The sequence below is a fragment of the Cebidichthys violaceus genome, unplaced genomic scaffold (genome assembly GCF_023349555.1).
Source record: "Cebidichthys violaceus isolate CVI_PGR_0920_01 unplaced genomic scaffold, fCebVio1.0.p SCAF_7, whole genome shotgun sequence".
NCBI classification, from domain to species: domain Eukaryota; kingdom Metazoa; phylum Chordata; class Actinopteri; order Perciformes; family Stichaeidae; genus Cebidichthys; species Cebidichthys violaceus.
The window spans coordinates 14,580,417-14,652,505 of NW_027176927.1; the positions used below are offsets into that span (position 1 = coordinate 14,580,417).

The window sequence follows — 72,089 nt, forward strand, 5'->3', positions numbered from 1 at the left end:
ATTGTGCATCTACAGCATGTCTGTTTATGTATGTTTGTCCACAGATCACAAATAAGTGTTGATGTGCCAGGAAGTCATGCTTAACTGAAGGGCCCTGGATGCTTCTCTGCAAAAGGCAATTAGGGCAGAAAACTGCAACCACTTCCAGTCTGTCTGCCTGGCTAATTGCATGCACAGAGGCTTGTGTTGCATTGACTGATGGCTGAGGAGAGAGTGCGTGTGTGTGTGTGTGACTGTGTGTGTGTGTGTGTGTGTGTGTGTGGGGTGGGGGGGCGTACAGTAGCTGATGCAGGATGCATGTGCGTGCACCATACAGTGAACTCCTCATTAAGACTAATATCTCTGAACCAGACCCTCCATTGTCAAGCAGCTACCAACCATCTATAGACATGTATATATATATATATATATATATATATATATATATATATAGGCTTTGATTTATTACATCGTGATTGGGTGGCACTGTGTGACTGAGAGAGAGAGAGAGAGAGAGAGAGAGAGAGAGAGAGAGAGAGAGAGAGAGAGAGAAAGTAGGCAACATGAGGATGACTTTTTCATTCAAGCACCTCATGGTGATCATAAGACAAGAGCCTAACATGTTAGTCTAAACTTTTGGTATTGTGTAGAGTTTAACCCTTTGACAGCTTGAAAACAGATCGTCTCTAGACACCACCCATAATTTGATAGGCTCTACATAGGAATTGGTAATTAAAATTTGAGCGAGTCTTTTATGTTAATCCCTGAATGGGCTCCACCGATAAGGACTGAATAATGATATATGGAAATTCTCTTTCTTTTACAGTGCTTGCTTTGACAGAGTATTATGATGGAAATCAGTGGTGATTTATGTGGGAGTGGGAGAAAAAAACAGGGGAATCTCCTTGGTGATAACACACTCCCTCCCTCCCCCCGTCTCTCTCTGTCCAGCCCCAGAGTGACGAGGCAGTCCGCGTGTGTCTGAGGGAGAGGGGCCACGATGTGCTGGTTCTCCAGAGAATATCATCAGAGCAGCCAGCCCTCTCTGCAACAGCGAGGGGAGGAGGGAGAGTGGAGGCGAGGAACAGGAGGTAAGCCTCTCCAGTCCCCTCCTTCCTAGATTCCCTCCCTCTCTCTGTTTCTCTCCCTCAGCACTCTTCCTCTCATCATTCGCGCTCGCTGTCTCTCTGGATCACTCACTCGCACAGGCATGCTTACATCACAACTCCCAACACATAAATGACTACATTAAATACATATCAGTGAGCAGCATGGGACTGTGAGGCAGACCTCTGCTAGCTGCCTTCCCATTCAAGTAATTCAAGAGCTTCAGCCGTGAACATAAAGTACCGGGAGACCTCAGTGTGCTTGAGGGATAGACAGCAGTGAACTCCAGGCTGAAGCAGCTGCAGGTGGATGGATGGATGGGTAAAAGGGGCATGCAGAAGTAACCACGGCAACGTCGCCGGTGTGAGGGCACAGGGACTCTGCAAGGATGGGATCTCAGCCACAGCCCCCAAACCTGCTGCAGGAGGAGGGCAGGCTGCTGCATGCTGCCTTGGTAGAGCAGGAGGAGGACGAGGACGACGAGGAGGGCTCCGTGGAGAGCAGCAGTGACAGCACCAGCCGGGCAGAGCCGGTGACGATGCCCACCTTTGACGTCCCCTACTTTCGCTACATAGACGATGAGGGAACAGAAGGAGAGGAGGAATGGAGCAGCAGCCGCTCTCTGTCCTCTATTGAGGAGGACTCGTCCACTGACTCTGTTGTGTCTGACAGGTATATGGTGGTATCAGGGACGCCAGAGAAGATCCTGGAGCACTTGCTGAGTGACCTGACACTGGATGACGACCAGGGGACAACACCCAGCAAAGAGTCAGGTCAGCATGCATACTTTAAAGTCCTAAAACACCTTTCTCATCCATGTTGTCCTTACTGGGTTACATTTTTTCTTTTGTATTTTATAGAGCAACAATGAAAAATAGGAGACTATTTAGTTGGTGGATGGCACCTAGACAACTTTATGACTAAATTGTCAAGATGGTGTGCAGATGCAGGTCTACAGATATTTCTGTGTGTTTGTGAAAGATAGATAGAATGCAAAAGACAAAAATAACTCCCTGACTTTCCATTTCACTCTCTCCCCTCACCATCCTTCTCTCTCGCAGAGGAGCCGAGACAACAGCCTCCCTCTGGGCAATATTACAGGGCTAATCATACGCTATCATTCCCAGAATGGCTCTAAGTTTGAGCCATTCAAAAGCCTTTGACAAAGATAAATGTTGCTCATATCTTTTGAGTAATGCCGTATCGGACTGCGTGCTATGCAGTTCAGCCTCACAGCGACGACAAATGAGCACATTTCCTCTCGTCCCAGCAGGTACATGATAATGTGACACTGTTGCCAAGGCAGAGGAGACTCAGTTGATTGATCTGGAAAGAGGTTTTGAGCGGCGATGACGATTGAGAGCAGTAGCACAGTCAGACAAGCAGAGGAAGAATACAAGAGATAAAAGAAACACTGTGTTGCAGAGAAAAGGAGGAAACAAGGAGAGAAGAAAAAGGAGATTTTTGCCTTGGAGATGGTAACAGATGATCTCTCATCGGGATGGAGGCTGGCTAACCGAATACCAGAGATCATTACTCATTCTGATGAGAAAGTGAATGAAATGGATCTAAATGTCCTCTGGGGAGGTGTGCCTGCAGTTGGCCTGCAGAAGATGGTGCATTTAACATGCACAGGAGAGTTATGTTTTATGTTAAATCACATATTTCATTGCTATAATTTAATATTGATGTAAAGTGAAACCTGAAGCTAAGTTAGCGGACAAGTGGGTAAGACATCCCTATATAATCAGTTGGTGTATTCACAATAAACCCCAACCTTTTTAGCTAATGTTATTTGGGTTCAGTATGCAGTGTCTTTTTGATGAATCACTCACCATTAGCTCATCTTGCAATGAGTGCATTGAAGTGAAGCCTCCACAGGAAGCTGTGGACCAGAGCAGGATGCTGCAGAGCGATATCCCAGGGTCAAAGAGCCAGAGACCTGAGGAGGAGAAGGAATGAACTGAGACCTGAGCAGCAATTGATCTGCTCTCAGTGACGTTGAATAGTCTGACTTTTGCTGGCCTTAGCTCTCTCTGTGTGCATACTGAAGCTCCGTATGCACTATTGCTATACTGCTGAGTGTGCCCTTGGAGGCTCAGCGTACCAGAAGCACGATAGCACAACGTTCCTGATTTCATCAAAAATACATTTATTTGAACATCCACCAAGTGGCCGTGTTTGGTCTTCCTCTCAAGGATGGCTCAGAGAGACAACATGACTGATGGTTGCAGCAGGTTATTGATGTTGCGTTTATGACTTGCATGCTGTACAGCACATTAGAAAGCCAATTTCATCTCATCATGGTAGCACTTGCTTCCATCTATACTCTGAACACAACATTAAGAATGCAGAGGAGCTTTCTGCAGAAGATGGCACTTTTCTGGAAGCACTACAGGCATATTTAAAGAAAAAGCAAACGTGGACTACTGCAGTAGTCTATATACAGTGTAGAGCTCTTATACGCTAACGTTTCCTTCTGTGGGCTAGCATTCACAAGAGTTCAGTGTTGCCTTCTTCCTTGTGCCCAATCTCAGTGCAGCTATTGATTCTTGCTCTGTGCAAATTCTGCACCCTGCCAGCTCTGAAAAACATGTAATGCAACATTTGTTTATTTAATGAGAGGATGTTACAGCTCTTTTACTGATGCACCATGTGCGGAGATGTTGATGCTCATATGTAGTGAAGAAAACATCACATTAAGTGAGCGGATGTAAGATTAAAAACGTCTAAATACAGACTATCATAGTAATTTAAGGCTTTTACACAAAGAGGATGTCTTCTGGTGCTTACTGAGCTAATAATTGACACATTAACTTGCTTATTTCAAAGGCTGCAGAGATCAATTTTATGAGCACTTATTGAAATGCAAAAGTAATTGGCAGGTGGATTGACAGTTAGATTGATTTCACAGGAGATTGACGAGGTGAATCATTCTGCATTTCCTCTGAAAAGGAAATAAAATTATTTTTTTTGGCTTCAGTGCCAAAAAGCAGGATTCTGAGTACTAAACAGCAGCTTAGAATACTAGAAGGCTCAGATTTCTCCTACATTCACTTGTGTGTGATGTGTAGGAGTCACAAATCAGCCCAAAAGACTGTGAAACATTATTTATACAGCACAATTCATGCAGAACTGTTAGTGGGTCAACACATCTGCTGCAAAACTGTTTGGATTAAATCTACACTTCAGGACATTCCCTGCTTTTTTTGTGCTGTGTTACCAAAAAAAAAGACCTTGAGAATATGACTTTAGGTGGTAAAATTAAATATTTATTCTGTTTTTCAACTTCAAAAAACTTGCAGAGTGTACAGCCTGGGGAGTGGTATACAAGCTGTTACTCATGAAAAAGTGTTTCAGTTTAGATAGCTTGAAGAAAAAAAATACATAACAGAGTGAGTGAGTAGTGCTTTGTGAATGTGCGTGTGTATGTGGAGGTACAGTACAGTACATCTTTAGTGTGTTGTTTTTCTGGCTTTGTGTTAAGGTGCGTTACTGTATTCTTTATGGGAGCTACATATGTACGAGTGTGTAACGTCTCATAAACTTGTTTTATGATTTTTCTCGTTTTTGAAATATCGTGTTTATTTTATAAATAAATTAAACAAGTAGCAGTTGTACTATTTCAAATTTGATATTACTAGAAACTGTGCCGTCTTTTTTCCCCATTGTCAATATTGTGTTTGTCTTTACAGATACACTTCTGGATGATTTTCTGCTGACCTACCCAGTGTTCATGTCAACCAGTGATTTATGTCAAGCTCTGCTGGGGCAATATCCTTGAACACAGGGGTTTTCACAGGAACATTATTGCAAAGATTCACATATTACAACCTATTTTTTTTATTTTTTTGCTACAGGCAGATATAGATGTTTTATACAAAAAAAATGACTGCTTTATTGAGTCAAAGCTGCTCCACTTCACTCAACTGTGTTCATCCAACAGTCTCTCTAGCTGCCTGTTCTTAAATCAACATTACACACACGCTGGCTTTATTCATGCTTCATGCTGCCTGCATTTGATGTCAGCAAATAGATCTCGCTCTCCATCTGTACTGAAGCCTTAACCAAAACCCACCTATTGCACCAAGCGATACAGAGGGAAAGAGGACAGGAAAGAGGCTCTGGAGAGGAAACGAAAAGTCCTGCACCTGGTGTCACAGTGGATGACCCTCTGCAAAAACTTCCTGAGGGAGGTCGAGCATGTCAAACTGTTCATGAAGGTAGGGAATGTAATGCACCAGGAAAACGGTGGAAATTGGCGGTGAGGTGGACTTAATATGGGAGAAATGAAAATTGACATTTCCTTCCAGACTTTGTATCGTTACGTGTTGGATGATCTCTATGAGCACCCATTCCTGGAGAAGGATGTGAGGGAACTACAGAAACTGTACCAGCTGCATCGCAGACAGTGAGTGACCATATAACTTACTTTGTCATTATATGTCATTAGACAAGGGGTAATTCAATACTTACTTCTGTAAATGATCTATAAAACAGGAAGACTGATGTATTTATTGATATCAAGTCTGAGTGTGTTCAAGAGTGAGGATGACTGTTGGAGGCCTGAAAGGAAGCAGAGACACTAGCCTGTCACTGAGTGCAAAGAAAGAGCTGCTTCTCTGCTTGCCTTTATTTAGCCTCTCATCAATGAATGCATTCAGAGACTGAAGAGTAATTGCAGTGTTCTGGGTTGTTATGCACGGAAATGTGAAGGTCAAAGAGCTCTTTATCTTCAATCTCCATGATTGAGGAAATATAGGAATTTTGAGAATTAATGACAAACTGTCAGAAATGTACAGAAGACCTGACAGGCAAATGAGAGAAATAATTCTGATGATCCATTTTCAAAATGTGATATAAATTGTTTTAGCTCCTATGTTTATGATTTAAGAACAGGTGACAAAAGGTTTTGCCTTGATAATCTTGCTCAGCTCCTTAAATTTTTTTCATCTGTGAAACAGTTGGAAACTAATAATACATTTTTTTTTTTTTATCATTTTTGTGTTTGTTGTTGTAATACTAATTTCGCCCACAAAAAAAATCTTGACAAAAAAAATTGCAAAAAGTTTGGTTTTTCACCTTTTTTTTCACAAAACCTTTGTTCACCATTTCTTAAGTCATAAACACAGGAGAGAAAACTATTTAGATCAGACTTCCCCAGAATTTAGTTTTTCTCACTTTCCTCTCAGGGCTTCCGTAGAATTGTCACTTTCTATGAAGAGAAAGAATGCTACACTAATTGTTTATTGGACACAATCTCAAACTCATGAGTATAATCCCACATCCATACAGCATACAGATTATTTTGGCTTCTTAATTGTAATTATGTGAATTAATCCATAATCTAAATAGAAAATACACACAGTAGGAATATTAACATCCACATTTCTGCTATCAGTTCAATCCATTTAGTCATGACGGGCCACCAATTTAGTATTTTGTGCCAGAGCAATACTTGGTTTCTAGTTAAATTATGCAAAAAAGTTGGATTGATGCCTCACTAACAAGCATACAGTGTGACCACATGAGCATGTTAGTGAATACATGTTGACACAAATTCTGTCTTTACAAGATGCAAATTGTATCCAAGTGCTTACACAGCCACAAAATAATGAATCAATGTAAAAAAGAAATAATAGCAATCACCACAAAGTTGTAGGTTACAGTATCTTATTACATCCACCCTTCTCTCAGTACAAAAATTTGAAAATGAATTATATGGATTGACCATAACATTAGCCAAGGAGTCTTAGCTTTTTAAATAATTAATGTATAGACAAGTGCTTCTTGAACATTATGTGTGCATAATTGATGTACTGAACATTAAACATATAACTTTAAATCAAACAGATTTCTTAATCGACATCCAACTGAGTCTTGAATATTAGATCTGTTTTGTGGTTAATAAAGTGGAACTGTTACTAACCTACATTTTTTTGGTTTAATAAAAGTAGAAATCAGATTGCTCTCAGACATGACAGCGTAAACATCCCCCAGTCACCAGACACATTGCCACACTCATGTCCTCCTTCCCCTCCCTCAACCATAGCCTCCAAACAGATCTTCTCCCTTGGGACGCTCCAACCTGTCACCCATTAGAAACCATCGGGGATAATTCAAGCTGACTCTGCCGCCATTATCTGGGCCAGCTTTATTCATTCTTATATGCAGGGAGGGAGATCCACAACACCCACTCCTTTAAAGCAGTGGACTTTGTGAGGGTGTTACTAACTGACATACTCTACTATTTATGAGCTTTTCACAATCAGTCTCACCCAGAGGGGAGGACAAGGTTGACTGCTTTGTGACAATCTGCTACCGAGTGAGAAGCCTAAAAGTGTAATTTTTATAGAAGGAATACTGATTTTGTTCTTTGCTCCCATCAACTTCCATCTGGCCTTTGCACAAAGGAAAGCTCAAATCACTTGTTTCTGAAAGCTCAAGAATCAAATGCAACTTGTTCTCTTGCACTCTCTCATCCTGTGGCGTTATAATTCACAAAGTTCATTCACACGTTTTGGGGTTGTTGTTTTTTTTTATGAGCAAGAGATTGAATTAGATCACAGGCTCTGTTTTGACAATACAGTAGTAATCAGGTTTTTCATTAGTGCAGGACTTCTGCTAGCCAACGAGAAGGGATCCCTCAGGGCAGGCTTTGTGCCAACACGCCTATTGTGATGCAGAGCCCAGTAAAAGCTGAGGGATGATAATGGACACGGGGCTATCTATCATGCTAGCCGAGAGTAACTGATGTGAATAAGGTGATTAAATGAAGGGATCACATTGGAAGGTCTAAAATCTACAAAGCACTCCAATTTTGCCTTGACACTGACCTTAGATAATGGACTGAACACTGCAAAGTATGTACATTTACTTCACCTTGAGTATATAAACTGGTAAATTTGTTTTTTTTAATGACATAGCTGCAGCCTAAGGAAAATCCCCAGATCAGTTTCAAGTACAGTTACTGATTTATATCGTCTTTCTTTTCCAGTGCGGTGGATGAATATTCCCCTCAAAGAAAGGTGAGAGAGGAGTTATTGTGTTTGCTCTCTTTATGACACTAAAACAGAAAGAAACTTATTGAGCAAAGCTGGCTGCCCACTTTGACATACCAGATTGGGTGTTGCATCTAATGTCCTCATATTTCCAGCTAAAGACATTGTTCTGTTGTTCTAGAGAAATGCCCGTAGTGTTTCCAGGCAATGTGAATGTGTCAAAATCCACGCATTTCCTTTCTTTCAGGGCAAAGCCCCTTTCCACCAATTGAGTTTGAAAGAGAACGGGCTCCCGTCCAGAGGTACACAGAGGGAGACCAAAGAAGGTAAGTCGTAAAACGTGGTGTCCTTCACACATTCCTCCCATCATATGTTATTTCCAAAGCTGTTGAAGGGAGACCAGTAGAACAATGGGAATATTTCCAGGGAAGTATTGAGAAGGTTTGGAAATGCAAATATCTGAGTCATGACTTCATTTTGTCTTCTTCAGATCAGTTTTTGCTTATTTTAAAGGGCAGGTTCACCCAATTTAAAGCAAACAGTTACCTGTCATGCTATCTGGCCATACACATTGTCTTGACTTTAACTGCTGAGGTTTTGAGATATCCACCGTTCTAAAAATGAGTCCCCACTGACTCTTTATCTTAATCAAGACAAATCTATTGAGTATGCTTGTCCAACAGTAATACCACACTACACAGTCCGCTATAGTTGCTCACTGGACCAGTTTCGATTCAGTTACTTTGCCCAAGGTCACCTTATCAATAAGGCTTGCTATATCCTTTCACTCCTGCAGTTTGAGAAATGGCCGCAGGTGACCTAATTAATTGGTTTCTTTCTGGCTGAAGGTGGTTGCTAAATGGTTAAACGCCCTGTTTGAGTCTGTGTCTGGAACAAAAACCTGCATAAACGTTTTACATCAGCTATCACAGCAAAACGGCAATTCCCAAGACTCCCAGGGGCCTCAACATCCCAAGGGTCACTGATATATTTTATTATTGATTATTTGAAAATGTCCTAAGAAATTTTCACCAATAAAATACAATATCATTAAGGCGATTATGAGCTAGTATTGTGGCCTTGTGGCAAAATCTAGTTTCAATTTAGAAACCTGGTGCCATTTATAATTTATTACTTCAGCAACTGACAGCTGATTTGTCTCTTGTTATATAATGATGCTATCATGTTTAGTCTGCTGTGTGCACTGGAAGCTTTGAGCTGAAGGGGTACATACACTATGCACAGAGTGATTTGGGCAGAGATGTTTTTGCCCCAGGGCTCCCTAACTGATAAATACGGCCATGGGCAGTGCTGCACTTCATGTAAGTGCTGTGAATTCTACATTTTATCTTACTGAAACAATGTTTTCTGTCTGTAAAAGTGCTGTGTCACGTGTATATTACCATGGACTCGTTCCTAAGTATGAGGGCCAATGCCGGGATAGTGGCCCAGGAGCTGCTGCAGGCAGTGGCAGAAAGGATGGAAGTCCCACTGGGGAAACTGGTGCTAGTGGCTGTCACTTACAATGAAGGTAATTACCATTCTAACTAACCAGCCACAGTACATATCAACCACCACTACAGTCATTACAGCACCATACTACACTCACAATGGTGGCAATCTGAACAGAAAAGGAGAATTTGCACATTTGATTATGTAAAAGCATAAACAAGCGTGTATTTCTTTGTAGATCGTGGTGGACTGAGAGACATATGTTAAATGTGCCAACATTGATATTTATAGCCTATACAAATAACTTTCTGTTTAACACTAGAATTCAAAATATAGATCAGAATATGTGATTCTGATCTATATTTTGAAGTGGAAAGTAAATATGTTTCATGAAAAACTCAACATACTTTCATTTCTAACAGTATTTCATACTTACTTTCCTATATTGAGTTATATATTAAGAGCAGACATGAATGCAAGATTGTCATCAACAGAGCTGACCTAAATATCTCCGCAGTGACAACAGTTAAAAAGCAGAAGCATTTAGAGTCCAGTAATATAAAGTCAGTATCTGTTATCAGTGACTGAAGCATGTCTTATCTCTTGCTACTGATGGCTGCTTACACGCTGCCTGACAGATTTTTAATGGTATTCTGCTGTTTGTGATATGTCTTCTCCCCCTGCAGGTAGGCTCCTCCTGCAGCCTCAGGACAGAGTCTTCTCCGATTCTTTGCGACCGGTTGGGAGATTGCATGTGTGCAGGAAGGATCTGGGCGAAGTCTTGGTAAAAACATTACTGCAATATGTCACTTCCACTTAAACATAATGTACAAAAAGGTGTCCTCCGATAGATCATACGTATCAGCTCAGAAGCAATGAATAAGACAACATGCAGCATTGTGATGTTATGTCATATTACTTCAAAGCTCCACTGTCAGTATGAAAATAACTAAAAAGGTGGTATGATGTCTAAAGAAATACTGTTGTGTGTTTAATGTTGTTTTTCTTGTTTTCCCTATTCAGAACCCGTTCACAGACAACTCAGAGCTGCAACAGAGAACGGCTCGCATGCTCAGTTTAAACACATGGGATGTGGCCGTTGCTCTCACCAACTTCGACTGGACCATCTTTGACTCGATACACGAGGTTCTTACCCCAATACTTTATACTGCTAAAAAGGGTCAGGATCAGACATGACGTGTCTCTAAAATTGCGCGCCCTGCTCTGCTGAACTAGAATGTCTTTTCTTTTTTTTACAGCAAGAACTCGTCTATTTCACCTTCAGCCGCCACAGTAGCAGTAGCCACACTGTGGCGTTGGAGCTGCTGCTGCAACGCTGCAATGAAGTCCAGCTGTGGGTGATGACTGAGGTGCTGCTGTGCCCAACGCTCTGCAAAAGGGTCCAACTCATCAAGAAGTTCATCAAGATTGCTGCCCAGTTAGTAGCTTTACACACACCCTTCTTCATTTTGATTAGAGAGTTATTGATTGAAGTCAATCATATACACTGGCTTCTGACACTGTGGGCCTACACTACTACATTTCAGCTCCAAAATATTTAGGAGATGTTCAGACTTGCATAGGGATGCTGCCCCCTCCAGTGGCAGATCAATAAACTGCATCTGCTTTTGTGCTGCAAGAGACTGAACCGTGTGTTCCCTTGATCTGTTACAGCTGTAAAGCACAGAGGAATCTCAACTGCTTCTTTGCCATTATAATGGGCCTGAACACTGCAGCAGTTAGCCGCCTCGGTCAGACATGGGAGGTAAGGATGTGCTTTTATTATTCTTCTACTCCTTTCATCCGTGCTACCTTTTATGTAGAAGTGCATACTATCTGATAAAAAATAATAATAATACAATTCCTGTTTGTTGTGTTTCTGTAGAAAATTCCTGGGAAATTCAAAAAGCTGTTTTCAGAGCTGGAGACGATTACAGTAAGTAGTTATTCACAGGTACAGAGAGTGCATACTATATACTGTATATATCTGTTTTGAAATGGAAAAAAAAATGACAAGAATCCACTGCAACAGGGATAACAAACCTGTGCTTAAGCGTGTAACAAACATGTTTTTTTCATTTTGAAACTGGTTTTAGATGATCATTAGTCTCTTGATGCCTATAATTCCACAAACAAAACATGCATGCACAGGCACACACTTTCATCCCCATAGGATTGCACTCATTTGTTTTGAAAATGTCTTCACAGGATCCTTCGCTGAACCACAAGGCCTACAGGGACTCCTTCAAGAAGATGAAGGCGCCAAAGATCCCATTCCCTCCTCTGCTACTGAAAGGTGCGTTCATTATTCTGTCACTGCAATACACCACACCTAGTCTAACTATGCAGGAGAGCACTGTGAAATATTTCCATTAGGCAGATTTGACATGTAGATAGCAGACATTTTACCTCATACTTGTTGGTGAAAACTAACAAAATGTTAAATCTGTTTCAGATATTACGTTCATTCACGAAGGCAACAAGACGTTTCACGACAACCTGGTCAATTTCGAAAAGCTGGTGAGTCCATGAACCCTTTATGCTTCTTCACAGAAAACATACAGTAGTGCTGAATTTGTAATGTTTAGTGAAGCATGTGTCCATCTATATTTCCAGCACATGATTGCAGACACAGTGCGTCTCATCCGGCAGTGTCAGAAAGATCACATGGGTCAGTACTCACTCTTTTCTAATTTCATGGGAGATAAGCAATATGTTTGTTTACTTTGTAATTCTACTCATAATCGGTGCTGTGAAATCATTCTTTGCAAGACAAATAAACAAATCTGTGGACAAAATCGGGTAACTACACTGTCTTCATTTAGTTTAAATCAGGTTAAACTTCCTTACCATGATGTCCACAACCATTTCACTTTTTGTTATAAAAACAATTTTGGCTGGGTTTCCCCTCCACAAAATCCCTGCATGTCATATGTAGAAAGAAAAGTTGGTTGTAATGGCCACAGCATTCGATATGGCATTTTTTTAACCAGTCCATTAATAACATGATATGAGTAAGTTGAAAATCTACAGTGCACGTTCTTTAGTATGTGTCCCTTTATACAAAGTGCAGATACAGTAGTTGTCCTGGATGCTGCTGCCTTAGCGCAGAGGTAAACGATTTTCTTTCCCTCCAGGTAATGGCATCACCCAGAAGAGCAGCTCAGAAGTGCGAGCCTACATTGATTACCTGCATATCATCGACAATCAGCAGACTCTGTTTGAACTGTCACACAGGCTGGAGCCTCGTGCTTAGAGAGCATAGCTCTTACTGCACTTCCCACTGTGTCAGCCATGCCGTTGGATTGCCAAGAAACAATCTATCGCTGTCTCATCTATCTCTCAGGACTCACTCAGCAATCAGAGGACGGTGCATGATCCTGGCCGACCACAGGAGGGAGCCGCTCAATCAGGAAACTCTCACCAGGGATGGGAACAAGCAGACAAAGGTTAAATGCATAAATGTTTGCATAGATCCACAACAGTGTCACTGATCCAAAACACATGACAGCAGACCCGCCCATTCCACCAACTTGTGCTGACTGGTGGTAAGAAAAAAAGATGGATGTCTTGATCCGCAGGTCCAAATCTGCTGCTGCTGTTACTATACTGTCGCACAGATGGCAGCCGTTGGCAGGTGCAAAGCTGTTCTAATAATGACACGACAGCTCCCCCTTATGGAGAATAAGCAGCCTGCAATAAGAGTTTGTTTGAAGGTTAAGTGCTTCCCACCTAAAATAAAGATACAGAAAATGAATGTTCAAACAAACAAAGTGTTGGGCATGGAAGTTCATTCCGGACCTTGACAACAGTATGTTTGACAAGAAGGTCCACCGACTAGCCTTTCCAGAGATTTTAACCACATGAATCCCATCACACAAAGTGATGGAGATGCAGATTAACTCATGATACTGTACAACTTTTTATATTTGTGGTGTTGAAAGATCTGGCAGCTGGGGTTGTTTCATCAGAGTTAACCAAAGAGTACATTGGTCCTATATATTGTAAACACACTTCTATTTTTGTCAGAGTGCGACAAGATCCAGTCGAAGACATGCACACATTACTAAATCAGTACAGTGTATGCAAAACAGCTGAAGCACATGACAGATAAAGTGAAAATGATTGTTAAATATTTAAACATTGTCATATATTATTTTCATCTACTATTTTTACATTGCAGAACTCTCTTACCGTACAGTTTTCTATTGTTTAACCATAAAGTCTATCAGAAGAGGCAATTCTTTAGAGCGGGACATTAAGTAAGAATATAAGTATACTGAATGTCTGTGGTGTGTGGCAAAAGTTGTGTTATAATCACGTATGTTAGTGCCAAATACCATTAAAAAATAGAAACGCCCATTCAAAGTAATGCTAATTGCTCACCTTTTTAAAAGCATAAGGATCTTCATCTAGTTGAGCTGTGGACAATCAGTTAAAAAAAAGCAGAAGACACATACTGATACATCTGTATTGGTCTTTAAAGTTCAGGTTAAAATACAGTGCATTTTGCCACACAGATAGTGTTTGATTCGTTGAGGATTGGAGACGTTGGCTTTAGCTGTGTCGTACTCACCAGAAATTAGCATTTGAAAAACTCGGCCATGGTATGTCTTTCCAAAAAACAAAGATATGGTGACTCACAACAACCCACTATGCTACTGAGCTACAGCGTAACTCTTTTATCCTCAGTAAATGTATGGATAGATACTGAAGATGAAAATGAAGTTTAATTGTGTTTTTGGGCAAATTGTCCCAAAAAGTAAAGAGCAATAGCAAAAACAAGTATTACAGCACCTTCCAGACAAAAAAATTAGAGAAAGAAAAATAGAAGCCATTTGCTTATGTAAAGTGTGTATTAACAATCCTGTATACGACAGTATAGTTTGTAGTTATAGAAGATACCGTACAGTATTTATCCTCTAGAGTTGTCAACTGAAAACTCTCACCCTGAGGTTAGAAGTGTTGTTGATGGAATTTTGCATTACGTTCTTGAAATTGAATTTCTATATTTCAGATTTTAAAGCCCACAGTGAACATGGAGAGAGAAATGCTTTAGCAGTATGCATCTTTTCTTTGAATCAACAACAATGTACGGTTGATTCTATTTATACTGTGTATGTATACGTGTTGAAATTCAGGATAAGGATATTAATTTATTTCAGAATTATTTATTTGTTCTACAGATTTTACTTTTATTAGTTGAGTTTGATTTCGTGTTTTTTTTGTACGCACCGATTGGCTGGTCTGCATGATATGGCAAACCGTGGATTGACCAGCAGTGTCAACTGTGCATGCAATAAAATATTTTTCATCATCATAAGTTGGTTATTGTCAAAGATATATATTTACATGTATATGGTGGTGGTGACATCCAAAATTAATTTAAACAGGCAAATTCAATTCAAACTCTTACATCTGACATTATAGCAAAGATTAAAGTTATAGCACTGCTTATCGTAAATTCGACTGATTGTACCGTCCATGCTTGGGTTATGGTTTTTAACATAGTTAAAGGATCAAAGAGACATCACTTGTAGTAGGTCATGATAAAAAGTGCATCTAACCACAAACAACTGATTTAGTAATAATAACACAAATGAAAAAGAAGGACCATTGAATGCAGAAGAGTGAAAGTTTAATATGCTCAATATGTGCACAAATACAGGCAGAAAAAGTAATTAAAGACATAGAGCTAGTCTGCATTGCTTCATGTTTCAAGCTTGCCATCAAGCATAATTCATTTTCTCACTTTTTTTGCATCCAAGGGCTCTGATCTTTTCTTCTTTATCAGAAAAGTATATTCATAATCAGCTTTCAACATTAAATGGGTTCATCGGCCCTATAATTACATATCAGACCATCTCGGTCTCCACTTAAGCTTCACTGCCTCTCTGTGGCCGCATGAGTTTGATACAGTTTTTGTAAATGTATTTGTTAACCACTGAAATGCCTTCAATTATTTTGGTATATATTGTTTGACATGGCATATTCTGATATTCTACAAAACAACATTGTGCTTAATCAAGTTACCATGAACAACTAATACATTCACAAAGCATAACGAGTGGGGTGGTTGGTCTTCAGGGGCCCACGGCTCATTTTATTTGCCACGGGTCCCCCTAGTGGCTTAATCAGGCCCTGATGAAGCAAAAATTGTCTTTAAGTACTGTTCTAAAATTGCACACTGACTTTGGTTATATTTTTAATTTATTCATATTATTGTAGGCAACTAGGATAGCTCCAGACCTGTACTGTCACTGCACAGTATTTCACTTGATGAGAACCTGCTTCTCACATAATCAGTGATTTACAAATGCACAAAAATGTAGGGTCTCTGTAAAATATTTCGGATAGCAAAACCATCGGTACACAATGTCTTTCTAGGGTACTGTGAGGCGGAGGTGTGACCCAGATGCCCTTAATGACTTTAACCAGGTGTCCTGCTTGGCCTTTAACATGACTATCTGTGGCACGACTCCTGCTGCGCCGGGCCCTGTACCCTGCCATTTCCTCCCAAACACTGCCAGCACTGTATCATTTTCCTGTCACCAAATGACTGGCTAGCTGCTGTGGCATGCTAATGAGAGGAAGAGAGGGCAGATGAAGAGAAACTACAGGAAGACTGGTTCTTCATTTCCCCCATGCAATACAATACACAGAATCAATCCTCCATCCTCTACATGACTGTCTGCAGCCACTTTGGTTGCAGGGAGAAATTAAGAGCAACACAGCCATTATTAGCGTTGGAGAAAATCTCATTTGAGAAGATAAGAGTGCTGATTTCTATCCAAAAAGAAACAAAAAAAACAGAATGGCTGTAATTTGTACATCATATGTCACTTGTTTATCTTAGCAGATATATATATTGCACCTGCCCTGTCTCTTCCTGGGCAAATTTCCGCTAATATCCCAAGGTCCCTGCTCTGACACAGTGTGTTTACTAATGTTAAGAATAATGAACGCTCGCTCCAAAATGTCATCAAAAAAGCTTGTTTTTGATGAATAAATGTTAAATAAAGGCTAATATATTATTTGTTTAGTTGTTATACTGTATATCCTTTTCATGATTGCACAAAATTCTCCCCAAGCACCTTTTCTTTGATTCAGTTGTTCATTCCCCCCTGTGTTGCTCTGTGCTGTATGATCCCAGCCTTTACTCTGGAGCTCCCCCAATATTTTACCATAGCTGTGACACACAAGGGACTTAACAGCACATGAATTATGCACAACTCATTCAGTACACATGCATTATCACAGTCAAACTTTAATCTGAACATCTTCTCAGTTTTCATTAACCTCAATTAGATCAGTTAACAGTCGATAACATTTTAGATAAAACAACAGTGTTTCTTTAGACTAGTTAAAGGTTTTATTTGGTTTGTATTAAGTCAATCAGATGCTAACAGAGAGCGCAGACAGATAAAGGATGGGTCGTCTAATGTGTTGCTTTCTCATAGAAAGCTATCAGTGTCTTTGAATAGGTTTCTCCAACAGGCCCGGCTGAATGAATTACACTCGTCTGTTAGTATTCTGCCTCTGCCGTACAAAAGGTCAATGTCAAATGCACCTCATTTAAAAGTCAATAGCGACCATGCACATCATCTCCTGGGAATTCTGTCCGGGACCCCTCCAGACGGCATTGTGTATCATTCAGTTAGAAGAGGGCAACCAGAGAGCTTTTTTAATCTTGACCTTCCAATAAAATATGCTCCCAAACCAGAATTACATGGTCTAAAATAGAGACATAAGCTCCCAACAAATCATGACCAGACTGAACCATCTCAAGGGAGAGGTTCAACAGTGTCGGACACAGACACAACAGGTTTAGCACTGGCTGAACATGCATCACCATTTCCTTATTTCCATTATCTTGATATCAAAAAAACACACACATTCATACACTACAATGTCAGTATTGGATACAGCAATATTAATGCAACATTAAAACTGAATAATTCTGTCTATCTGTATTAGTAATAATAAAAAAAAACATGATAAAAAGCAAAATGAACGCAATAAATAATTCAGTACTATCTCAATGGTAAAATACTGCTCCTCTAAAAAAAATGTTTAACACTATTTGCAGAATACAGTCAATAGATATTAGGGGTGTACCGCCATATACCGGTATTGACAATAACCGTGATATTAACAAAATTTAATATTGATCTCATGTTAATAACACCGTATAATAATGCCCCACACACAGATGAGCAATTCATTTTCCAAAACACTGAATAAACAAAAGTTAAAGTAAAAGAAAGATTTCACTGATAGCATTATTATAATTGTTATTTAAAGATTTTCCCTAGCAATTCTGATTCTGATTGTGAATTGTTTTGGCCATGATAATAGTGTAGTAAAAATCTGACATCACGACAGCCCTAGTAGATATTACAAATACCTAACTCCTGCTCCTCTAATGTCTCACACAGATAGCAACAGTGCAACTCCAGCTACAATCCACTTGGCAGGAGGTTGTTTGGTTCGGAGGTGGAGGGTCCATATATATGTGGCCCCACGCTGCTTAGTGCAGTATACTGGACACTCGTAAGTATTCTTGAGCTCCTGCTCATCAGCAGGCACGGCTCTAACATACAGCACCGGCATGGCGGGAGTCAGATCCCTCAAAACCGCCTCGGAGATGACTCCTGACTGGGTGTCCCAACGTGCTCCTACGAGACACAGGGTGGGTTTCATTGTCGATACTTACAGAGATGCATATTTTACCAACACGGGTTTCAAAGTATTGTCAAAATCTATGTAACTTAATTGAGCACAGCGGGATGCAGTTATTATTCTGACCTTCCATGAAGAGTCCGTGAATATAGGCCCCCTCCCGTGGTGGATGTCCGAAGTCGTCTTTTGTCTTCTTTGTTACATCCACAGTCAGAGTCATCTTGTCCAGGGCCCACTGATTCTTGCGAGCAATGCTCTGCATAACAGCTGGAAAAAAAGTCAGCATGTTAATATATCTGCTGGCTCTGGTGCACATTAATGTTTCTGCTACCTCTAGTAGCACCTAGTACCTCTAGCACATGTCACCTAAATCATCTGCCTTTTTGGTTTAAGGATTGGGATCTCACCAGTGAGGAAAGACTGTGGGTAGAAGAGTCCTGAGAGCCAAACAACTGCAGGAAGAACTAAATCTTGAGTCCAGCTGTCCAACTCCCGACAGCTACACATTAGATCATTAAACCTTGATAAAACAAATATCAAACAACAATTAACAACATGGTATGCCATTGCTTGAAACCTTTACAATGAGTCGGCAAGGCTCATCCTAATATTGGCTTCATGTTTGAAGGAATTTTTACAAATCATGTGACGGGGAAACACGATAAGCAAAAATATAAAGGAGATATTAAAGGCCAAGTTGAGTAACAATACAATATTATTAGAAAGGAGCAGTTACCATTGGGCCAGTGTTTTAGTGGAGGGATAAGCCAATCTGGCCCAGGAATCTGGAACGGAGTCATTGAACAGGGCTGACTGTAGAGTCTCCATACTGGAGGAGATGGTGAGTTCTCCCTATGGACAAATAAATCCTCAATAATTTTATAGGATCTTACTGTTGATAAAAAATGTGCATTTTATACATTTAGTATATGTCACAGTAGACTGCACCTTCAGGCCAAGATCCAGCACATTAAGGGACTTCCTTATTTCTGCTAGCAGAAGATTCATGCGCTCACACTCCTGGAAACAGACTAAAATGTAGGGGCTTCGCTCTGTTGTCTTGGTGCTTATCTCTGCCATGTTATACTCCTCAGGAAGCTTGTCAAGGATATCTTGAATGACAGACTTGACCTGAAAAATATGATATACATAGTTAGGTTATTTATGTAGGTAGGTTGATGTATTCTCAGCTGCTCCCCCCCCCCCAGTAATGATTCTTTCTGCCTCCACACCTTCTCCTCTGTGCTCTGAACTGCCCCTTCCCCTCTGGAGGAGTCCTGTGGCTGCAGTTCCAGAAGAGTCCTTAGGAGGTTGTCTGAAGTGACAGTGAGGCACTCAAGCTCAGCATTTGGATGTAGACCATACAGAGTGGGGTTCTCAGATGGGACATGTTCGTCAATATAACTGTGGTAACCACTGTAGTCCAAGAATGGAGGTGATAAGAACCCAGGACACAGAAAGAGCTCCCCTTCAAACTATGAATTGAAGAATAGAGAATACAAAGATGTAAATACATACAGCACACAATTTAACAGAAAGCAAAACTGGTGACGACGACCAATATTCAACTTAAACCACCCTCACAAATCTTACAAGCCAAACTTAGCCTGTGTTTGAGAATACAATATGATGGACTGTAATGCAAGCCTTTTGCTGCACAAACAGTAAAACACATTGCCTGAAGTCTGATTGGAGAAACAGTAGCTGTTAGTTTGGTAGTAAAGGTTAACTGGCAGAGGGCTGATCAGTCCTCTTTGAGAGAAAAACATTATAAATTCCAACTGAAGCATATACCAACAACACATGCAGAAGAATACATTCCTATTAATGCTTATAGTGGAGTGTCATGCAGCAGCTGGCAGACAGATATGGCACACAGAGAGATTACATCACCAAAGTATGGGGGGAAAAATCAACAATGCCAAAGACTTTAAGTGCAATGCTGCAGTTTAGGTGTACATCCCAAGAGGGCCCCCTTTACCTGAACAACACCAAGTAATTCAAAACAAATTTGTAGATTTTCTCAACTATTTGACACAATAAAATTAAATGCAACAAGTTGTTGAGTGTACAGTATATGCAACTTGACAAGTGGGGCTTTTTCTTATCTTGAAAAAATGAAACAATATAACCAGTTTAAATTGAATTCTATTGCAATAGTTGTGTTTAGACTAAACACAAAAAAAAGAAAAATAAATATTCCTCTAACATGGCAACATGAACACTGACTTACCATTTTTGGATGCATGAACTGTTGTAGATAAGTCTTACACAGTCGTCTATCCCAGCCATCTGTAATGTGTCCTCCATACATGATCTCCCCAAAAAGATAACACAGGTCCTCCCAGGGCACCTGCATGGACTATAATAAACATAGTCTGTAGACTGATATGACAATGCAAATATAAGAACAATGTAGTACTTAAATAATTAGGAGCATATAAAATTTCAAGATAAAATTTTGTATTCCTGTTATTCCATTCAACTTTTGGAGCTTCAAGCAACAACTATATGATCTCTTCCTAAATGAGCTCTATTATAATGGTAACTGTAGGGAAATGTAACAAAATTATGTTTCTTTACACACACTGATCTAATGTATGACAGAAGAGTCTTTTCCTCAGCGGGAGATTATGATCCGCGAGGGTGAAGGAAGAAGAAAAGAACCTGTGATTCATAACAAATTACAAAAGCTGGAGGTTTACAATCATTTGTACCTGTATTGTTTTGCAAATTGCTTCCTTCATCAGCTCTAATTGTAGTGATCACTTATGGAGCGTTGTGAACTGTCACATTGGCTGCATGTAATTACATTTAGGATAACGCTTCATTGCCCTCCTAATGAATTCTCTGTATACGCACATACAGGTTACTGTTTGGTTAACATAATGAAGGACATTCGTTTTTGGAGGACAGAATACCTAGGAGACATAATTGGTTGTGACCAGAGTAATAGGAGTTCTAAGAGAAATGCATTAGGAGTTGAGAGGGGTGCAGCACCCCAAGAATGGATTTTTTTGTCTTTGTGAAATAAAGCTAAATTATAGGTTGCGTTCGTGTTCATAGTTATAAAAAAAAAAATGTGAAAAAAGACAAGACTGAACATTTTTCACAAATACCACTGAAACAAAAGATTTCAATAAGTAATTGGATACACTGAACTGCAATTCAACATCCCAGTCCAACATTAATTCCATTCCAAACTCCATAGTCATTATGCATTGACAAAGCTAAAGAAAGTAGTATTAAAAAACAAATACAAAGTTTTACTTATAACGTTACCAATATGAATACGATTTAAATAAAACATGTTGAAGTATCTTTAAAAATAGTGGTAAAAATTACTTTAGTGTTGGCCTCTAAGTAGTTGTACAAGACACTGGCTGAGATGGTGAGGTCTCCAGTGCTGAAGGGGTAGTTATGGTTCCACCCTTGGGGACCAAATTTACGGCGCTCCGTAACACAAGCATGAAAGAAGCAGACGGAGAAGAACATCGAGTTGAACTCCTGTTCTCTGGAGCACATATCCAGTGTGTCCTGAAAAGACAGGCAGAGAGAGAGAGAGAGAGTAAGAAATACAGATTACAGTGAATGCTACATTTATTAAATTTTTTTATCAAATACAACACATTTTGAGAAATTATTTTAAATGTTCAACACACTTGACTGAAGTTGTTGAGGGCTGCATGCAGACTGGCGTTCATGCCAGTGGGGGGCTCATTGGTGATTTTGATGGCATTCTCCAGTATGCCTCTGGGGATAACATGCTGCTCAGGGCTTGGTGCTGGTTCCCCAGTGATGAACACCCTGTAGTTCGGGTGACTGTCACCCACCGCTGTCTCGAGAAGAGCATCAAGAGAGGGCAGCCATCGAGCCACCAGGTGTACATTCTAAACAATGAAAATTCAAAAAAAGATTAGGCAGATTATGTACATTAATATTTTTTTGAATGCATAATTATATTTGTGTTCATTAGTGAAAGCTTCATGCTCAAACATGTCTTGCTATGTTCTCAATTAGTAAGAAAACCTTTAGTGACTCACTTGGCTGCAGGCTTCTCCCTCTAAAACGAGGCATTTATGGAACTGATTTAGCCAATTATGCTTTTTATTGAACCAAATTGAGTTTATTTCCTCGCTCAGGGGGTGAGATAATATCATTAGGTGCATTACAGGCTTGCTGGAAGAGCAGCCTGCAGGGACTACATGTGCCTAGTCACTGAACAGTACTGCTTCCTACCTGGAGAATGACCCAATGTCCAAGTTTAGAGGCATTACTCAGAACCCTTTCCGCTACCTCCTCCTGCCCTTGTCCCAGCGAGATGTTGTGTAAAGTGCCCTGCTCAATGGAGAATCCCAGCTTCAATCCTGCGCAGAAAGAACATTTAGAATAACTATCCATATCAAGTAATCCAAATGTATAAATGACCAACGATATACATAGTACCTAGTTTTTCTACATCTTTCAATGGATCCACTCCAGGTGAGAGGATGAAGAATACAGGGGTTGAGGGGCCACTATCCTCATACAACTGGTCAAATTCCAGTCTGGCAGCATCCACATATTTTGTTCCCATGCTCTCCTCCACAAAGTTCCTGCCAGGAAACATAGTCGAAAATCTCAGTGATATACAACACTTAGAAATACAAATGTTCTCTGGTCATTTACTTACCTTAACGTATAGGTCATCCTATCAGGGCGAAGTGCTCTAAAGATAATGAGCTTCTGTAGGGAAGTTTTATTCTTCCAGTCCTGGGGAAGTCTTTCCTTTTCAGGACAACTGGACTCAACAATCTTTCTCCAGCGCTTTGGTGAGCTCTCGATGTCTTTGTCCAGTCCATTGAAGTCCTCCATTGTAGAAATGGTCTATATTCAAACAACAGATCTTACAAGACCTCTCTAAGTGGTGAAATATATTGTGTGTAGTGATGACCTGATGGCTAACAACAATCAATATATATCACATATGTTAATAGCTTTGACCATACCTTAATGGCTCCCCAGGCTTGTGGGGAGAGGAAGGACACAGGACTAACTTTGCAAGCTTCCACATGGAAACGCAGAAGGAAGTCAAATTCCTGAGCATCAATTAGGCCCTGCTTGAGCAGAATCTGAGGGGAAGGACCAGGAGCAGTTTGTAATGATCTATGTTGTATTGATCTCTTTTAAATCATTTCCACAACAAATGAAAAAAAAACTGCAAAAAACTCGGACAAAGGGATTGTATAAACTCATACAGGCTGAACAAGTACATCTGCATGTAAAATAGCCACATGAAGGACAGCCTTCAGAGCAGCACAATTTCTAAGATGAAAACAGTTGGCGCAATGACAGATAATTGCATTATGCCATTAGAACCAACCCCCTTGTCAGAACCAACTGTCTGAACAGCAGCCATGGAGCATGGTGTGAGAGGTAATCAATAGCAGCGTATGGTCCTGCTGACTGCTTTTAATTGAAGTTAATGTGGGGGCAGAAAAGTAGTTTGATTGATGAGGATGACAGGAGGCCCCACCTTTGAGGCGGCCCTGAGTCCCTCACCTGGAAGGCAGTGTGTGACAAGAAGGTTAACTTGTCTCTCTCAAACAGGCCCTGGCTGCTGTACAGGAATACAGAATAGGTGATGGCCTCAGTGATGGTGTGCACTCTGGTCCTCACATCCTCATCCCATTCTGCATGCTCCATTGCTTTCTTAAACACAGAGTTAAAGGTCTGGAATACAAGCCAAGGGAGGACAGTGATCAGATAAGCAATACATGCATATAGACAGGACCCAAAGTTCTGCATCTGATTGACAGCTAAACACAACAAAGGCTTACATGTTGCTATAGAACCACAGGTTTAAGGTGATTGTGCCTAAAATGTTAATTACCAAAAGAAACAACAATGACAAAATGATCTGATTGTTTATCTCCTGATGTGTGTCCCCTGAGAGCAATTCAGGGGTAAAGGTTTCACCTTGAGAGAAAACTGGTACATGAGGTTAATCTTGCTGAGGTCATTGATGATGAAGAAGAGGAGTGACGCTCTCTCAGCTGCTGGGCGGTAAAGTTCTCGAGCCTCGTTGATCTCTGTCTCGTTCTCTCTGGCCTCCACCACCTGTGTGTTCCAATTGCACAAAATGAGCTATTAGGCTCTCAGTCATGCTCTAAAACCATCTCATTACACATATTCCTAACTGCACATCATTTGCAGCAAATGCAATAAAATGAGGTGCTTCCTGTTGTGAGAAAAATACTTGGGTGACAAAAAAGACACATGCACAACGGACCCTATAACCTCACCTTGCACTGAATGTGAGCGGCTGTGCTCTTGGCGTTCTCGAGTTGCTCCACCAGAGAAATGTCACCCAGAAAATTACCGTGGGCTGCAGAGAGGCGACTCAACAAGTCGTCCTCCAACCTCTTAAGCTCAATCTTGAAGTGGTTCTGCTGTGTGGTCAGCTCCAGCTTACACAAAACAATTCAGATTTTTTTTAATTTGGTATTATGGACTGTTACTTTGCATGGAAAAATCACCAATAAAAATGCTTCACTGTAGGTTTAACAGTCTACATTTCATAAAATTCCTAATTCACCTTTAGGGCCTCCAGGTCTGGCCTTTCCCGGGACACTACCTGTCCCAGCAGCTGTTCCTCCAGGCCCTCAGGAGTCACTGTGAAGTTGATGAGGGTGGTTTGGGCTTGGAGCTCAGGAGGGAAATGGGGATTAGCCAACTTGGTGTGGATGATTAGTTGAAAGTCACTGTTGTATTCACACTCTTTGTGCCCAATTCGAATGTACCTAGATAACAGAAGAGTACAATAAAAAAAATTGCGTTGTTTAAAAGTCACTAGTGATAAATTTGATGAACAACAAACAGTACAATATCTGATTTTGTTATGAAGCTGTTACAGTGTAAGTGTACTTCAAAATGTGTAAAACGTGTAAAATGCTTTGTTGCTGCTGTGGATAGGTATTGACTGAAACTTTACTGCACAGTATATCTATTTGACAAAACAATTCAAACTCAAAGTCCACATATTAGCTTTTCTCTAAGCTTTAAACCATGCTTAATCGTATGTGTAGAAATGTATTCATGCCTAACTGTTAAAGCTGCATGGACAAGAGGTCCTAAAAGTTATTAGAAGAAAATCAAAACAGCTACTGAACTTGTATTCTGAGTAAACCTACTAGTTAAAAGCTTCAGAAAAAGCTAGCCAATGGGATTTGAGTTTGTATTGTTTTGTCAAACTGCTACTTACAAGGTCAAGAGTGAACTTTTATGTTTTTAGTCATTGTTTACAAATCAAACACCACTTTGCTGAAAACATAGGAGTAAAAGTCGTATTCTCTGCCTGTCAAAAACAAAGAATCTAATTGCAAAAATGGCTGCAGAGTTAAATGTGCTCCGGTTGGTTTTATCTTCCCATCAATAAACTTCCAAAGTGAGAAAGTGAAACATTAATGATGATTGGAAGTTGACTCACTGATTAGAAATATCACCAGTGCTTTCCCTGAAAGTACAGGTGATTTCACTTATGATTGAATGATTGAATGATGATGATCCTATAGAATATTTGAACAGTGCACACTATGTATCTTGAAAGCTATTGTTGTCTATCTGAGCACATCGACCTCTCACTTTCATGCATTGCAATCTCAACAGAGGAAAGAACTTCCCGCCGGCTCCAAATGTCACTCATACTGTACGAAAGATTATCACCACAGCAGCCAGTATTTATCTGTTCCTGCATTTCAATTAAATTAGCGATGGCTTGACGAACCTTGTGGCTTTTCATGTTTCTCTAATTACCCCTTGGATGTCAGGCAAGGCCCCAATTTTACGGCACAGGTTCCTCATGGCCTGGGTCTGGTTCAACTCTATATCTTCACAAGCCAGAATTAATGTACTATTGATAGAACCATTACTCCACCAAATTAAAGTCCTTGCTGATGGATTGGCTTGTAGTCTTCCGTCAGCCATGAAAGGAATAATTAGTATTCATTACTTCACACTCTACAACATTCCAATTATTAATGAACTTCAGCTGTGGATCCCCACCAGATCCATCATGGCTGCCCCAGCAGGTTGTATTAATCATCGACAGAAACAAGTGTGTGGGTCATCTACAAGGGATAAACTTATAATCAGATTTACTATGATGAATTGTTACGTCTGAACAGACAGGATTTCAGAAGAACTTCAATGAACATGTGTTAAGATATTCAATATTCATGGTCATACATAGATCAGAGCAAGAAAGATGTAGACATTTTTGAGAGGGAAGTCAGAGCAGAAAGTCAATATGTGGTGTTTTCTATTTATGCTGTCATGTTTGAAAATCAGGTTTGACATCAGATAGATTCACCAAATACAGGGTGTTTAATAAAACAAGTGCCAGTTTGGATAGCATGTATGTATACAAGTTACACATTTTTAAGTCAAAGTAGCATTAGTGTAAAGCCATGTTCATAATTAAATGATACAAATTACCCATATATTACCTAATTTTGCGGTTTTAAATAATAAAGATGCAACGTGTAAAGTTGATTCAGCAATGTTATTATTCTGTTTCCCAAAAAAATGAATGAAGACAAATTCCAGCAAATCACAGATCAGCATTATGGAATTATCGAAGCTGAATTGGTTTGCCATAATAATGGAGGACCACAGAATTTAGTGTGATACAGGCCATCTTTTCGTGGGAGACAGGAGTACTTATACATAACCATGACTGTCCTTAATGCAGCTTTTACACTGAGGTTCGGCTGGTCAATATTCCTCACACCTAAAGAATATGAACACACGAATATACATCTATCACCCGTCTTGAGAGGCCAATCAATATGTTGGCCTCAGGGATTCAGAACACGCGCTGCAAATTCATTTATAATCTAAAGAGCGGGCAATAATAATGCATTCAATCATGTCTTACTGGTGTTTCAATGCTCAGTGAGATTCAACCATCTGGCAAATCTGCTCCTATTTTCTAACACCACAGACACATTGGGACGACTTGTGGGAATATCAACTTGCGTATCAGCAGGGATACAAAAACTGTGCATCGATTCAAATTGGTTTTTTTTGTTTTGGTGTGTAACAGCCCCATGCCAAATAGATTCAACAAAACAAAGCATTTACTATTGGAGAGCTGTTTTTTTTTATCCTTAATCGTTCTCAGCACAACAATATGTAATAATTCAATACCAACCTTCCTCTCTTAATTGTGTTTTTACCCAGCAGAGGCTCCAAGACTGGGTCTACCTTTTCCTGCAGATTCTCTATCAGAACTGTTTCACCACAGACAAGGGCTTGTTCAATCACATCTAGATACCTATGGAATGAAAAAGCAAACTGAATAAAACGGGTGAAACAAATGTCATAATACCATATCTTAGCAGTCTCTAGTGGACGTTGGTAAAGGCAAAGGTTTCAGTCTCATAAAAAATACGGATTAACAGAAACACCAACAAACAATACAAACTGATATAAGGCGATTTAACTGCAATCAGAATACAGCCCCTTCTCACCCTTTCTGTCCCAGCTGCACCACCCTCAGCTCTGGCCCGAGCCGGTTTCTGATCCACTTGATGCCCTGCTGCTGTGGGTCGATGATGAGCGGCCAACGCTCACTGGTGGTCAGGATGGAAGCATTCTCGGTGGACATCCTATCATTTGGCAGGCCCTGGTTATGCCAGGCAGCCACAGTGGCATCATCTGTAAGCATGAGGATTGGATCCAGGCCTTCTGTCAGGGGTACAGAGACCTGGAACAGAAACAGAGGAATGATGTCACTATAGTTGAAGCACTGGTGGAAGTATGATGTGCTACAGTCTTACCAACACAAATCTGTTGCAACACTGGCCTTACCTTCTGAGACTGAAGGAAGGGTATCCATGCATTGTTAAGGAGCTCCACACGATACTGTCTGGTAAAGTAACCCATGTAAGAGACGAATGCTGAAGTGATGAGGACATCACCACACAGGGTTTTCTGTTGCTTTTCATACTCAACAATTGCCCGGGACCAGCGCTTCTTCTCTGACTGCAAGACAAAAGACCAGGCTTTAATATATTTTTTTAATATACAGGAGACACAAAAAACCCTAAACATTCTATCCCATCAGAAGACAATTTCAATCTGAGAACTGAAGATGAATCTACACTGCAGGGACATGTTTGTGCTGGGCAACTTCCCACTACATTTATTGCAAAAAAATTAAGAAGATGTAAGCAATAAAGCATACAACGGCAATTCCCTTAAAATAGCTTTGAATGATTGGCTTTAGATTTGCTCTGCATCAATTTAGCATTCATTTAAACCTTCAGTACTATGACTGTGACAGCACTACAACAATAAATCATGCATGGCATTTTCTTACAAGGGGCTGTGGATCTAGAATATGTCACATAATAAATTCTCAGACAGTTAAAAATCACTATAATTTTACTCTAATGCATTATGGATTGCCTGTAATATCACTCAGTCTGGGGTGAGACATTGTTAATTTCCAACAGCTGTTGAGGCTTTGAGGTAAGTTAATGATTAAATATAGACGGCCTGATTTATTAGTCTGAACACTATTGCTTCCAGGTCAATGCCATAAAGACAAAACATTTATCTTGATATGCTTAAAAGCCAAGCTGTTCCATGCAAACCACATTTATTTTCTGCAATAAGAAAACTTACAAAATGGCCACTGAAATGGCCATCTTTTATTTCATATTAGCATCCACAAATATAATATATACTGTAGCCTGATGCACAGGAGCACAAAATAGTTGAATATATATTAAACAAATTATACAAATATGCAACATTCAACATTTATAAATTCATATTCCACAACTTCCTTTTGATACTTTTTCAATTTGTTAAAGAATCAGAGTATTAATTATCTTTTCACTACAAACTAGAGATCGTGCAAGAACATGAGCACAGAAATGCACAAACGCAAGCACGCACACACACATCCCATGTATAGAACCTACTTATACAGTAAATACTACTGTACAAACACAACCTCTCTACTGCACTGACTTGCCATCTCTCTTCCTTTCTCTATTTGGATTCCATTCAGCCCGCCAGTTGCCAAGTTCAGCCATGCGTTTTTCTGTGGTCCAGCCCTCTCTACCTGTCTCACAAGTCCCCAGTATGCTGCTGGGCCAGGCTGTAAAATCTCCCTTTGCCTGATCTACTCACACAACTGTCAGGCTAGCTAGCCAGGACATAACAACTTCTAGTCCAGATTACCGATGCAATTCGATTACCAGTGCCTCTCCATGCATACCTCCCGCAAATTGACAGTTTACTCCATGCCAGGTCTGCCCCAGTGGCACCAACAAACTCCTTTATCTCTCCTTGTTTACCTCTAAGCCCTTGACCAGTCGGTTGGCCAGCTCTATGGTCTGGTTGGTACGCATCACCTCCTCCTGACAACTGACTTTCTCAATTGTAGCCCTTTCCACCTGAGTTGTTAGGCTCTGGAGGGTTACATCAAGATCCTTGAGAAACAAATCAAAAGGAAGGGAGGGAAATTAGACACCATTAAGAAAATCTAGCTTTTAGACTAAGTGACTTAATTAAGTATAATAATAACATTGCACTCACCGCCAATTTCTTTTGAACTGCTAACATTTTGGCTGTTGCTGTGTCCAGATCTGCATTAGCTTGTGATAGTGCATGCCTCTTTGGAATGACCTCACAATAAATCTGCAAAAAAAAAAAAGGAGGCATACTATGAAAGCTCCATGGTGAAGAACAAACCTTCTGGCAGAAAATACACAATAGATTATATTAACATTTATCATAACAATAAAGTATCTGAAGAAATTGCCTGACCTCATAGTATCTGACAATGTTGATAGTCCAGGCACAGAGACCCGCTGCAGCTGTAGATTTGGTCCGAACTAGATCGGGGTGGAACTCTGGGTTTCTCAGGTACTCTTGTTTTACTACAGTCAAACAGACGTCAGGGACATGCTCCTTGTCATATGACACCAGGGCTTGTAGGAAATCATCCACCTGACAGAAGTAAACAAAAATACAGGGAATACATTAATGACTGCACCGGCATTTTGGGTTGCTGTTGGAAAAAAGTTACTTATCAATAAAACCTGAAAATGAGAATGCTAATGTTTACAAGAGACAGTGCCACACAACAAATATAATTTGATTTAATTATCCGTTAAACTCCATACAAATGATATAATCTCTGGTGTTGTGTGAAATTCATGAATGGAATTGGTATTAATACTAGTTTAATAGCTGGCAATGATACTGGAAGAACTCTTAATTGTCATAATGAAAAACAATAGTGGACTTACGTGAATGCATTTAGATATGCATGTAAAATATCAAATGTATCATCTTGAATTTAAAGGGGTTTAAAAAAAAAAGAAAGTTTCTTTAAAATCATTTTCCCCACTGAATAGCACTGGCCTTTTCCTTTTTTCACCTGTCGCCCACCTACACCTATAGGATCCCAGTGAAAAATAATCGTTTTAGCCTGATGTTGTTCTTTATGTTTTTTTTTTAAATCATGAATATAAAAAGGTATGTATCAGATGCATATACATTTTTTACACTTCAAATAATTAACAAGTAATTCAGATTAACCAAAAAAAGAACTACTAGGTCTAAAATCACAACAAAAATGCTTTTGTAAAAGAAAGAAAATAAATTCTACAGGCATTTTAAAAAACAAATACATATTTTTATGGCCACACATGCACCCCTACTGAGTAAGCATATTCATAGAGCCATCCAGATGTAATGTGAGCATTGGAGAGATGCTGGCCAGGGTCAAGGCCCACACACAAATTAGATTGGCATTAATCAGGCAGATGTGTTTGACATGATGACAGCTTAACCTTGCCCATGAAGGCCCGTGCCGCCTTCCAACTCCGATCCTTAGGCACTCGACCGCGGGGTGCTAACAGAACCATCACAGCTGCTGCTACGTTGATCACTGCCACTGGAGGGTTTGGAAAGGCCTTCAGCTCAGTAAGATTCAGCTAAAAAAATAATAATAAACATTATATTGTCTTAAGAATGAGCCAAAGATTTAATGGATTAGTGTCTTATAAATAAAATGAAGCACTTTGTTGAGGGTGTCCAGTGCTGCTGTAGCAGCTGTCAGTGATGGCTCTGCCTTATCTAGGTCATTTTCACACTCCTTCTGTTTCACAAAGACTTCTGCCTGGATGATGGCAACCTGCACAAAAGCAACCATAAAGAAATAAACCACAAAAGGTGCATGTTGTGAATGGTGTGGTGTGAAGAGTGCAATGTCAAAAAGGGAATGAGAACCAAAATGTTATAGGACATCTCACCTTTTGTGCCTCGACATCTGCAGCCTCTCTCTTGCTGCTAACCCTCTCAGTCTGCAGTCCAATCTTTGTAATTAAAGCCTCAATATTCTGGTTTTTAAAGGTCAACTCAGCTTCTTGGGATGCCAATTTAGCTTTTAGATCTTCAACCTAAAATAGAGAAAAACAATTACACATACTTCAATGTGTAATATACTTAATGTCAGGGGAAAAACTCACACTGTTTGAATCAAAGGGTTAGTACTATTACTAAGACCAGAACTATTCCTAATTTTACTACCTCAACCATGTACCTCAAACCCCAATTTAAACCCCCTACAGTATATAATAAAGACGTTTACCTGAACGGCAGTGGTTTGGAGTTTTTGAAGGCCGCTGTCAAGCCGGTTCATCTTGTGCTGGAGCTGAGCCCGGCTCTTCTCCAGAAGGTTCCTGTACAGGGTGATTTGCTGGAGAAAGCTCTTGGGGGTGGTGTAATTGTACCTCTTCTCATTGCGCCGGTATTTTTCACTTGCCTGGTTGACACTGGTGTGAACGTAGGCCATGAAAAGACTGATGGATTCCTGGACGGCAGGCTGTAAAAATAAGCAGACAAGGGGGGAGAGGGGAGAACATGTTGAGCTGAATTGAGTAGAGTTTAACATCCCCAACCTGATGGGGACTGAAATATTATCTTCATAAATTTTGAATTCATCTACAAGTTTTGCCATTTTACTTGGCTGGCCCTGACTTACTCAATCTGAAATTTAGGTGCAGCTAGCAGGAATGATTAGGCTTTGAAACCTCTGTGAAAATAATGTGTTTAGACTACTGACATGCAGCTTGTAAAACATGCACACTGTTTACATTTTCTCTGATGTCCTCCAACTTTCTAAACTGTCTACAAAGGCTGTTGTACTAGTCCAACTAAGTATTCATCATATGGTGCACAATGACACAGAGCCTCTATTAATCATACAGTTAGCAATCAATTAAAGCAAAAACAAATGAGCAGACAATACAAGGATCAAACCTAACCATAACTCACAAAAAGCCATTGTTAATGATCATGGAGCCAGGAGGAAAAAAATCATTATTAATTAAGATTTGACATAATGCTTTTTGACAAAGCATGCTATGTTCAGTTGAGATGCGAAAGAAGTTCTCATTGATTGGCCGTGTGGAACAACTATTAGTGGGTTGTGAATTTTAACTTTAAATAAATGATCATTTCTTGTTTTCCAGCCTCCAAGAAGATAAAGAATTATTAATGACTAAAATATACAGTAATGTCTGACATGTTGTTTTGCTTCAACTTTTTAAAATATTTTATTAATGCCCATGAACTTAAACTCTCTTAAAATCTCAAAGTTCTTTTTGAATCCACAAAAAAGGAAATTATTAAGTCCTCCTCTGAATAGCTTTATTTTACTCCAACTTCACTACTACCAGGGCTGCAACTAATGATTATTTTCTTTATAGATTGATCTGCTGATTATTGTCTCGATTAATTGCTATGTCTATAACATGTCAGAAAATAGTGGAAAGAGTAGTTTATTCATACTTCTTATCTTGCCTGTCTGTACAGTCGTGCATGACAACTAATGCATTTTTGCTTAAAAAATGACGAGCACAATTATTTGATTATTACAAATAGTTGCAGTTTCACTTTCTCTCAATCAACTCCTTATTTAATCGTTGCAGCTCTAACTACTATCTCCATGCTCGAGTACTGGTCTACTACAGCTACTGCTACAACCATTACTCAACTCCACCTCCTACCTCTAATAATATTATTGCTGAAGTTGCCTCTACAACTCTTACTAAAGTACTAATGCTCTAATAATACCACAGCTTCTTAAGTAATACAGCTACAGAACATCCACACGTGATAATATGTGCGCGCACGCACGCACACACGCACACACGCACACACACACACACACACACACACACACACACACTGGAAAGTAATAGTCTGGCACATGATCACACATGTGATGACACTTCCTGGTTGTGACAGCTGTGCCTCCTTAGAGGGTCATTATGTGCTTAATCACTCTTATCTCATTAACATAAATGATCCTGGGTTGTGATCGTTACACTGCTATGATGGAAAACAATGATATGCCTGCACTCACTGTGAGTCTCCAGGCATGTGCTCAGCAATTTGTCAGTACTTCAGCAGAGAACTAATGATGAGGGATCTATGGAAAAGTTAATCCAGCTGCACTGTAGTAATTAGAGAGTGTTCATTAAAATCTAACTCAGTTCAGAATAAGGGGGTACAAAGCAAACCTAGGGAAGATACTGTGCTGTAAGTCACACCCGTGGATGCATCTCTGACAGCTAATACTGTCATTTGGTTATTGTTCACACGTGTGGTGGAAAAGCAGGAGCCACAAAATAACCATTTAATTCAGAATTTGAAAATTAGGATGAGAGAGATGGTGAGATAAAGCAATTGGATTCAAAGGCCTGACCTCAATGCCTTCAATCTCTTGGATGAACCTGAAGCTGACCGACTGCAGAGCTTCTGAGGTCCAAGGAAGGAACCAGTCGACGGTGGTGCATTGTACGAGAGCAGGGAATCGACGGGCACGAACACGAAGAGTACTGCCCACGGGAGACAAACACAGTACCACCTACAAAGAAGGCAGTAGGGAGACAAAAGAGTCACCCAAGCAGACATACACAAACAGGTCTGTACAATCGTGCATCCTCATACTTGAAAATGATGAGATATCTAGCCAAGTGCACATAGGAAAGTCAACACATAACTGGCAGCCTTCTGTGCCCCCACTTTCATCGTCTTGGCATGTGGACAGGCAGCCACATTCCCAGTTGGCTGGAGCAGACGGTGACGCTACCAGAGGCCCTGGCGCAAAGACTAGCTGGATGGCATACATGTGTACTGAGACAAGAATTTCCTTCCTTTTAACCCCCCAGTTTGTCTGGCTCTGTTAAACATATTTAATAACACTTCACAGCAGCTGTGCTTTTAATTTTGTGGCTCAAATAATATAGAGTATTTGTAAGATTTTCTCATTAATTTCTGGTTGTGCATATCGGCTACAAAGGCATGTTCAAGTGCTATCAAAATCATTTAGCACAACATTGATCTGATTTGTGTTTCCAAGTTGTGTTAGTTATTTTGTGTCCTCCACTTCTATAGCAAACAGCCAATTATTCTTGGCTAGTAGTTCTAGGGTAGTAAAATGCAGACAGACAGGTTGGCTGTGTTAAGGGCAGCTAGATGTTGCTTCAATATATAAAAACACATTATATATACACAAAACAGAAACACTAAGATGTTAACAGAAGTCAACTCACCTAGACATCATCATCACAAAATAGTGGTGACAGATAATCAAACACATTGTCAAGACAAAATCTGCCGAAGTGAAAGAGCAATTTTACATCATTAAATTTAATTCTTTAGACCAATGAGCCTAGAAGCACTGGTGAATAATAATTTCTTTAGATGGGACATTTGAAAAACTAGACCGTGAGCTGTAGTCGAACTCGGTCAATGAAGAATCTCCAGCAGTTATCCCTGCTGTCCAGCAGTCCGAGCGCTCGGACCTCAGCTCTCACATCAGACACAATGCCTTCAATCTCCTCCTCACTGAAGAGCTCGGGAATTTCTCCTGGAGGGAAAGGCCCAATCATAGTCACAGTCTGACAAACTGTAGTAATCAATATTCACTCTTCATACAACGCTATAATTTCAGAATGTTTTCAAAGACTGAACAAGTTTGATAATTGATGATGTTCTTCACAGTATGAATATTGTGACGTTTAGGTCTAACCTGATGCCAGTAAATCATTAATAATGACCAGAAACCGCTCATCGGGTATCTGTGAATCAGTCAGGAGCAGAGCCACACGCTGGTTCTTCACTCCAGTTTTTAGGAACAAGCCTGCCAGATCCATCTAAATAAAACAACACATGTCATGAATGGAAGCCAACTATATAATGTTCACACATATATAGAGTCCACTAGAGAAATTCAAAATCAACAATAATCAATGAGATAACACAAGTCCCATGATTACGACTTGAATTTTTAAGAGGCTGTTAAAAAATAAAATTGACAAACTTGCTTCATCAATGAGATAGTGAAACATTTCTCAGTGGTTATAAATAGTAAACCCAGTCATTTAAAAGTTATACATTTTCATTAATGCAAATTTTATGAAGTGCTACTGTTCTGTTTGGCGCCAACCTTTTAACAACATCAATATTTACCTTGAGGTCCTGGATGCTATAACCCTTGCTCAGAGTGATTTGGAAGACTTCCACAGAGGATATGTAGGCGGCCAGACGAGTCAGGCTCTGCTTCCCACTGCCCCCGACCCCAACCAGTAAGCCATGAGCCCTTGGAGACTCCAGGATACGACTGATGCGACAGCTGGTAACAACACAATCTTTGTTATGCCATAAAACACCTCTATCCAACCAAATATACCATGAATCTATGCAAACCATCTTAATATGTCATCTCCACATCAGCTGCATGGATGCTTTTAACATATACCAATAACTCACATTATATTAGCTTCCCTTATTGCATTAAACTGCCATCTTTAAATTTCATAAAGTTGCTTATGTCCTTTTCTTACTAACTTAATGGTGTTATACGATTCTCTCTTCCTTTAGTTGATGTGTGTTTAGTGTCTTAGGTATAATTTTGGGGGCAAAACACTACAGTAACATTATCATAGGAAATCATTTCATTAAGTTCACTATCATTCTAATTTTCATAATAATATGCAAACTATCTATACTTACACATGTTGCATGGCATCTTCAAACAGTACCAGATTCATGGCTGCATTGAGCTCATTGTAGCTCTCTAAGGCATCTGTGAGGACAGACCTGAGCGCAGCCCAGTCTGTAATTGGAGCATAGGAGGCTTCATCGCCCGTTTTGGCAAAGTAGCAATATAGGAGCGGCAGCTTTGTCACCTTTTTTTCCTCCAGTCCCTAGCAGAGGACAAGTATATTAAATCATTGAACTCTTTTGATGTACGTTTTATCTGAAGGTGAAGAACAGCAAATCATACTATACAATTTGTATTTAGTTTTATCAGAATCTGTATTGCACCTCAAAGCATGCATGCACAGTCTCCATCTGGAGCTTCCGGAAGAGCTGCAGGTCCTTGACAGCTACCAGTCTGTCTGAGTACACTCTGCAGGACTCGTGGAGCCACACCAGTGCCAGGTCAGTGCTCTCTTCTACACTGTCAGGCCCAGCGAAGAGGATGCCCTGAATAACACAGATAATTGTATGACTATTTCACTTTTCTTTCAAAAGTCCAATTGCAAAAAATGCTCACTATCAGTACTACCTGAAAGACGTTAGACAAATCTCGTAGATTAAATGTGTAGTGAAATTTGATGGCTGTGGGCAGAAAGCTGTGAACCATCTTGTGATGAAGAGTTATGGCAGCTTGAACAACAGCTACAGCACTCCTCTGAACCAGCGGACTGAAGAGCTGCTGCTTCAGGTGGCCACAAAGGATCTGACTGAAGATTGACATCTGAGCCTCAGACGAAGGAAAGTTCACTGCGAACACTGAGAAATGTCTCTGTGGAGTAAAGGCACAACCAAACGTCATAAAATGTAGAGCAGTTTATCATTTTGATCATTAAAAGATGCTAGTTTAGCAATGACTTCAGTCTCACCCCAAAATCTTGAAAATACATCTGGAAATATGTTTTCAAAGTACATGTTACAGGCCTGTCTGTAGTAGCAGTAGTGGTAATAGTAGTAATAGCAGTAGTAGCAGTAGTAGCAGTAGTAGTAGTAGCAGTATAATAATAGTAGTAGTAGTAGTAGTAGTAGTAGTAGCAGTACTTCATGCGTCATTAAAATACATCCACACCATGCTACCATATAGTATAAAATATTATGTTGACATCTGCTTTGTTTATGGTCCAACCACACAGGAGATTTAAGAAGACTTTTTCCTTGTGGAATTGTAATTGCTGCTTAGTTTCCATGCTAATCCTTTTGTCTACAAAACAAGTAACTGAAATGGGTTTCTGAGAACTTTCTGCAGATTAGGATCCACTATAAAAGTGCATTGACTCAAGACTCTTGAATGGATAAACTGTGCCTCTGTCAAAGGGAGCTTTAAAATAACAATTTGCACACTAACATTACATTAACAAACATTAATCGATCCTTACTAACAAACTTCACTATACCTAAGATCTTGAATGTTTGCATTGAAGAATAAATTATACTGGTACAATATGCTTCTTTTAATCCATCATAAGGAAATAAGATTGAGGCAATATAGGTGGAAAACATACTTGTAGTCTGGAGTTGATAGTGAAGCTCCCAGCAGTTGGATTCATACAGGCAACATACTGGGTATTGTGTATTTCTTTTAGGCTCAGTTTCTGCCTGTCATACCTATAGAGAGCAAAAAAAGACAGCTTAGTGTAATAAGCAGAACACACCATAGTTTGGCAAATATATTTCATGTGGTGGTATAAGATTCAAACACACAACTGAAAAACTGGCACAAAAGTGTGAGAGGTCTTCTCACCAGTGCCCATAATCTAGATGCTGACGTATAAGTGTGTGAGGTTGCACTGTTCCATAACTGTCGACAGCAGGCATGTTGATGTCATCTATGAAGCAGACCATCCTTCTGTTGCCTACAGGGGAGTAGCTTCTGCCTGCTCTTTTCTCTAGTTGACGCTCAAGAATCACTACAAGAGAAAGCAAAGTGATTTGTCACAAATCCATAGCAAAAAAAATCAACCAAACTACAGTTGCCCATACACACATACAACACAAACAATATTCTTTTAAAGAGCTAGAATAATCTTACACTTGTCAAATGTGAGGATGTCATATGACTGAAGTAATGATTGCAGAAATGACCTGAGTGGGAAGTTTTTACCTCCTCCACAGTTTGTGAAACTGAGCATTACCAGCAGATGGTGCTACAGTTTACTTGAAGTTCTAGTCAGTACTAAAGAACAATCAGAAAACCTCACTCACCCTGCAGCACGAGGGAGGTAGTGTAGTAGTTGAAGGGTACTTTTGTTGTCATGTAACTCTCTGGCAGACAGTCAAACTTGTTCTTGACAAGTGCAGTCTTTCCCACTCCAGCATTCCCCACAAGCATTAGTGGCTGTCTCCTCTCCAGCAACAAGTCCATGAAGTACCGAAGACGCACAGTCTCTGCTGTGTGTACCAGAACAGCCTGCAATCATAGTAACAGCAGGAAGACAGAGAGCAGAAACATACATAGTTATTATGGCTTTCTTCGAGTGTGATTTATTGACAGACATGTGTTCAGTGAATTGTATGTGATTTATAATTTCTTGTATTTCCCCAGTACACCACAACTATTCTGTCATAATAGCATCATTTGCTCAGAACAAAACCCCACTAATTATGGCTCAGCAAGAGTCTTTGGAGCATTCACAGCTGTACGCAGGAGCATAAAGAAAGACAATAGAGTGTGGGTGATAGCTCAATCCTTGTTGCTCATGCCTTCACCCCCACACAGTCTGGTATGGGGTGTAGTACATGGTAATCAGACACAGTGGAAAGCCTATCATCCATTCTAGCACCCCTGCCATAACCTCATGATTGGACTTTGCCCTCTCTTATTATGTTCACTGAGGCAGACATGCATTTTTAATATGCCTGTATTGTTCATTTTTAGTTATTTTTCTTTAAGAAGGTTGCTTGTGATGTGATTATTTGATAAGTCTGTGTTTTTGTAGTTACAGTTATAGTTGTATAGCAGCTTACATGTTCTTACCTGTAATGGTGTACAACTTTCCATTTCAAAAGGAGGCACAGTGTCACTCCAGGGCAGGAACCGTCTGGTTTGAGGGTCAAGGTAGTAGTCAAACACTGTCCCCTGTGCTGGCAGCTTCACTGTCTTCATTTCTTTGGTCCACCATTGACTGAACTCTACCCGGTAATCATAGAGCTGGACAAATCATTGAAGATATAATATCATGCATTAATTCATATAATTTCAATGAAAAACCCCACCATTAGTTTAAGTTGTTGACAGTTAAGCTTATATTATTCTTGGTCACTTGTCTGTCAGTAAAAGGCACTATGTTGAACATCACCCTATATTTATACCTTCCAAACAGAAGAACAAAGACAAATCAAGGAGTAAATAGAGTGAAAAATAAGTGGACTATTACCAGGAGTATTATCAAACTATCCAATAACATTGTCCAACCATTCTTAATGTTGCCTGAAACACTAAAGCCTAGTAACACATGTTTCTGTCAAGGAACGACTGTTGAGTTTTGAGCACCCATGAAATAAAAACAAAGCTTTCTTAGCTTTATTAGGACACAAATATATCAGCAGGGTATGTAACTGTCATGTCAAAACTCATGCACTAAAATTGTCGTTGTTGTATGTAAGTTGATATGAAAATACCATTTAGAATTTCATCCACTTGAATTAAATGAAAGTAATACCTGATCTTGAAACAGGGCCCCACCAAAAGCCCAGATGCAGGCAAAGGTGAAGTAGGTCTCATAGAGCTCTCGTGGAGAGTCAGAAGGAATACTTTCTGGTGTTAGAAGGCAGTCAAGCAAAGTGCAGAGGGTCTGAATAAGAAGGAAACAAATATTATTTCAGTGTGATTTGCTGGCTGTGAGGGCATACAAAGGAAGTAATAAATTCCCTGCATATGCTTGTGTGTTGTGTACCTGCACCATTGAGTTTTCTGGGATAGGAGTGATGGTCTTGAAGCTGTTTCTCATTTGTTCTAGACAACGGGGAACATATTTTTCAAACATTATGGTGAGGTGGGCCCTTTCTGTTTGGCGTTCTCGTTGTTCAATCCAGCTGGCAACGTACCTGAGCAGGAAGGAATCATTTTGTATTGATTTGCTGATCTGATTGGGATCTAAATGAGTGTCCTATGTCTTTTGCATATAACAGATGTACAACCTCAAAAAACCTCAAAAATGATTTGATATTATGTGAATACAATCTGAGTGACTCACGGGTTCCAGCCCAGGTCCTGTTGGTTAACATATAGAATTCCTGCTCTGGACACAGTAGCAGGAGTGGCCGTCCTTAGGTGACTGATTTCAAACACCAGTCTCATGGATGAAGTGAGTGGCACGCGTTCATTACTGGCCAGAGTCAGCACCTGAAAGACGTTATGAAGCATTACGGTTTCCTCATATCATAACATTTGCATGGTCAATATGACGGACAAGACTAGACCCAAACAATACGGAAAACACCTTCATATCTCATCAGGTTTGACAGAGTTGCTTTAGAATATTTCAAAGGTGCAAGATCACTGGGACTGTGATTCATTGCTCTGGAAAAAGACTTCCAAGTACTCACACTCCAGGAAGTGATTGCTGAAGGAGGGGGAAAGAAACATCTTTTTCTATCTATACCACCTTGGTTGCTATGTGTTGTACAATAGCGTATGAGTGAACAGGAGGGAGGTACCTTGTTGTCATCCATCACTGTGTTGAGTGATTCAATCCACATCGGATCAATGTCTCCATCCAACACAATCCACTTAGGTCCTATGTGGGAGATGTTTGCTTGCTCTCGCATCAGTGATGAAAGCAAACCTTACAGAGATGGAGAGCGCAAACAACAACTGAGATTACAAGGTATTAGCACTGTTTAGATCAAGAACAACTTAGCACTGGTTCATGTGTTTTACATTTTGTTATCCTCATTTAAAACCAGCTTTGTTTACCATCTTTCCATTCTCGAGTTGCGTGGTGGATGAAGCCAAACAATTCATCTCTGTCTACTGCCTTTGGATTGAGGTCATTCCATACAGGCTTCCTCTTCAAGTTTACATAGGTTTTATGGAGAACTCTCAAGATCTATTGAAAAGATAAACATCTGTTAATTCACGTACCTTACCGAAAGTAATTGAGCATTTACTTTCACAATTTGTAAGGCAATAAAATCTAACCTGGCTTTTCCCAGTCCCAGCATTTCCAACAACAAAGACAGAATGACGCACTGCCATGAGTTCTTCCAACTGCACCACCTGACAAAATAAATGTAGAACTAGATTATTTAATTATTCTTTTTTAAACATTGACCAGGTATACACCATATCATCTCAAACCTTAAGGATAAATGTCTCCTCAGGCTGGAGTCGGAGCTCCAGCGTGGTCTTTCGGATAGCCTTTTCAAATTCACAGTCCCTCTCTCTCTCCACCTCCAAGCCTGGGAACAGATCTCCCAGCAGTCCCAAGAAGATAGTTACATCCTCAGTGACAATTTTAGGCATGTTGAAGTCCCTCAGCGCACGCATCAGCACCTGGGAAGTAAAATGCACTTATAGGTTACACAGTCTTCCTTTTGTGGCAGTGAGATGACATACACATGTAAGTCACCTGATCCTCTGGTCTGCTCTTGTCTCTTCTTCTCAGTGACCCTGCCACAACCAGAACGGACTTGACAGCACGCAAACCCCAATCATAGTGGTCCTTTTAAGACAAATAATAGACTGTAAAGATGTGTATTCCTGTGTTTACACTTGCCATAAATCATATCATACAAAGCACAGAAATGGTTTCATGCAACACTGTGGTCCTAAGGTAAAGCTGAAAATATGTATTGATGCTCTGTGTACTAACCCAACATTATTAAATATAACAGTGATATTAAGTGCTTTTCTCCTACCTGCTTAGAGAGCAGTTCTTTGCAGAGAGTGTACAGGGTGATAAACTTCCTGGCTAAAAGCTTAGCAACCCGGAAGCCTTCAGCAACCAGCATTATCTCACAAATAAGCTCAGTGTCCGGCACCACCATGGCACAGGGTCTACAGCAGGACATAGACAATGTAGACAATAAACAGGGTAATGCTGAGTAAAGGCACACTATAAATAAAGTTACTGTATTACTCTCACCTGAAAAGAGCCTTGAGGTTCTCAGGTAGCTCAGTCCTGCCGGCATAGCCAGGGTTCATAGTGATGAAAATCCCCACAGAGGGCTTTAAGACAATGTCTTCATCTAAGAACAGGAACCTACGAGGTTGCATAAAGGGTTAACACATTTTGACTCTTACAGCATAAAGGCTTCATGCATTCCACTTCAGCTGGTTACCTTTTCTTTTTAGAGCGGATGGCGTCATGTATAGTTTTGACCTGCACTGCTACAACTGACAGAACATCCACAGCGATGCGATTGAACTCATCAAAGCAGCCCCATGCTCCAGTCTGGGCCAGACCCTTGTAGATATTACCAATGGACTAAATATGAAGTAAAAAAAAAACTTTCTGCATTTAATCATACATTACTGAAACATCTAATCAAGACATAAACTGACCAAAGGGAATAACTATGAATTGTCCGCTGAATGACTCTCACACCTTGTAGTCCATCTGTTCAGAACAGTTGAAGATGTATACCATGACACCCATGGCTCTGCCAAGATCCTTAGTGGTCTCAGTCTTCCCTGTTCCAGCGGGGCCAGCTGGGGCTCCACTCATGGTCAGGTGCAGTGACTGAGTTAAGGTGATGTAGCACCTGAATAAGTCCATGGCAACAGCACACAGGGAAACAGAAATCTGTTTTTTTTTATTCTGAATGTAGCAAATACATGTATTGAAAGGTGGCATGGATAGACTGAAAACTGATAGGCGGCAGAGTTACCGGTCTGTGAGGGGAGTGATGACTAGACGCGGTGTATTTCCAAGATACTCATATGAGTAAAGGAACTGGGCATCACAGATGTTAACAAAGCAGTGACGCTGCCCTTCATACCAGCAATGCCGGAGCTGGGAGAGCCACTGGAAGGCCTGTGAGGTGGTGACCTGTGAACACACATGGCTGCTATTAAACTAGAGATCATATGTCACAAGAGATAAGGGCAGCAGGTAATATAATGATCATAACTAGTTCAAAAATAGTGTATTGTTTTAGTTTAGGCCTGTAGTTTATAATCTAGTCTAAACATTTGTTGAAATGGAGGCTGTGCCTCTCTTGTTTATCTCATTCCTTAAAAATTTAAAAAATCAAGAATCAATGTACTATTCCTATTTAGGTTTGTCATGTAATTTTTAATTGTTACCTCAAATTTTAAGAAAGCTTGTTTGTTTTGTTGCTTCATATAGATTGCAAATGGAGGAGTAAGCTGTTACCATATGGATTGTGATTTTCAGTAAATTATAATCTCACTTTAGAAAAGCTAAACACTGTGATATGGTCTTTTACACACCTTTATGACGAGAATTATATTGATAATGCCAAAGTTAGCTCAATCAGACTAAAAGAAAATGCTTATTATGGAATTAATTCATTGTGGTTACCTTTTGGGCAATGAGGCTGGCAACAATGTCTCTAGCATGGACATCAATAGTGCACAAAGTCATGATCTTCTGTCTGTCGCCTGAGCTCAGCTCTCCCAGCAGCATGCCAATCAACAAGTTGAGCTGAGAAATCTGGAGGGAAGAAAAGCATATTCAAAGCAATGCTGCGGAAAATAGACAGAAGTTAAGGTAAGTGTGCCAATTTAAATGTACACACAAGATGAATTGGCAAAAAGCTGACATTGCATGGTTCAAATTTATTGTTTCACTTGTATTGTTAAATATTCTACAGTAAGTCATAAAAATTTCAATCCATGCAGAACAACATACATAGTCGTTGTATGAATGTGGACCATGTGGACAATTTTACAGAAATACAGACAATTAAAAGTGGTCTTTTGTTCTTGTTTTGGCTAAAACATCACTGATGTCTTGCATTTGTAACTGTTCTTGTGCGACAGCAGATCCAATCAGTCCAGTGCGTTGAAGGGAGGGAGAGATTATTCAAACAGCAACCAAGGACATGGTAACCTTAAATATTGCTGATGAAACTGACAAGAGTGATAATACCGTGTGAGATAGCCCACAACAAGGCCTCACATACCCATCTCAGGTCACTGAGTATGACGGCATTATGGAAAACATGTCCAACGTCTTTAGCAGTTGTCACTTTACTCACAGATGACTTTTTCTAAACTGTCAATTACATTAACTGATGTTGTAACAAAATGTATAATAATGCAAACAGATTTGTGTGAGTATTTAAGAGCCATGGTTTGTGGTGGTGTTGTACTAAATCCTAGTTTTGTAAGCAATTTTTTCACATTTCAAAATATTGCGTACGCCTTGCAAGATAATACTCTTTTAATGTTGGTGTGTTACCTCATCATAAAATCTACCTGTTTCTTGTTGTATTCTTTTAGTGCAGTCTCAAATCCTTCCTCCAGTCTTTTAAACACAAGCTCCATATCATTGCTCCACCAGATCTGGGATCCAATGAGAGCCACTTGGGCAGGAAAGTCGAGAATCCACTGCTCTCTGGGCTTGTCCTCGTACACAGACACAGCCTCAGACAAGTGACCCCTCACACATTCCTTCATAGACTCCTCCAGACAAGTAAGCCATGCCTCCACCTAATGTAAAGTATTTTCACCATTAGTTTAGTTCTTTATCTTATGAAATACGATAGCTAATTCAGATTCTTTGATGCTGAATATAATCTTACCGGTCCGAAACAGCAACATTCTGTCTGGAATGGGACATATTCTCTCTCCTTGCTGTACATGCCCACTGCAAGTTTAGGATTATCCAACTGTTCGTTTTTGGCAAACTCAAGATCTGAGATGTTGTCAAATAATTTTGAGAGGTGAACAGTTACCTGCAAAAGACATTGAGTCATTCAACTTTTCATTATAGACCCAGAAGTGAAGTAGCGACACTGGACAAATACTAAAAACAAAAATCAAGGGAAATGCCACATAAATATACCTCTCTGGGCCGACTCCCTTTGGATAGGATGTCCAACAAGTCTGCAGATGAAATAAAGTAGAATCGTGGAAAGGCAAGTCTCTTTGTCTCCAAGTATTCGGCAAGAGCTTTTTCACACAATGTCAGCCTGTTAAAAGAGAGAGTATGGCAATAGTGAACACATCAAGACAGACTGAGAGTAGTATTATGAAAGTGTAATCAAATAAAAGTTAACCTTGTTTGTAGATCCTCTAACTTCTCAAATAGATGAGGTTTGTTGGTGGCCTCAACGACATTTATTGTCTTAGCACTGTCCAACATTAACTCCTGAAAGAACCAAAATTGCCATGTATACAATGATGAAAACAATGGAATTTGCAAAACTATATGACTGACATATAAGTGCAGACCTGGAATTCTACATCTATAGCTTGAAATCTGTGAGCATCTGCAGGCAGCTGTTGGCAGATGTCATCACAGCTTTTGAAGATGCTTTCCAGGTAGACCCATGTCCTTTGGACCTCGATCCAGACCATCAGCACAGAGTCAGCCACAGTAAGCTGTTTCTGTAGCTCCACTACCTGGAGCAAGAAGTGATGTACATGCTTGCTCTGAAAGATGCCCTGGAGCTGAACCTTGAGAATGAAGACAAGGGGACATGTGTATACCTAACCAAAAGAATTGGATCAAATGTAAAACTCGAATACACCACACTATTGAAGTAATATCTTAATAGCCGTAACCTCATAACATGAGTCAGTTTAATTACAGTGCATTTTCAACCTCATCTGCATACCATGCCATAAAAAAATGGGGGAGGGAAAGAGTCTGTTTCCACAAAGATCTAGGCATTCAAGCTGCAAGACTTCTAATTGCTGGCTATAACCCCCCAATACATCTGGTGGACATGTACAAAGACCGCCACAGTGCAACAATGTCCTGTGTTCTACAGCAGCTATAAATCTAAGGACTCAATAGGGACCTCTCTACTCTCAGCTGTGCTGTTAGACAGTCAGACAGGGCGGCCCCTTTCTGCACTCTCATCTCTATTCAGCACTTAACTATCAGTGCTTCTCACAGACAACTGGTCTTGAGAACTTTCAGAGCAATAAAGTCACACATAAAATCTTAGTATCAATTTCAGAAGCTTAGATATTTACCTGATGATCCTCAAGAGTTTCAATAAGTTCCTCATCACATTTAAGTAGTGGCACAGAGGTTTGGTAATGATCTTCATATGAAAGCTCCATTGATTCCCAAGTTTTACTTATTTCTGTCACAACCTGAAATAAAAAATAGTGGACGGCATAATGATTACACCTAAACCAAATATGGTAATTAAAGCTGTCCAATGAAAACCATGTATCTATGTAATCTATGATTTTAGTTTTAGTTAGTTAAAATGAAGTGTTCATTTAAAAAAATTCTAATTTTTCTTAAAAAAAACCCATTAAAAAATCAATTGGATTATCTGAAAAACTCACTGTCACAAAGCTGAAAACAGACTCATGAAAAATGTTTTGGAGATCATGTATCATGAAGTTGGCTCATAGGTATTACTTTTTTCACGTGCTAAATGACTCTCGATGTATTTGACCACAATCTATTAACTGAAGAAAAACCTTTTCTATGGCCATTTCTTTGACTGCCTTATCCACTATGTTGCGAACTTCGTCTTCCAACAAATGGAGCTGCAGAGCCAAGAGGTCTTCCAAGGTGGTACTGTCAGTCACAGTGAAGTCCATCTATTTCAAAAGAATCATTGTCATGATGCAAAGTCTCAGTTTTCTATCATGCAGGAAACAAAATACTGCCCTATAGTGTGACTTCTGCTGTGTGTATTTATGCACCTGTTTTGTTCTAATTAGCTTCACCCAGTGGCGCTCTCGTATTGCAGGGTTCTGTAGCTGACTCACGGCCCGAAGTGACGTCAACAGGTTCTTTACATAAAGGTCTAACCCAGAATACACATCCCACATGCGAGCCTCTTTGTCGAGCTTCCGTATGTCCTACACAAACAGAAGGTAGGTAAACATAATTAGTTATTAGAGGCATCTGTTACAAATAGCAATGGTGCATGACAGCAAGACAGCAGGAGAGATATGCTGGTGTGATGTAGCACTGTTGGTGACCTCACCTTGGCAAACCTCCTCAATTCTGCATCCATCTGGTCCACGTTTATCTGCCTCCATTTGGTCATTGTCCAGTTTTCCACACTGCTCTGTATAGATAAAGACACATGCAGAGGGGTCAATGGGTTGAGGGTACTTAATGGGGACATTTAGAGGCTACAGGATATTCAAAGAATAAATGACAGCCTCCAAGAGGAAGGGCTGGTCAAGTTATTGAGTTATTGGGGCATTGTAGGGTGGAGATGAGGCATTCAGCTGTATTTCCCCTTACAGTATGCATTAAGCTACTTACCTGCACATATACAACAATGTCCCACAGTTCTTTGAGGACAGTGATCTCTCGTCTGCAGAGCTTGATGTCTCTGTAGTCAGGAATAGTAACGTCAAACAGATTTGTGGACTCCTGCAGCTCTGCTACCTCTTTTTCCATGTCTCGGACAGCTTTTTCAGACTAGAAAACAACACATGGTGATTGTTATCCAAGTGTACAGGATAATACAATGTTATTTAAATGACATAGCAATGGTTAAACTCCTACTTTCTCCAGACTGATGTAGGGACGCACTGCATTGTAATTAAAGGGCATTGTCGCGCTGAACATCTCCCTGAATTTACTTTGTTTCTCCTGAAAAATGAGAAATACCACTTTAATAGCCTTCACACTTTGGTTAAAATGACAATTTCTTCAACACTGTATATATAATAAAGAGCTTAAAGCAACTTGTCACCTCAAAAGTCACGCATCGTCTCCGTATAACCATCACTTCTGCATTCTGCATGGGTGCCACCTCATGCCTTACTTTTAGGGCAAATTTTTTTGCCCCACTCCATTTCTCTGGAAGTTCCTGTAGCGAGAATTAGTTTGATTTCTCAAAGGATGAATGACCAATGGATCATTTGTTATATCATCTTATTTAGCACTTGAAGGTGGCAATAAAATATGGAGCATCCATTCCTTTCCTTACCTCCAGCTGAGAATAGACCTGGTCTGGTATGGTCACTCCATACTGTTCCAGTAGGATTATTGTGTCCCTGAAAGGCTCAAACATCTTGTCTGTGGTTGCTTGTCTATCTCTAACAGCCAACAAGTGACTCATCACTTCCACCAAACCGCGGTGGTTTCCTTTAGCCACAGGCTGGCCTAGCCCTTGAACAGTGGCTCTTACAAACTTCTGCAGCTCATCAAGACTGAGTGGGAAAGCACACACAGTGAGAACAAATTATTCCGTTTGGTCTGCATTCAATAGCTATGCAGAATTTTTTAATTTTACCTGTTAGTGACATATGTCAAGAGGTGTTCTTTGAAAAGCCAGCTCCACTTCTTTATAGTGTTAAGGAGGCTCACTTTAAAGAACTTGATATCCACTCGAAACCATCCATTGAACACTGTGAAGTCTTCAAGCTTGGAAATTTCAGCATACAGATCCTCATAATAATCTATCTGCAAAAATGATACCACATCAGAGATTGCAATTTAGACACCTGCCATGTATGCGAAATGTGATTCATGATTTAAAAAAGCATTTTACCTGTTCTTTGAAGTTATCGATTGTGGGCGGTCTCTCAAGGAGTGCATCTGCTCCACAAGCCTCCATCTCTTCAGCTGTAAGTACACTTCCATACAGAAGAAACTGGCTGAGAAACTCAGCCCTGTCATCTTGCCAGAGATGGGTGTAGCAGTCAAACTTTCTCTGGTAATGTATTGCTTTCTTGAGGACATTCTCCACTCGCTCCATGATTTCTTGTCTCAGGTCCAGCAAATCGAGCATATCATCCATTACGTCCTGTAAGAGTTATATTACATAGGTGAGGAGAATCTACTGGTTGTAGAAGAAAACACTATAATGAGTTTAGAAATACAGAGTAGAATTATTTTGACATCAAAATCTACGGCAGGGTACCTGGTAACTCTCGGTGCTAAGATGAGCAGCCACTCTGTTGATATTCACCGAAGTCTTGAATATGTCTCCGACCAGTCCTTCTATCAGCTCATAGAGGCCGTCCCCTGCCTCTTGCTCCAACGAGGGGAGGTTAACCATTCCTGAGCTAGTCAGCATTAACTGAGACTCAAACAGAGGTGTCTGGTTTGGCCATGATTCCATGTTGTCCGCAAGGAACTGAAGAGAGTGACGGATGTAGCTGAAGAGCCCCTCCACCACCATCTCATCCACATACTCAAGGTAGGACTGCCATGCTTCTGACGCAGGGTCAGCGTGGAAAAGGACCATATTCTCCTGTCGAAATTGTTACAATATTGGAGAGATGGTGAGCACAAAAACTGTCAATGTTTTGGCTCTGTACTGAGGATGGTGCAGGTTGACACATTTAATTTGAGGGGTTTGATCTATTTTTAGAACAACTAGAGCATGTATATTTGCATGGCTTCCCATTGGGACAAGTGTAAAACATATCAGGTAAAAACATTTTTCAGTCTAATCAGTCAAATTTGACCAGAATCGAACAGCATCAAAAGCCAACTGTGAATTGTACAAGACAGATTATGGTTAGATTTGTATTGATATTATAATATCTGTATCATCTTATTGTAAGGAAACTGACTCCAAAGCCAAACACTAGTACGAATTATGAAAATTAATAAATAATTAAGGTTTTAATTTACCTGCGAACATTTAAATATCTCCACAAGACTCTAAAAGGTTTTGGACCCATGCTGTTTGGTGTTTACTTACAGTAGAGCAATATATCTATACTGTACAACAGTGAATATTATCATACATTTAGCCACACGTACCTGTACCAGCTTGTGTATAGAGTCTCCATCCTTCTTCACAGAGCTGTACTTCTTGTTGACACGGTCTCCCCTGTCCTCCAGCTGTATGAGCGAGCCTCTCTTGTTGTCCTTTCTGCTAAACATGGCCTTTTTGCTCCATTCCTTCATTATTGACTGGATGGCTTCGCAGTTTTCTTTGGCTCTACTGACTCGACATACAAGGTCGTGGACCAGGTCTTTGGTGGTGCTGATGAAGCTCCAGCAGTCCGGATCCTGCCATGTCAGGTCAGACTCTGCTCTTGTCAACTGCACATCTATGGACTCCTGCTCAACTCTGATGAGAGGAAGTTCCACCTCTAGCACTGTCTGCTTCAACTTGTTGTACCATTGTACTAATAGCTGCAGACTGCTCACATACTGGAAAAAGTACATGTATAGTGTGGATAAAAGATATATTCTGAGGTGCAGACTATGTAAAGGATAGTAGGAAAGACATAATGCTTATTATTTCGGAGGTATGCATGAATGTAAGTGAGCCCATGAAGTAAAATGTTAGTGTCTTACCTTTGTGAACATGTCACGCTTCTCAAAAACTGTCAGTGCAGCTGCAGGGATCTTGATCTGACTGAGAGTCTGAATATATTTCACATCTTTCAAGACTTCAGTCAGCTGAGGAGTGACATGAAATGAACTGTTATACATAGTCACAGTGGGTAGGTGGTGAAATGTTTGGTCTCAACTAACAGAAACCTTTGGAGAATATAATAAGTAAAATTAAATAATTGTAAAAAAAATAACAATTCCCCAATAATTGACCCAAATTAATTGGTGACCTGCATCTACGCTTTGTAACATGAGAAGAATATTGGTCTTTGGCCATACTGAGTAAACTAAAGGATACTAACAGACATTCCAATTTTGGGGGATCTTGAGGGTAAAGTTATTTTTTAAGAGACAGACATTACTAAATCAGTCTAACAGTAAGTTGTATAATTATTTAGCATTGGAGGATGTCTGCAAAATGTGCAATGTGCTTTCTAGTTTGCAGGGATATTACACCAAGTACCTTTGGATTGAAGTTGAGTGAGATCAGGTCAGATGAGGTATTTCGGGAGATAAGTGGCTGGTTCAGGTTGACCAGGCAGGCCTGTTCCAAACCGTCACACCAGTCAGAGTAAATGTCCTCCTCATATTGGTCCAGGAGACTCAACATCTCCATGTACATGTGGTATTCCTCCGCCATCTCTACGCCTCCTGCAGGCCTGGAAATATTGCAAAATTGTGAGACAATCGTCATTTTTAAACATGGCAAAATTGTCATCTCCTATATGTACTGTACCTATAAATCTGTCTGACTAGCTATTGTTTGTAATTAATACGTTTACTGAAAATAGTCGGGTGTTTCTACTGACATATTCAACAGTAATGTGATCTTTTCCCATGGTGTTTGAATACGTTGTCTGAGCATTTTTGCCCACTTCAAAGCTCCAGATGTGTGAGCCATGTTCTTAGTCAGACCACTTTCCATCTGCAAACAAAGGAAGAATTGAACAAAGTTGTTGCATGAACAATGTCGATTGTGCCTTGAATACATATTAATAATTTTCCATTTTGCTTCCATTACCTGAGTGAGCTGGGATTTAAACAGATATTTACATCTCTCCAGCTCTTCTCTCAAATGTTGTTGCAGTAGAAGGAAGTTGGGACTGAATATCTGTCTGATTTGTCTTCTCTCCAGGAAGGGTCCAACAATAGTCAGCAGCTAAACACAAAAATACAAAAATGTTGGTGTCCCACTTGTCACTCTCTATTCACTTTATCAATACTGTTATCAGTATCATCTTACTATCCAGTGCTTACTTTGAATGCTGATTCCAGTCCTGAGCAATCCTTGAAGGCCAAGCCTAGAAGACTGGCAAGGCGGCACTCAAAGTCCACAATCCTCACTTTCAAATCCGTATACTCCTTTTCAAAACCCTTATGAGTTAATGATGGACACCACTGTAAAACTGTGCATTACGAATATGCTGTAGTTGTTCATGGAAATCTTAATTAGCATTATATATATATGGCAATAAACTTGATTTCACCTGAGAGTTAAAGTCAAGTGGGCTGTTTTCGCTGTGCTTCAACACTTCACAGTGGTTACTGAACTCTTTGTACATCTGAGCAGCATGCTCACTGTAGAGTTTGCCAGTAAGTCCACCAAATTCCAGTTTTTCCATCCTCTGAAAGTCCAGCATCACTTCAAACAAGTCCTGCAAAGATAAAATAGAGTAGTAAGAAATAAAACCACATTGAAATATTCCCTTGCCGTGACACCTAAATAACAAAACAAAAAAAAATCTGTCTCACCTCCAGCTGTAGCATTCGATTAAGGAACTGGTTGAAACGTGCAAAAATCATGGCAGATGGGAAATCCCAGGGTGCATGTTTCACATGGTTGGCCAACCTCTCCCTCTGGGTCTGGTAGCTGTCTCTGAAACATCTAAAGACTTTTATCACCCTCTTTACCTCTTGTTGACTTTCCTCTGGATCCTCTCGGAGCAGCAGATCCCCAGAGAGGTATGTAGAGGCCTAAAGAGCGCAAGATTTTACGTCTGTGAATTTGTTCACGCAGACAGCCAATAACTGAAGTCAAAGTAATACTGACTGACTTGCATCAGCAAAGCATAATTTAAAAAATCCATGCATTGTGTTTCACAACAATTTCACATGTACGTGTCACTCAATGTATTCCATCACTGCAGCTGTTTGAAAGGAGGATTCCTACCTGCTCAATGAACAGATTGCATAGCTCCTGCAGTAACACCACCATGCGTGCTGGTCTTTGATAAGATTGGCAGTTGCTCCAGATAAGGAAAAGCGTGTGTAATAGTTCAGGGATGACTGTTTCAAAGTGAGGAAATCCTCCCTTTTCCAGTTGAGACAGTTGTGCGTGCAGTGGCTGTAGATGGATGTCAATGTCTTTGGCTTCTTGAAGTGCTTTTGATTTAAAAAAAAAAATAGGGTTTAAATCAAAATCCGAGATAATACATTTTGGAAATAGCATTATACTGTGCATCAAACATTGGACAAGGTGCAAACTAAAGCACGTCTCCCTGGGCTTTGAAAAGGTTCCTGCTAATCTTACCATAAAATACATTTCCAATTAGAGTCATGATTGTTGGATGATAGCTGCTATCCATCATCTCTAACATCTTTGCCATCTTCTGAACAATGGCACTCTGAAGCTAAGAGGGAAAGTGCCGTACATGTTAATCAGAGTGTGGAATGTCAGGAGATGAAACTTATTTTAGTAAAGATCAGGAGAAAGGGGGAGCATACCTGGTGATAAATGTTTTCTATATTGCTTTTCCTGGAAGCCCAAAACGTCAGCTCTGCATTGGGCCCTGGATTGCAGCCCGTCATAAGTAGGTCTGATGAATCCTTCTTTAAAATGTTCTGGATCAGATTGGTCCAGTTGATGACTTGGGTCTCTATGGCATGGGCCAGTGCCCTGTCATAGTTATTGTACCTGAGTGTGAAGAGACATGTTGAGAGAGTTTGTTAATACGTATGATTATGATATATAAAAAAAGATCCTAGGCTCAGAAACAAAATCAAGATGTGTGTGTTTTCTTACATTTTGAAGGTGCTGTATGAATTTTCAATCCAATCTATCTCAGTTGGAATAGGGAGGACGCTTTTCCCTAAAATCTGTCCCATGACAACTGATGTCTTACTGCACATGTTCTCAACATGCAGAATAATGTCTTCAGACATCAGATTTGGCCACATTTGATGGTTTTTGTTGTTTGACAGCAGTGGAACACATACCTTTCGAAAGAGACAGAAAGAATTCACCCAGCACTCATAACGGCACAGCACACACAACAAAATGTGTTTTTATGAGATAGGTGTACGAGGGGTACAACAGTCACCTGCTCAACTGTACTTGACAGCTGTAGTAGTGGTGAAGGAGACTGGAAGCCAAAAAGCAGAAGTTCCCTGTAGTTTTCAGAGATGACGGGAACTACTCTCTTCTTGAGGATGTAGATTGGCATATTTCGAGCAACTGGTGGGACCTACATTTGAAACAATATCACAAAGTAAATAAAATATGATCCAATAAGATTTGACTGCAAATATTAATCAATTTCCAGCATTTCTGCATTTTACTCCTACACTGCACTGCAACTATTATTCTAGTTTTAGTTTTTTAATGTTTTAATGACAATTAATGTTCTTAAATGTTTTTAAATATCCTTTTCTTTTGCCTTATGTTTTGATGTTTTTACTGGTTTTATGTGAAGCACTTTGAATTGCCTTGTTGTTGAAATGTGCTATACAAATAAACTTGCCTTGCAAATAGAATTGACACTCCCAAGTAATTAAATATAATCTGTCGCATTAAATTCTCCAATTTCAAGATATTGTAAATGCTTAAGTGTCCACATGTCAACTAGCTAACGTTAGTCATCAACCAAAGTCACGTTATTGAAGATTATGTAACAACCATAAAGTTACCTCTTTAGAAGCAACCAGACAGGCTTTATTTGATGAAGAGAAAAATATAACGGACTCCTTCTCAAAGAAGTTTTTCAGAACAGTTTGAAACTCTTCGGTGACAGCACTCTTGTCCCATGTTTCGCGGTGCAGTCGCAGTAGCCCACAAACTTTTCCCTCGACAAACTTTACTCTGTCGTCCTCAAGGAAAGACGGAACGCTTTCGTCGTCCGACATGATTGCTCTACCAGCACGACATCCTTTATCCCCGCGGCACCTCGTTCAGCAAAATGGGGGAGGAAAAACAGAAACGAAAACTGATTTGTGACTGCTCCAGAGACCGTCCCCTAAATTAGCTGTTGATCTCGTGTAGTTTCTAGTTACTTTATATGCCTGTTTTGCAAAGAAGGCTGGTACGAGCTGTACGGTCCTGGGGGCGGTTCAGCATTCCGTTGCTTAGAAACAGTCACTATCTTCAATCACTGCCAGAAGGCTCTTTGGTGAGAAATAAAAAAATTTCGTCTTTTAACCCTTTTCCAAATGAAATACATGCAACTTAACAATGGCGTATTTATTTCAGTCGCCTATTATATCTCCCACACTACCATTTATTTTTAGATGACCAGAATCTAGCATGAGGGTTATAGGACTTTTCTTCGAGTAAAATCAGCAAAATATTAAATACACAGATGAAAAAAAGTGCTTTAATTTGTATGGACATGTGTATATGATGACACATATATCATATATATCATATATATATATATATATATATATATATATATATATATATGTAACCCTTTCATTGGGCAGCTTACCAATGAAGAGTAGTCTATATGGATATACTGTCATTCAACATTCCTGGTTTAAACAGATGCAAATATGTGGCCCCTTTTATGACACATATGTGTGACAGGACTTGCATGAAGGAGCCTGTGTATATGAGGCATATAGACTCGAGTAAAATGTAGGCTTTTGTGAAACACACAAATATATATATATGTGTGTGTATATATACATATGTGTATGCTAAACATATATACATGTATAACACTCACATATATATATATATATATATATATATATATATATGTGTGTGTATATATATACATATGTGTATGCTAAACATATATACATGTATAACACTCACATATATATATATATATATATGTGTGTGTTTGAGACTAGTTTGACTGTTGTCTTAGCGGCAGAGCACTCTACCCAGCAACTGCCAATTACAATTACAATTACTACACTTTCATTTCAGAGCCGCTTAAAGGTCTGACTGCCATAAATGATAACAAAGTGCTACTTTGGAGTAGCTTGAAGATTCAAGTGGTACTTTGATCTATTAGTAAATGCTTAAAGTATTTATTCAATAGTATGCAAACACATTGGTCAGTATTTTGCTAAAGCATTGTAACAAATTCTGAAAAATGTGTTTTACTTATTTCTCCTACTTTGTTCACATTGAGAAACTGATCCTCAGGAAAAAAGGAGAGGAGAGTGAGACAAACGCCTCAGGTTTGCAGGTGGCACTGCTGTTTTGGACCTCATCACTAACAATGACAAGACCACCTACGGGGGAGAGATTGCCTGCCTGTTGCTATGGTGCTAATAACAAGTTGGAGGCAATGCGTTCAAACAGTTAGGATGAAGATGGCTCCTAAAGTAATCCACACACTCATTTTACTCTGGAAATCAGCACAGATGTTAACATGGTTGAGAACATGAGTCATTCAATTAGCTAAAAACCAGAAAACACTTACAGCTTTAAATGGGGTGGAATTATTAGAACTATCATCACAATACAGGAAGAGAAGAAAAGTTCAATGTCTTGTAATCCACATATGTATTTACAGCTATGCATCTTTCCATTCTTTCATCTTAGTTTGGCCTCTCTCTGTAATAAAGAAAAAAATAGGGAATATATATTTTGAAATAGCACTTTCTGCCAGCTGTTTCAGATCCCGGACTGTAACATCACTAAAGTGTGCAAGACAGACTGCACCTCCCAAGCAACCAAAAGCTGTTTCTTAGGAAACAATGCTGTGCAAAGCTGGCACTATACCTGCCACCTCGACCATTTTCCTGCCAAGGCTTGTTTCACTGCTGAGCTATAGCCTTCCTGATATCTCCATCGCTGCTTGTTGTGCACTATGACATCACAAATAATGTGCTGCAATCTGACTGAAAAAATTAAATTAAATTAAAGTTAATTAATCACTTGCAGTCATTGTCATTGGTATTCAAATAGGTGTTCTGTTACAATGCATGATGTGTTGCATGGCTTAATCTGTTAATTAATGATAAAGCAGTTTAGACAGTTTAGAGCAAGTTGGAATTGTGTATGTATAATGGTCTGTATTATTGTACATGGTGCACTTTGTCTTTTGGCCTTCAAAATGGCACAAAGGTACATTTGTAATCTGAAGCAGCTCATCAATGACTGGCAGTGTCAACAGACTTTTGTTGATGATGCTGTATTGATTCCCAAACTGAATCACAAAACAGCACTCCTTCATGACAGACCAGTCAGTCCAACAAGCTGCGGCAAGCAAGCAAATGTCCTATTTGACTCTAAAATCTGTTATGTTTGTTTTTAATCCTGAACCAATGTGTCTATACTGATACCATAAAAGTGAACTGTATATGAATATCAGTGCCTTACAAGCTGAGTGATCTTCCCCCATGTTGTTTCTAATTATAAGAGAGGTAAGATAAGGTTTTTGTTTAATTATTGCTAGTTATGTCTACCTTTATCAGCAGGCAAGCAATTGCATTTCACTCCACAATGACATGATTATTGCATCTAAGAACAACACACCATGACATGCATTTGAATCAGTTTTACTAACTTGCTTTGGAAGTTGATGCTGAGAAGCGATACATAGATATACTTAATTAATCCAAATGGGAAATTTGAATGTGGTGACACAACAGTGATCACCCATGTGCACCTGCTTCAAGGAAGTGCATCATCTACAGAAACAACAATTAAGAATTCAAAATGCATGATTAGATTGGTACACATGATTTACTACCCCATTGCTATATTTATTTTACACATTTGAAAATATCAATCATATCAAGTATTTGTACTATTTAAAAATATAGTAATACAACTGATCAAATTAAAAGGATGAACAGAGCTTGTCATTTGGGGTTCAGTTTTGGAAGACATGATGCATGTAATATATAGAGAAATCATCCAGCCATTTACTAAATAACATCAAACTTCATCCAGAGTACGTAAGTAATTATATTGAAGGCATTGATGTGATTAAATCCTGTGGTAGCATAGGTTAAATTGAAGTTACACTTGATAACAGCAGCCACCTGCAGTGTGCATATAACATCCGACCACAGGTAGATGGAAGGTCCACACCACAAGGTCGCCCTCTATAGGACGAGGTTTAGCTATAGGCTATTCTCAATAGATCATTATCTCTGAGAAGAGGAGCAGTTGTATTTATACAGCACATAATCACAGATTCGTGCAAGGTGGCTTTACAACATGAGCAACATACAACACCATCTGCCCTTAGATGCTGTAGCTGATACGGAAGGGCAAATCATGATTTGCTTTCCTAATTTTTTACTCTTTCTCTGTTGTTTCATAAAGATAAAATCAACTACTCAGTGAAGTTCTGAGTATGCTAAAGCAATTGGATTAAGACTTGGAAAACGTGGTTTAAGTGAGATTCTAATGTTGGCTGTGCGTCTCGTAGTGTGCGCACGGTCACCGTCAGTGGAGCCCTGCAGAGGGCACTGGCTTTTCTCTTTTGACAGATCCTCATGTTGGTCCAGGGGACACGGAGGTCCACCGAGGAAACAAGACAGTTTGAGGCAATGAATCAAGTTGAACCTGTTCGTTTCATAATAGATAGATTGATAGAGAGAGAGAGAGAGAGAGAGAGAGAGAGAGAGAGAGAGAGAGAGAGAGAGAGAGAGAGAGAGAGAGAGAGAGAGAGAGAGAGAGCAGCTTATTGAAAAGTCCAGAAATCAATTTATATGCCATATTTAAATCACAGACACGTCAGCAGGGGCGCACACTGCGTGCGTCTGTTTGGGGACCTCCCGCCCGTAATATAGTTGATCGCACTGACTAAAAAATAATATATTGTCAGTTATTCCGTCAAGTGTTTGCGCCGCATGTCTCTGCATACACATCTGGTACACGCGATAATCTAGTTTCGCTGTGTTGAGGACAAATAATAGCCTACATGTGGGAGATTTTGCCCTTCAGTGAATTAACGCCCCTGTAATGAAATGTTAAAAAAGGACTGCTGTGCCCTCAGCCTTACAGTGAGATCTCTCTTGGCAGATCGCACAGAATCCGACAAGATAGCGCTAAAGCTCTTGGGGTGTTATGTAAGGCCCAGGTTGAACAAATTTGTTAGCCAACACCCGAGGGTATCTGGTGATGGATATGTGGTCCTGGGGGACCGGGGAAGGCGCAGTACAACAGCCGGCCGCTTATCTTGAAAGGCTTGTTTTAAGTGCTCCTCTGCTGGGAAACAAAAGCTTTAAGGGCACCTATTACCCTACAATTGTTGTACAATTCCCATTGTTTAGTTAGTTCACACACATACGTATTAAGGCATATGCCATGCATTAGGCTTAGGTTTAAACTTTAAGTGGCTTATGTGGATGGAATGGCGAGAGTATAAATAGCCAGATAAACCCAAGCCTCTGAAGTGAGACTCTAGAAATGTGTAGTTTTGATCCCTCTATGTTAAAGTAAATTGAATTAAACGCCACAACATTAAATGGCACATAAAGCCATCTTACATTTTGCTGTGCGTGTGTCCCTGGTATGTCTGTGAGTGCATGTGTCTACAAGGCAGGTTGGTGTGAATGCATTGGAAGCTGGGTCCAGTCTGCTAGGTAGGACTCCCTTGAGGACAGCCAGGCCACTTGTGTCTGAGGGGCTGGTTTATCCCACTTAATCAGCATCCTGAGAGACTGGCACTGCCCCCATGGCCATAATGCCGGGGGTCACTGCAGGCTCCTCAAAATAAAGAGAAGCCCCACCAGACAATGCTGCTGCCAATCAGCCTTAACCTGAGCTGGGCCCTTTATTCCTCATATAGTGTACTTGTGTAATCATTCACTCCATAAATGCAAATTATCTCATCATTGTTTTGACTAACACAGGGCAAGGATACATAGAGAATTCTTTTGCATTTCAAATACTTGGATTTCTCACAGTACAGTTTCCCTTTCTGGAGACTGCATAATGAAGTATAAAGAAGTATAGCCTTTTTAATATGACAAGCCAATATATTCAGATTCTCTAAAATGTTTTTGCATACATCGTGTGAAGTAAAATGGCAAATGCTTGTCCCTGTGGTGAAACTACTCTTATCGGGCTGATCATCATAGCCAGATGCTGTTGGAAATACATTTATCTAAAAAAAAAAAAAAAAAAACTAACAAGATAATGAAGACACAGGAAAAACGCTTCCTGCAATTTGCAGTAGCTCTTCCGCTTCATTTAGACCATAATTTGTAGTTGCTGGGATGACACATACAGTCAGTGGTTTGGGGTTTGTAGCGGTAATGTCCCAAGGGCTTCTGTCAGTCCAGCACCATTATAAATGACAGAGTTGAGAGAGCCTCCGTGGCTGTTTCTCAACATGCTGGCTTCCTTGGGGCCTTGTGCAGCATTTGTAGAGCGTGTGCCCTTTTGATTTCCTAATCCCAGCACGAGCAGTGGAATGCTGGCTCTCCATGAGATATTCCACTCACAAGCCGTGATTTATGTTCTTGTGGTGCAAGGCTCAGTGGTGAGAGGATCGCAGGTGTTGTGGAGCCTCAGTAAAAACTTTTAATATGCACGCCTCGTGGTCTCTGGCAGGGCCCGGCACAAGGATTACTGCCATTCAGGGGGGGATGGGTCAATAATGTTTAAAATTCATCTGAGGCCTTACAGTCTGATAGCTATTATACAAACATCCATGTATGTTTTTCCAGCAGAGGTACAGTATTACACTGGTTCATTCAACTTTATGCTGCGTTGTCTGGTTTACTTCAGTTTTGTAAGTTTTGAATTAAACAGATAAAATGAAAACAGTTGGATTTAAATTGAGAAATGTTTGTCTGGTTTTTATAAAATTCACTATTTCTACAGTAATGATAATATAAAATACAGAAAGGGAAATATAATGTTGAAACATAATGTTAAAATAAAACAGCAAAGGCATTGGCAGCAGTTACACTGGCTGTTAATTATACTGCAATGTTGACTGTGTTAATGCCCACTTTAAAGTGAAGAGGTCGACCTTTGCTCATGTCACAGTAAAAGTCTCAGCATAAAATCAAAAAGGGCAAACATTTAAGCTCAAGGGTTTGTCCTCTATAGTCGCCACATTATTGGGCATTTCTTTATACTTTAATTCAATATTTTAGGAGATCATCCTTTTATTATGCAAAATGAATTTAATTCAAGGGTTGTATTCAAGTTACTATTACATAATGTTTAGAAATAAAAAAATAAAACATGATTACTCCCCACTGGCTTTGCTGTCAGACTAATGATTGAGTGAATGAATGGAACAATTTGCTCTGCAGTGGCCCAGATATGCTACATTTCATTCATATGTCTTTGAGACTTTTGGCATGTGTTTTGCAAATAAACATACAATCATTGCCAATCTCCATATAGGCTCAGGCAGCTATCATTTGACTATAACTATAATCTAGCATTTCCCTGAATAAGGTTATAATGCTGAAAAGAAAAACGGATGTAGTTCATCATTAAATGTGATGACACTAATTATGCTGCATCTTCCCATCAAAAAATGTTCCATTCAGAGATTTATATGGTATCTTTGTGCCAGTGAGCCAGATTTTGTCATGACATGTCTCAGACAATTTCACGTGCACTAACAACCTTCCTGCATGATTTAATAACAGTGATCTGTGTTAATCACCCACCCTCCCTTTTCCGCTTTCCATATTTTGCCAGAGGGATTGCTGTAAACTGCACCAACTTACCTGAATGCAACTATCTCAACTTCTAATGGCTGCATTAGACCCCATCCCACCTTTCTTTGGCTTGTTATCTAGGCGCAGAGGTCAAGAAGGCCTTTCAGCCGTGTAGCCGAGTGTGTGCTGAAGGAGGAGTGACCTTTTCAACTCTCTTTACTGTGAATCCCTGAAGTTGTTGTGGTTTGGACCGTCTTGGTTTTTATACAGTGTGTTGGATAATACTTTTATTAAAAATGAAGGGACTGAGTTTTCAAGTGAGTCATATATAGTCCAATTGGTGTTAGACCTGAATTATAGGATTATTGAATAGAATTCTTCATTAGAATTAAACAGACTTTGGTGTTGATGTATCACTCTTAAGTAAATTAGCATTAGTCTAATATGGGTACATTTTTACCTTTGAAAAATATTTTAGTTTAGTTACAAAATCCAAATCACATTGAAATGATGGTTTCTCTGAAAATATTAAATATTAAAATGAATAAAATGTAAATCCTGTTGACAAATGTAAATATTCTGTGGGTAAATTACCCACAATATTACATCATCTCATTTTCCATAGCTTTATGGATCCATGCAAAGGTCCAAGTAGAATATATACAAGTTCCTTTTTTTTATTAGCCTTTGATATTACTGTAACTAAACTACAGTTTCCTTGTCATTTTGGCTTGTTATAATGCATGCTAATGTCTCAGCCTCTGAATGTCTGTGGCACTGTCAGAATTTCACCTCTGAATTTATGCTAAAATTGTACCTCCCCAAGGTTACATAGCAGATTCATTTAGTTCTTACTGTGCCACCCCCCCTTACCTCTCGCCCTCCTTCCCGTCCACCTCCTCCTCTTCTTTCTTTCCCATGTCCATTAGACCTTGCAGACTAATCGAGCAGCACCAATTGCTCCTGTGGTGAGATCATTAAGTAAATTATTTTAAGATCAAACAGTCAGCAGCCACAATGAAGTCCTGTGTAATGGTAAAAGCCTCAGAAGCTGCCACCCACCCCTCTCTCAAATTAAGCCCAGTGGGGAGAGCTCTGCACCTCTCAGGTGGATGCCCCCACCATTAGGCCTTTTAGCTGCAGGCTAAGGTCGGACCCACTAATTGGCCCTTTGAACAAAACGAACCCACTGACAGGATCCGACTTGTATGCAGCTCAAGAGTGCAAAAATTGTTCCAAAGACAGCAGTTTTAACCACTGTAATGGTCTATAGAGAGAGTTAATATGTACCACATATGTGTGATCATATTTAGAGAGATTTATCAAAGGGAGAGACTTCTATTTACCTTTTTGCTTCTTTTATTTGTCAATAATTGCAATAAGAAGTGATGTTGTAAGAATATCGAGCACAAATTTGTGATGATTTTTGTGAAATTTAAGCTGAATATTTAACCGACATTACATAAGCCCCTGTGGAAACGGTACAACAGTGCACTATTCAAGTAGTATAGTTGTTAATTAATGCTATTTCTCAGGCAAGCTTGCTTTTCTTAAATCTACATTTTAACCCAAGTAAAATAATTTAAAAAAATGCACATCAAGTGTTCCAACTATTGTTTTAAGTGGAAATAAAATATAGTACACAAAATAATATTGTACAGTATGTTCTGACTAACTGCAGTAGTAGAGGGTCATGTTACATTAGCGAAGTACATCGTTTAGATTTTTAACCAGGAACTGTATTCATATATTTTTATATATTATACAGTACAAATCTGTGTATTTAAATTTTCAACTCACCTTACCTTTAACAATGAACACACTTCTGGTTGATTATTTACCGTGTCTCTGGTCTTCGTTTCTTCAGTTAGATTTGTACCAAGCTTGCTTTTGTTCATCTATGTGGGACAAAAAAAGCAAAAGCAAAACTCTGATCAGGAAATAAAACGTGTTGAACAGATTTGAAGCTTCAGAAATGTGTGTGTAAGTAAATGCATGTAGGTTTGTGTGAATAATACTCCGACTCAGTATAAAAGCTATTAGACGATGATTACTCACAAAGTGCTGTCCCTGGATGGATAGGTGGACGGCTTCCCTTTTAATAGGTCAAAGTTCCACACAGCTAAACATAATGAAGAGCATGTACTGTACGCTCATATTCATATACATTAGATTCATACACTGATGTTGGCCTTCACAAGTGACATTGTTTCCTCAGATTATTTCACATATGTGACTAAGAAGCTAGAGTCTTAAGGACGTAATGCACAACAACATATTATAAACAAACCACGGCAACACGGCTGTGTTCTTCCAGTTGTTTATTCCACCTCAGCTGAGGAAGTGTTGAACTTACAGTAGCTTATGGTGTGGAGACAGGAACCAATGCAGCAAAGTGACTGTGAGAGTGATTTATCCTCCTTTGGCATGAAGCGTCAGTGTCATCAATCACATGGTTTTAATTAGTGATGGCTTCCCTTTGTGGCTGAGAAATGTGCATGTAATTCAATTTGGGACTCACTGCTGCCTCAAGAACCCCACACAAAGATTTGTCAATCCACTGTAAGTTCATACAGGGTTGGAACAATTGATACTGGTGAAGCTGAAGATACTGATCTCAAAATGATACTTTGCATTCAAAAAATAACAATAATATGACAGTTAAAAACTCACCCATTCTACTTTTTTGTTTTAACTTAAGATTGTTTTAATGAGTCAAATTTATTTTAACACTGTTATATTGTGAAATAGTTATCAATCTCCTATAGGAAGTTAAACAGACATCTTATTTTGATACTATAAAAGGACATGACTATTTTGTACCTAGCAGAGTGATTCTACACAAGCAAAACAAAACTTTCACCCCCAATAACGTCATGTCAATTGACTATATGAACCTTTGTTGTAACCAAACATTTTAAAATAAGAAGAAAATGGAATGCAATCAAAAAATGAGAAAAATAAGTTATTTTGAATGGTAATCCAAAAGGACGATAAAGAAAATACATTAACCAAAGACGATAACTTCAAATGTCTGTCTTGGTCTACAAAAAAAACACAGTCATTATCAAGTGTCAGTCAGCAAGGAACAGTTATGCATAAATAAATGAAGATAGACACGTCATTTTATGAGAAAACAATATTCATTAGCTGCACAATATGAGTGCTGTCACTATTACTTTGTTTTCCCTTGAAGCAATTCATTGAAATGACAATACAGTGTTGCAAGACAAAAACAGCTCCTCTTAGCTTTCGACACACAGAGGACTCTTATCCTTCATTTAAATGTTGGTTTCTTCTGATTTCCTCTTCAATGGGAAACTTAACTGATACCAGCAGCAAAAGGCCTGATCCTTAAATAAAAACAATGACAGCTTTGAGAGTTAAGGTGGCCATTGAAATGCTAAAATATCAATAGCAGTTATTTAGTTCTCTAAAGACACTTGAAAGTCTCTTATCTGACACATGGTAATGCAAGTCACTGAAGTCATTCACTTTATTGTGAAATAAATGACTGTTTTTGAATCCGAAATCTAATTTTATTTTATTGGGAATTTAACCCTTGACCTCATCACAGTCAAAAAGACAGGCTAATGATTTTGTTGAACAAATTAAAAGAAAAATATATCTTTGGTTTGAGAAAAAAAAGAATATTAACTGAAATAAAATATTTTATTTCTATACACTTGACAACTAAAATCACTTGTAAGTGACATGTAAATATGTCTCACTACGGAAGTATATTGACTCTAAAATAGTATTTAAAACTATTCATGGTTTATATGGAGACTTGGTGATGCTAAGACAACACATGCCAACAGCCACCTCATTACTGTTTCTACAGCGTTAGAAAATCACTGGTCTTCACCCTTCACATGACAGCCTAATTTGACCTGTTATCAATATACATATTGCACAATCTGACACTGCAGGAATGTATTCACGGTAATATTCTAGCTATGTAAAGGATGGAAAATGTGTGTTTCTTTGACTGAAATGCATTTTTATGTTTTCAGCAACATTTGAAACACAATATAATATTACCAGCAACATTTTCGCTATTCATAGTCGTGTACTTATCTTACGTTTTCTTTCTGTTCCCATGTTTTCAGCCAGCTTGCTGATTTATTAAATGAGACTACCTGCACTTGAAATAATCAAATGTGAATATCAACTTATACCAATGTTTCAAATTCATACAATGATCATACGAAATGTTGCCTGATTGTGCTGTGCAACAAAATGGTTTAAGGCTGATTTGTTCTTGGGATATATCAGCTCCCTTACAACATCTTCCCCAATCAATTTCTTTGACGCCGATGTTCTATTTAACTTTTAGAGGTGCTGATTATATTCTGCTTTTCTCCTCTCTGGATCCCCTTTAACAGCACCAAATCAGCAGCCCAATTCCACATGAACTTGCTGCTCACAATCAAGCTGTCATTTGGTCTATGAAAATTTGGCTGTGCCATTAGCTGATGTGCCGAGAGGAGGAATTCCAGACCTCTGTCTGTGTGGTTGTTTTGAAGGAAATGTTGGTTTCACCCCCTGCTGATTGACTCTAATCAGCCACACCATGCCAACATCACTCTGTCCTGAAGCCCATATACACTGGTTGCTGATTAGGTGGGAAGACTGGGGAATTGAAAAATACATAAATATTTAGCATGCCTTGATGCTCTATAAACACGAGGAAGGCTGTCGGGACTATAGTGACTTCGATTACGGCAGTGCTTTGAATCATTTCAACGGTAAGATTTTGGCTCTAGCAGCAGTGACTGTTGCTGATGTAAAAAAGCTTGTTGTCGAAAAGAGCTACAGCCAAACGCATCACGTCAAGTATTGGCTTGTGTTTCCATGTGCTGAACAGGTCTGACAAAGAAAACATTGCTGACGCCAGGCTTACGCTGTGCTGTCTGGGTCCACAACAGGTTAAAACACCACAGTGCCACAGCTGCAGGCTATTCTCATGCTTCATATTTTAACCCATTGTGGATTGTGAAATCACATAGTCTTCTTTAAAGTTAGACAATGCATGTATAAGGCACCATGTATATGCAGACGAGTCTTGTACATTGAAATAATAAGTGTAACGTTACACATTCTCTAGGAAAGCTGAGCAATGTCCAGGGGCTATGAGTGACAGGTACTTCCTATATTATGTGGTTGATGCGAGGGGCCTCACCTGGGCTGTAATCTGGGGGGACTGATCACAAAGAACCACAGTGAAGTGAATTCCGCCTGTCCTACTTCAAACGCAACAGGACAGTAAATCAGACGGTTAGACGACACTAGGCGGCTCACTTATGCCTTTTCTTCACTGCTGCTGTCCCTGAGGGCACAGGAAACAAGTATGCCAACAATGTCACCTGACAACACTGTGGAGCCATTTCACAACAACACTCTTTTTACAAGGCTGTGGTGAGGATGAGTGTTGTGGAGTTATGTGCCTATGAAGAAAGAAATGATCCAAAACACAGTGAAGGTTACGTTTTCAGACAAAAGTCATGCATGACAAAAGAGAAAATCTGCATGAGACAGAAAATGTTGATTTTGTTTTTAGATAGACAAAATAATGTAAATTGCTCGTTAGTATTTTACTTACCAGAATTTTGGAACTTCTGATTGTTAAGTTGTCAGCAGTATAACTTCAGGTGAGAGATTTAGATAATATTGTGCTTTTAAGGTTTATTTACATATTTGCCACCAAAATGTCAACATCAGTAAACAACTACAATAGAGCTCATCATTCTGGTCTAACTTGGCCATCTCTAAACATGTTTTTACTATAAAAGGACCTGCATTATCATTTATATCAGCAAACGTCAGCCAAGTCCATGTAGGATTGGTTTTCAGATGATTGACGAATAACGCAAATGCTCCTGTGATGCTGTATGCTGTGTGTAAAGCTTTAAGTTATGTTATTCCATTAAAAATCACATTAAAAATGCATTTTCAACCATCAACATAGTTGTATTTTTGTGCTAAACAAATGCAATGCATTTCAAATTATATATTTACTTCATACAGAAAATGCATTTTACTGCTTTTTTTTTGGACAAAATAACATTGTAATACTGCACATCAACGTTACGGTATTTCATTGCTGAATTATATTTTAGAATTACAGGAAGAGTTACAGTGCAAGTATATAAGCTGGATGTCTAACTATTGAGAAATCCCATCTGACGATAGGGTGTCAGGGAAAAATGAATCATAAAGGACCGCCAAGGTCAGTGTGGTATTTCAAGGCTTCTACTTTACATGGCAGCATAGCAAATGAAGGCCTTCAATCAAGTCAGATTGTGTGGACGGACCATAGGAGCACCAACACACCGCACTGAGAGTAATGACAAAGGAATAAATCCATCAAATAAAAGAGAAAAAAGGAGAACTAAAAAAACTTTCAAGGTCAGCACAATACTTTTTCTAGAAAGACAATTTAATACTGTGTGGGCTGTTGTGATAAAACTAATGGCATGCCTTAGTTTCCAAACAGCTCCCATTTAAAACACATAAAGTGTTTCAGTATAAGGCTATATACATATACATACATATATATATATATATATATATATATATATATATATATATATGCATCTTTGTATAAATTCAAATGGATACAATTAAAACAAAATAAGCAAGAAATCCCTATTTGAACTACGTGCTGCCATGCACATGCTATCCCTTTATTTTCCCAGTAGATGTCTCACCCTAAATATCTTTTCCTCATATTGAGAAATGCAGTTTTTCTTGCATGTGCCTGAGGCAACGAATGCATATCTGACTAATAATACCATATATTACCAACTTGTCATTAACTGCTATACACACTCTGTCTGTTTACTCTTTTCTTTATGTAATCTATTTGAATTTACACTGAGGGGATTTTACAAATTACATGTATTAAGACCCCTGATGCCTCATATCTTTCCTGCCAAAATGGAATATATCCAGGATATTAATAATATATGGGTTGATCCATATCCCAAGAACCATTTATCTAAAGTTTGTGCTATCTAAATATGAGCCAGAAACCCAATGCACCAGTGCTTTAACAATCAATACATTATCTTATGTGCAAAGCCTAAATGTTTTTTTTTTCCCCAGTGTGTGGAACAAATTAAAAGCCCAGGCCAGTCAGTAAAAGACCAATTCATAAAGGTGAAAAGTGAGGCAGCGGCTGTGACGGCGAGGACCAGTGAAAAATCTCTGCTGACCCTCTCATCCCTCTGCTCATCTATCTCTCACTACTGTCCACTGATAGATTTCCCCTCGCTGATTTATGGGAGAAAAAAAATGTCACAGTGGAATAGGCTTTTGATAAAATTGTTCAAGAGATTCTGGGCAATAAATCCTGATCTTTACATCCAAGTTGCTAGCTACTTTCACATTCTTGTGCCATCAATAAGAGCCGCCAAACATGACAACTAATCAATAACTTTACAATATTCTGGGTAGTTTGGGAAAACAGTAACGTTTATATTTAACAGAAAAGAGCAAGTCACTCTTTTATACTCAACAAACTATGGATAAAAAGAGCTTGACTGTAACCTAGGCTGAAAATAAGTCACACTGTGTTTGCCCTGCCTATTTGAAAGAAAACATTGTCCTTCACAATAACTTTTGATGAAAATAATTTTTCACTAAACCAACCAGAAATGCACAGAAAAGCTATGTATTCTGTTTTTCTGTGTGTATTCAAATTGTGTGCACAGATGCACCGACTCCTGACAATCTGTTACTTTCCCATTTACCAAAAAAATATTCAATAAATAGATAAATCATTTGTATTTTGCCACATAACCCATTGAGTAATGAAAAAATGGTAATTCAGCAATCATCAATCAGAGCGACTATATATTGTAGTGGCTACCAAAGATGAGCTTATGTTCACTTTGCAGCAAAACAACATAATGTAATGGTGCTAACAAGTTACAGGATCTGGAGTCCAACATCAGTCATGATGTAGTGTTTTTGACAGGAACTCTTCAGTCAGCCGAGTGGCGCCAGGAAGGATGAGTGATTCAGCAAACCTGCCTGGTGTTGTCTCGCTGGTCTTTCATTCTTTACGATGTAACTAAGAGGAAAACAATGAGCCTGTTGCTCAGTACAGGTGTTTCTCAGAGGAGATGACTTGTAAAAACAGGTAGATTTCCACTGCAACGCAAATTGACTCACATAAAAGGCTTCTGCTGCAGCAATAACTCACAACTGAGTTCTGGCCGTCTGCCCAGAGACGCTGAAATCCCAGCAGTGTTTAATTTGCACAAATATCCTCACAGGGGGGAATATAAAAAAAGTCCCTGTTTGACTGAAGGCATCTGACAATGTTTGTGGTAATGTAATCCATTGTTGACCGGGAGATAAACATCAGCACTGAAACCTCAGATTGACAGAGACAAACAGTGAGCCACTTAAAAGAACATATTTTAGAGGACCTTTGCTCACTGAATAAAGGGCAAGAAATACTGAAACGTGAACTTAAGTAGCTCTTAAGACAAGGTTGTCACATGAGATGAGAGAGGAGGAAGCCGAGAGACAAATAGAAAGCGGGGGGGAACTATCTGGCTGACTTTGTCTTTCAGATTAAAGCCTGAGCAACAACCAGCAACAAAGACATCTTGACAGGATGAGGAAATGAAATGTTTACAGTAAGGGGGTTGATAAGTGAAGCCAGATGAGCATTCAAGAGCACTTGTTCGGACTGTCACTTTTTGCTACAGATGAGGAACGGTCATTCTTAAAACAGGTGTCATTACAGGGCAGTGAAAAATGGCAAGTTGTGCGCTCCCCCATTTAATCTACCCCATCTGTATGTCAACCAACCCCTACAATTTCAATTGAATACAACACTCAGATCAGAAATTTGTTTTGTCCTTGCAATGAAATTGAAATACTTCCCCACAGCAGGCCAACGATTCTTTTCCCACTATTAAAATATTGAAATTGCATTTGCTTTGCTCTAGAAATATTTCATGTATATACGGATTTAACTGGAGCCACATAAGATGCTATATTGCCTCTATCATGCCAAGACTCAAAACATGACAGGGCCGAGGACTTTTGAATTATTTACATCAGTTGTCACAGACTGGCGTGATTTCAAAGAACATGGTCCCAGAGGCCCATTATCCTGTTCTTGTTTGCAGGGGGTGATGAGACATTTTCTCAGTGATAGGCTGCTTTTCCTGATTCCTGCGGGGAGAAAAACACCATGTTAATTTAATGTGTCCTGGCCCAAGGCAAAAGATACTTGTTCTCATCTTTGTAATCACAGCGGCAGGAGCAGAGGGCACACGTCCCCCGTGCCTCATTTCAGCACTAGTCTTTCATGTCATAGCCCATCTCTCCATATCAAACAACACAAATGGCTCAATTTGCATGACAGGATTTGTAACATGGCGAATCAGGTGTCAGACTCGATTAAACATTACACCGGCACACTATCATAATCAGCCGTCTAATGAGTGTAGCCGCTGGTGTGAGAGGCTTGGATGGATCAGGGAGAGCGGCTTCTCCACGCTGCCCAGCGGGGGGTGCGTAGCTGAGGGATTAAATCATAGGTGCGGTCCCCCAGGCCCTGACAGAGAGGCCCCCTCTGGGTGGCAAGCCTCGAGTCCTGTGATGCTGACGAGACAAGACGACACAGGCCACACACACAGAGAGAGAGAGAGAGAGAGAGAGAGAGAGAGAGAGAGAGAGAGAGAGAGAGAGAGAGAGAGAGAAAGAGAGAGAGCTGCTCTTATGGCTGACACACACAGACAGAAGTAAGAGGCAGCATCTGAGGACTGCTTACTCCTGTGTATCCTCAGCTTTGAATACTAATGTGTGGGGCTATTACAGAGGATGGAAGCCGCGGCAGAGTGACCCCTCACATCAGGCTATCACCGAAATGAGGCAACGGCATCATTAAGATGCAACTGGACCAGACATCACTTGCGTGAGAGGGAGCTTTGACAATGTTTTTTTTGTTTTTTTTCCAGTATATATTTACATACAAATCATCAGCTCATTACACTGGATTGTTTTTGAATGATTACTTTAATAAAAACACAAAACAAAGCAAAAATGACCTATCAAGAGTGAAAATATTTAAATACTGATGGGGTTTGTAAAAATGATTCTTTACTTGCTTTTTTGGCATGCATTGAACATCTTGGAAGGAGCATGAGCGGTAATTAAACTGACAATATTGGTTGTGCTTTTCTTGTGTAAACATCAAATCACATGATGTGTTGATGTCCCTTAGCCGCTGCAGAGCCAACCCCCCCCCCCCCCCCCTTGTGTACAGTTTGCCCCTCCCATTGTTCAGCCCTTATTGTTATCTGCTGAATATACACTGATGCTAATTCTACTGTTGGCTGTGTTGATGTGCAGCTTTTGGTCTCTGGTCCACAGAGACTTCCCTATTGCCACCATCCTACCACCCTCTGCATCAAGGTCCCCCTCCCCCTTACTCCTTCCCCCACCCTCTGCCCTGCTCCCCATTTGGGGTGACCCGGGTGCTGTTCTG

At 39.7% G+C, this 72,089-nt stretch overlaps 2 protein-coding genes across 3 annotated transcripts in view; one reads left to right on the forward strand and one right to left on the reverse strand.

Moving 5' to 3' along the window:
• The window catches only part of LOC137891659 (rap guanine nucleotide exchange factor 5-like), an 18,299-nt gene extending 3,437 nt beyond the window's left edge, over positions 1 to 14,862 (forward strand). The window contains exons 2-18 of one of the 2 annotated variants that reach the window (XM_068736387.1): positions 931 to 1,070; positions 1,759 to 1,859; positions 4,782 to 4,860; positions 5,165 to 5,309; positions 5,400 to 5,497; positions 8,084 to 8,114; positions 8,335 to 8,413; positions 9,469 to 9,618; positions 10,226 to 10,323; positions 10,563 to 10,685; positions 10,799 to 10,977; positions 11,214 to 11,304; positions 11,425 to 11,475; positions 11,748 to 11,835; positions 11,995 to 12,059; positions 12,156 to 12,210; positions 12,677 to 14,862. In XM_068736387.1, the coding sequence (XP_068592488.1) occupies positions 931 to 1,070; positions 1,759 to 1,859; positions 4,782 to 4,860; positions 5,165 to 5,309; positions 5,400 to 5,497; positions 8,084 to 8,114; positions 8,335 to 8,413; positions 9,469 to 9,618; positions 10,226 to 10,323; positions 10,563 to 10,685; positions 10,799 to 10,977; positions 11,214 to 11,304; positions 11,425 to 11,475; positions 11,748 to 11,835; positions 11,995 to 12,059; positions 12,156 to 12,210; positions 12,677 to 12,795 (1,692 nt within the window). In that variant the 3' untranslated portion in view covers positions 12,796 to 14,862. Of the gene's footprint in view, positions 1 to 930; positions 1,071 to 1,726; positions 1,860 to 4,781; positions 4,861 to 5,164; positions 5,310 to 5,399; positions 5,498 to 8,083; positions 8,115 to 8,334; positions 8,414 to 9,468; positions 9,619 to 10,225; positions 10,324 to 10,562; positions 10,686 to 10,798; positions 10,978 to 11,213; positions 11,305 to 11,424; positions 11,476 to 11,747; positions 11,836 to 11,994; positions 12,060 to 12,155; positions 12,211 to 12,676 lie in introns of both variants that reach the window. The other variant, XM_068736388.1, reaches the window with a different exon arrangement.
• A 922-nt stretch (positions 14,863 to 15,784) lies between these two features.
• si:dkey-233k19.3 (dynein axonemal heavy chain 11) lies at positions 15,785 to 54,902 on the reverse strand. The gene is made up of 82 exons (XM_068736386.1): positions 54,662 to 54,902; positions 54,076 to 54,219; positions 53,778 to 53,971; positions 53,480 to 53,669; positions 53,286 to 53,385; positions 52,926 to 53,137; positions 52,508 to 52,729; positions 52,243 to 52,410; positions 52,013 to 52,129; positions 51,777 to 51,914; positions 51,565 to 51,680; positions 51,219 to 51,414; positions 50,717 to 50,821; positions 50,174 to 50,569; positions 49,323 to 49,655; positions 48,951 to 49,205; positions 48,693 to 48,862; positions 48,387 to 48,609; positions 48,150 to 48,266; positions 47,960 to 48,046; positions 47,714 to 47,872; positions 47,427 to 47,510; positions 47,140 to 47,298; positions 46,912 to 47,034; positions 46,450 to 46,572; positions 45,700 to 45,924; positions 45,525 to 45,616; positions 45,311 to 45,437; positions 45,048 to 45,200; positions 44,722 to 44,955; positions 43,823 to 43,954; positions 43,167 to 43,327; positions 42,884 to 43,040; positions 42,618 to 42,763; positions 42,422 to 42,538; positions 42,195 to 42,333; positions 41,906 to 41,998; positions 41,635 to 41,829; positions 41,476 to 41,553; positions 41,251 to 41,383; positions 40,992 to 41,119; positions 40,529 to 40,677; positions 40,229 to 40,379; positions 39,995 to 40,126; positions 39,310 to 39,483; positions 38,538 to 38,742; positions 38,077 to 38,242; positions 37,838 to 37,940; positions 36,868 to 37,107; positions 36,624 to 36,785; positions 36,309 to 36,502; positions 35,766 to 35,928; positions 35,326 to 35,449; positions 35,021 to 35,163; positions 33,997 to 34,158; positions 31,876 to 32,109; positions 31,538 to 31,684; positions 31,306 to 31,419; positions 31,076 to 31,219; positions 30,045 to 30,227; positions 29,814 to 29,915; positions 29,573 to 29,707; positions 28,074 to 28,247; positions 27,734 to 27,969; positions 27,415 to 27,537; positions 24,799 to 25,003; positions 24,506 to 24,670; positions 24,180 to 24,320; positions 23,763 to 23,933; positions 23,210 to 23,332; positions 22,894 to 23,087; positions 22,668 to 22,816; positions 22,461 to 22,588; positions 21,884 to 22,111; positions 21,567 to 21,758; positions 20,455 to 20,583; positions 19,454 to 19,696; positions 19,170 to 19,352; positions 18,958 to 19,073; positions 18,629 to 18,741; positions 18,348 to 18,488; positions 15,785 to 18,217 (listed from the first exon to the last, which is right to left on the reverse strand). Exons 1-82 carry the CDS (start codon positions 54,875 to 54,877, stop codon positions 17,970 to 17,972), a joined length of 13,386 nt encoding a protein of 4,461 aa, XP_068592487.1. The 5' UTR covers positions 54,878 to 54,902; the 3' UTR covers positions 15,785 to 17,969.
• Positions 54,903 to 72,089: the final 17,187 nt, after the last annotated feature.

Excerpts from the sequence above, each read along its gene's own strand:
- si:dkey-233k19.3 (XM_068736386.1), bottom strand. The coding sequence starts at position 54,877 with ATGTCGGACGACGAAAGCGTTCCGTCTTTCCTTGAGGACGACAGAGTA. Across the intron at positions 51,415-51,564 it reads ATCACATTACTGTTGAATAT|GCCTGCAGGAGGCGTAGAGA; the intron begins GTCAGTAGAAAC and ends CAATATTTCCAG. Across the intron at positions 30,228-31,075 it reads CACGGGCCTTCATGGGCAAG|GTGGATGATTTCCTACAAGC; the intron begins GTTAAGCTGTCA and ends TACTTCTGTCAG.